Here is a 72089-nt window from a genome sequence, read left to right as displayed (position 1 = left end):
GTTGCCTCTGTAGAGTTGTGGATATTTTTAATTCTTCAAAGGGAAAACCCATATTCAGGGTCAAAATTTGGATGGAGACCAGTTCTGGTTTGCAAATTAAAAATGCTATAGAGCAGAGCAAAACACTGTTGGCTCACAAACAATGAAGCAGAGCTAAACAAAACTGGAGCAGATTACTTGGGAACAAAATTAACACTCGTGTGTCAAGGGGGTTTCCATACATCCAGGGAGCCACGTGCTAGCTCTAAAGAGGCAACAAAAGTCCATAGATAAACCAATGTGATATTTCTCTTTCCCCTGAAGAAGCGAGTTTCATCCTGTGAAACACGTAGGGTTAAAGTGAATATCTGGTTTAAAATTGTTACCTTTTTGCTTTGTTTACTTGTAGACTGATTCAGGAGTATGTATTTGTATTTACAAACATATCTCATTTATGTGTCAATTTATTTTTTATTAATAGCTTATCAATTAAGTTTTTTTGATGTTTTATTAAGCTTCGTAGCATGGAAACTCCCTTCCTTTTTTAAGATTACTCCATTTAATGAGCAATCATAAGCCCACTATTTGGGTGGTTTTACAAAGTGTGTCTCTCATTTGGGAAGTGGCAGACTTTTTTTGAGTATTCAAAATATGGGGACTTATTACTTTTAAATATAGTGTATAATACAAAGTGTTTCAAGTATGACTGTAGTCAAAACAATCTCCATGCACGCATGAAAGAATAAACTCTATTTAATTATTTTTTATTATTATGATTACAGAAGACCGAGTGACAACTGTTGTTATATTATAGATGATGAGAGCAACCACTAGGAATGAACATTGTTTTTGTTACCCTTGAGTTCAAGGTAAATTCTAAAGGTTTATGGTTTGTTGGAACCATTGTAGTAAAAATCTCTTTTAACCACCTGGGCGGTTAGCCCGAACCTGGTTCGGGGTAAGAAAACTTGCTACTATGGGTTACCCCAAACCAGGTTCGGGATAGCTAAAAATAGAAACACGCGTTACAGTGCAATCCGATTTAACGATACGATATAACATTGTATGACAATTGGATTACAACTGAAACAAAATACTTACCTTGTCTCCACAGCTCGTCCGGAGACGTCTTCTCTCTTTAGTCTTCACCCAGTGTGTGCAGTGACGATCTCCGGGGTTTCGGTGCGGGTTGGTGGCGGGGCGGGAAATTCAAATCACTTTGTATTGAACTCAATACAAAAAAGCTGTATTGAGTCCAATACAAAGAAATCTTTATATAATATATATACAATTGTTTTATATATATATATATTATATAAGCTACTGTACAATTACATTACATGATACACTATTTTTTTTTTTTTTTAAAGATTTTTTTTTTTATAATGTTTTATAAAAAATTTTTTTAAAGTTTATTATTAAATTTTGGACATATTTCGGTAAGTCATGCCTAAGAATTATAGCCTACAATTTACAATAAATTTCCATGCAAAAAATGTAACGCTTTTTGCATGGAAGTACGGAAAGAATTAGAACACCCGGCGTTCGTGTACGCGTCCCTTGCCGATTCCTGATGATGTCAGTGCATACGCCCATCGACGGGGGTCGTAGCGGGAAATTCAAAAATTTTGTATTGGATTCAATACAAAGTCCTGTATCCAATCCAATACAAAATAATACAAAATATATTTATGTATAGGTATGTGACGTTTGACTCTGTTTTAAAATTTACCACACTAGGGAGGTGATTTAGAAAAATATAGTACTATACAGTATACCGAATTATTGCATTTTCAGTATTTTTTTATTTATTTATGCATTTTTGTTTAAGCTGATTTTTGTGTTTTTTATTTAATTTAATTATTAAAGGTAATTTTATTTTTTACATGATTGTGTGTTTCAAACTTTATTATATTCAGGATATCTACTAGACCCTTGTTCGGACATATTTCTGTAAGTTACAGGTCTACAATTTAAAAAAAAAAATTCATGAAAAACAGTGTACCCTTTTGGTACAGAAATCCAGACATCAGTGAAACGCCCAGGTGGTTAAGGGTACTGCTTCTTATACTGGTTAACTGGTTTATATATTTATATTGCAGTAAAGGGATTTGGATGAAGTTGAGAATGTTTCTGGCTTCACCAAGAATAGAGAATGGTACAGTTTTCTGTCCAGTTTGCTGGGAGTAGTGTGACACTGTTTAATATCTGGTTATTTAGGTCTGAGCCATAGACTGTAACCACACCAAATGCGAAATACTTGGACCCCAGGGTAGTTACAAAGGTACATAGTCAGTTAGGTTGAAAAAAGACATAAGGCTTTCAAGTCCAACCACTAGGGAAAAAAACATTTCCCAGATAAAAAACCCTATAGACATAGGTGGTCCAGAGCAAGACAAAAAAAAACCCTGGAAAAATCCTTTGTCATCCCATGAGGCATTCAGATGTTCTCTGGATCAACAGTTTCTGTTTTAGGGAGATAGGTGAGTTAAGAACCCTTAGACCCACAAAACTAGAGAGTGGCCCTTTGTGGACACAGAAATATTCTTTAAAAGTGATAATTTTCAGATTGACCAATGTTTAAACAAATTTATCAATCCACCTTTCCTCTTTTTTTTCCTAGCCCAGAATGGGTATGCAGATAAGGACTTCTGACTTCCAGGGATGTATTTGTGTTTTAGGTCTTTGGCTTTAAGTTTTAATCCCAGTGGACCAGTTAGCCTTGGTGACCATATTTCTTACAAGGACCTCTCCACACTGGGTAATTCTATTATCACAACTTTTCTGTGTGGGACATGTGCATTAATGATGCTCTAGGTTGTCATCTCTTTTAAATTTTATTTTGTTTGCTAATGCTCTGAAGCAAAAAGAGTTCTGATTTGGGTAGCTCTTTCAATTGAATGGGCAGCCCTAAGGCAACACCAACCAAAGCATACAGTAACACATATCGTTGCCCTACTGGGAATATGCCCTAAAGGTTTACTTCTAATATGAGTACAGTGTGTAAACAAAAACAGGTTTTGTTATTAATTGTAATAATTATGTGCAATGTTTTGGTCCATTTAATTATCTAATTTGTTTTAATCCCACAACACATTTTATAGAAGGAAAGCGGAGTAAATATCATTTATCATTGATGTTATTTGTGAGGTGGTGCTGTTAGTTGACAGATTCCTCATATAATAGGAATTAAAAATGATTTACTTATCTAGAGTTAGGAATTAATGATGGTTTATTTTGTGTGTGTAGTCCTGGAGGTTTAACAAATCCTATTGTCGGAAGAGACATATTTGCTGAGGTAATTAGATATTGGGATAGATTATAGGAAACAAGAAATATTTCCTGGATGCTGGGTATATAATGTGATTGTGGGAAGGGTGGCAGAGGACTTTTTTCAAGAGATCACAGACCTTGGTTTTGGAGAAAGGTTTGTAAATTGTATTATTTATTTTGTAGTGTAATATTACTAGTGTTGAAAAAATTTGCCTCTGTTCAGTTTACTGACATGTCTCTTAAATAGACCCCAAAGTTTGGGTTGATTCAGTCGCCAAATTCATATACCATTGATGTCAATGGGGGAAAATTCAGGAGTACAATGTATTCATTCAGACAACTAAACCTCAGTCAATGACAGATATAGTGCACCACTTAGCCAGTCCGGTTGGTTGTCATCGCCTTCCAGGTAGATTGGCTGAGCCATTTGCTTTACCTGTCAAGTAACCAAACTATTTCTATCTGTAAATAATGGAATTTATGATTTTGTAGTAGAATAGCTCAACATGTATCTTATAGTGTATCTCAAACCAAAACTCCTCTTACATTTTGGGTTTTTTTTTTTTTTACAGGGTGTAAAAATATGGCATTCTATCTGTGTTGCCTTTTGATGGTCACTATCGGTATACAGTTTTCCTCCACACATCCGGATGGAGGGAGGTGAGATCCTTTTCCTTAAAATTCACATAAGCAAAGTAATTAAAAGTAAAAGAGTAAAGATAACAAAAAATAAATAAAACAACTAAAAGGGTCACCAAAAAATAGTGAAATTATCCAGTTTTTGTTAAAAAGTGGTTTAGTAAATGGGGCAATAATATAATTTTTTATATTAGTAATAGTATTGATTACACCCAGAAAGACATATCTTCTTCTGTTATATGTGAATAGGCTGTTAATCAACACATTATCTTCTTGTTGCAATAAAAAGTTCATATAACTTGCCACAGTCTTTTCCAACAGAAAACTAGAAAAAGTTAACAGTAATTTATGGAAAGGAAAAACACCTAAAGTATGTAATTAAAATAATTAATCATTTCTATTTACTTTTAAATGTAAAGGTGACAGGGTCTCTTTAGAAACATGTGCTTAACCAACAGGAAGGCATGTGAATGGTATTAAGTAATATTTCCCTACATAAAAATGTCATTTAATGGAGTTCTTCTTTAAAAACGTATGTTTTTCCTGTGCAGTAGATTTAGGAGACATGCTGATGGCCTTTTTACCAGTGAGCTAAGCAAGATAAAGAATGATGTCGCCATGAGAAGTTACCTGAGATCATTGCTCACCTCCAAACGCAGGTATGTAAACTATGGGTAGAGTTGCTTTAGAAAATAAATCCTCTGTGCTGCCCCTACAAGTAGTACAACTTGCCTTAGCCGTTGAGAAGCACTGGCTTGTAACCTGGCATATAATTAGATACCTTGTCCCTTCATGATAAAGACAGGGAAACACCAATTCATTGGAAGGGTAAAACCAAAGCTTTATTGATTATAAATTATTAACCAACTACAAATAACCCAAAACATAACAAGTCCCAGTCACAGGGGAGCAGGAAACACCCCAACCTTAAAGCAAGGAAAGGCCGATCCTAATGATCATTTCAGAAGGCAATCTGGCTAAACACATCCAACAGGGAGCACAATGAGATTATTTTGGTTGTTGATATGGAATATTCCACTAATGGATAACAAAGGATGAAAAAGCCAGATGAGAGGGTGGTAACCTGCCTTGTAGGTGGAAAACAAAAAGGAAGTGTAACCCTCCCCTCACTACCCCAAACTGACCACCTTTGTCCCCCACCCCAAGTATAGGAAAAATGGGGGAGGTGGAAGAACTTTAGGACAATAGGAACTATTTATTATCAAGATATGGCCAAACACAGCAGCCCAAGTGTCCCCAAACAAAAGGGCTCTAGGGGAAAATATTAAAAAAAAATAATTAAGAGACATACATATAGATGTCTATTTATAAAGCAGTGAATCTGATATTCACTGAAACATTTACAGGTGGAGAATCTTCCAGGCCTATGTGTATTCAATGACAGTGGTTGATTTTCCTCAAGAGAATTGGTTATTCTCAGATTTACTGCTTAATAAATAGATGCCATTGTGGTTTTTGGACCACAGAAGCTCCTTCCTACATGAGGAAGAGTGGAGTGCTGAGTGCTGGGAAAGGGGTGCCAGCTTGGGAAAGGGGTGTCAGCTTTGGAAAGGGGTGTCAGCTTTGGAAAGGGTTGCCAGCTTGGGAAAGGGACCTCCTGCTTTTTCCGCAGTAGGTAGGTTCAGCAAATAAAGTAAACAGGTAGGATCAGCAGGCTTTTATAGCTGAAAATCCAACACAAGGCATTGTAAAACACATATTTGTCATCATATCAAGACGTTGAAAATTGTTTAGAGGAACTTTTTTTTTATGGTGTGCATACACTTTAATAGGGATGTGTAGTGGTTTTGTATATACTTTGTCATTGCTGGAAAAATATACACTTTTTTACATTTAAAGGTAATACTTAAATATGTTAATATTTTTTTTTTCATTTTAGCTAACATTTTAACATGTTTCCTTTGTTGCTTTATTGTAAACAAAATACATTATTAAAGAGCTTAATAGCTCCAGCTGAAATTTTAGGCAAAGCAAACCCAAAGGCCCAAACATATTTGTTTGTGAAATAAATATTCATTACATATAGTAAAAAATACCTCCTCCAACCAACATATTTTCTGCAAAGTATTACTATTTTCTTTAAGACACCATTACTATATCTGTCCCCGAAGTTTCAATGCTTTTGAGCAAATATTTGAATATTTGGTCACTATAACAAACCTATGGGGGAAATCTAATAATCAGAGACTTCCAAACATTCTAGCAAAAGTTTCTGCATTACATATGTTTATTTTATTCTACATGTTCTGTAAGGGTCAGGTCTATGGGGATACATGCCTGGCCAGTCAAGTTTCATGTGTTCCTGTGGCATTAGCATCATGGTTATCAGAAGTGTCAATTTTGCCTTTGTGCAGCCTTAAAAGGACTTTTAATGCACTGCAATTGCCGGTCCTTTTCTATGATACTAAATCTAATTACATGAAATGGTTCAGTTGTTCTACATACTTATTATGTACCTGAAGGTTCACCAGACACACTAAACTTTTAACTCTGATGACATAGATGCTGTGAAGTACATGTGTATTGAAGTTTTTTTGTGTTACAGCATTTCAGAACCTCATTTTTCCAAAGACTCCAAAGAATTTGAAGTTAGATTTGAGGAGGCCTGCTTTAACTGGTTGTATCAAAATTTTCTTCTTGAAAGGTAGGTGGGAATAAAGACGTGCTTGTTAGATTCTTTATTACTTGGGACTGCACTGTTCATTAAACTCAAGGTGGTCTATTTATAAAGCAGGGAATCTGACATTCCCTGAAACATTCCCCAGTGGAGAATCTTCCAGGTCTATGTGTTTCAATAGTAGTAATTGATTCTCCCCTAGAGAATATCAGGTTTTAGATTCCTAGGCAGACTGAAAATAATGGACACTGTTTAAGTAACATTTATTTGGTAACACTAAATGGGGGTTAATATGGGTTTTTATGGCATTTGATCTTTTTAACTAATGATTATTATGTAATACTGCACTGATATTTGTTTATGACACAAGCATTTAGTACCTTCTGACATTTGTCACATATATTATGTTATAATATATATTAAAAAAAATCTACGTTTGTGTTTTGCAGTTTATCAGAAAATGATGCTGTAAAGGTCCCACAAGAGAACTACAAACTGATTTGTCAAGCCCTAGGCCATTTCATTGTGAAAATGAAGGAATATATTCCATTAGACAAACTGCAGGATATGACAGAATAAGTGTCTCTTTGTCTATTAGACAGGAAAACCATGGTAGTTATAGTCTGTATCATTTTAGAGCAAGTGCTTTGATATATACACCCTGAGGTTAATTTCCTAAAAGAATTTGGGCTGTTCACTTAGCAAGGGATATTGCATTTAGCATTAGAAAGATGCAAAACTCTGTTTTCACTCATCCAATCATATGCAAGATAAAATATTTTGGGTATTCTTTGCAAAGTACATCACATTTACTAAGATAAGTAGACAATACCTTGCATAGTAAAATGTATTTTGGTAAATAAACAGCATAAACTCTTTTTGTAAATGAACCCCTTTGTTTCTGTGTTTTTAGGTAGCTGTCCGTTGTAAAGGGATTCAAATAGTATGCCACGTACTTTGTCAAGTACCGTGATACTTAAAAATGCTATAAAAAAAGTCAGATCTTAAAATATTTTGTACATTTTTAATTTGAATACAGGACCTGGACATCCGCCAATGCTAGAATGTTGTTTTATATGATGGCAGAGATTTAGGCAACGGCATCACTAGGGTTGGAGTCACCCAGTGTAGTAACTTTTAGGAGCCTATTTATAAAGCAGCGGATCTGACACCATAAGGAATCAATTACTTCCAGTGAAACACATGGACCTGGAAGATTGTCTTCACTAGGAATGTGAATGTCAGATTTACTGCTCTATAAATAGACTGCAGAGTGTCAGACAGAGGAGGACAGTCCAGCAGCTTCTTGCTAAGGGAGCAACAAAAAGGGAATAAGGTAAGTATCACCTTATTCATTGCCTAATAAGCAGACCAAACTGTTGATCCTTACAGTAGGTAAGGGAACCCACAGAAGGTCTAAAATCCAGAACCCCCTCCCCCAGATGTTCAGCTGTATTCAGTAATTTATTCTCAAATACGTTATTAATACAGGTTCACAATTATTACTTAATACAATATCGTAGCTAAAACACCAGAATAGTTAATACAAGCAGAGTTTATAAAAACACAGCAGCCAAATAAGGAGGGTGTGCACCTGAAACACCCCACAAGTTTTTTTAGACTAAACCAGCACTGTCTCCAAAGCAATATATATCCAGGTTTATTGATTTTTAGTGCTTATTTCTTATGATGCTTGCTGTCTCTTTCCTCTAGAATTACACGATAGGCCTGATTTATTAAGTTGACCAACACTGGATAAGATGGACTATCATGGGTGAGCCAGGGTGAGCCAGCAAACCGGGAATAGATTTCTTACAAATTTTTGCTGTTAGTTGGAAAATGTTGTCAGTCCTGGACCAGATCCATTCCAGGTTTGCTGGATCACCCAGGTTCTCAGGTATGTTGGGCAGTAGATCATTCTGCCTGACAGACAGTGTTGTCATGATGGATGCTGAGGTGCACATAGCATCCGACACCTGCCACCCCAACACCACTCTGCATGGGCCGTAGCTAGGACCTAGTGGGCCACCAGTTAGACAGCCCTGGATTAGATAGTCATTTTAATGTTACCACCACCGTTGGTGTCCCCGGCTTAGTCAGTGTCCCCAAATCCCTAGAGAGAACACTGGGTTTAGTCTCCATTAAGCCAAGCTGGAAAAGAACATAGAATGGTTATATATGATTTCCCAACCTCAGATCAGCCTGTGATTTACAGCAGTTGGTCCAAGGAAAGTCAGTAGGAGATCATTATTCTATAAGAACTGGAGATCTCTCCTGTCCAGAAGTGTGAATTTATATTCATATTGCTCCAGAATCCTTTGGATACAAAACCTGGCTTTGAATAAAATGTTTTAATTGTCCTGGGTAAAGATTCATTTCTTTGTTTTCAGGCCTGGAGAGATTCAGTAGGGAATATTACAGCACATGGTTAGCATCTGGTTTATTTTCTTTATTGTCAGACAAAGCTGGCCTAATTCTGTAATTGAGTTTTTAATGCTAGCCATATGTTATTAAATTTTTTGATTGATTAGGCAAAGTGTTGAACTATCCAAGAAGGGGATTTTCTATGAATCATTTAAGACCAATATTTGGGTGGTATAAAGAATGTAAATTGAACAAGCAAGGTGTTTTTTTGCTTTGTTATATATAATATGGTATTCAATATGATTTTTAACACAGATAATTTGTTGAACATGTGAATGGCACTTTTATTACTTTTAGTCAAGCACAAAAAAATATTTTTTTATGTCAATGTAATAGTGATTGAATGTACTATAGAGAAAAAAAATGAAATAGTGTATGCCTGGCATAGGATGCAAGTCTGTTGAGCTCATTTGCTCTATATGAAATGGACTGGAGATAGTTCAGAACAGTTTATTTAGTAATACACACTAGAAACATGATAGAAACTCTGATAGAGTAAAAAGATAAGAATTAAAGAAAAGAGTATTTCTATTGAATCCACTAATGTTTGCATTAATGGAAAAAATAAAGGAAATACAATGTGAATATTATACATATTTAGTATAATAAGTTTTTTACATGCATTGCAATTTGAGAGTACAATCTTTTTTAGTTTTATCAAGAACTAGTAATATAAGGTTCTGCCTAACTGTAAAAGATTGCTAATTTTATATAGGTAGGCATTTGTACAAAATGGGTCTTATCTTATGTCAGTTGTACACTTTGATAGTAATGTCTGTGGCCGAACATTAGGTTGTCCTTGTGACAATAATGATAATCCCTTGAACTACTTGGACAGTATTCATAATTGTTTCATTGTGAGTTTGTGAAAGCATTTGCTTTGTATTGAAGTGTTTAAACTTGTAGTTTTTAATAAAGTTTAGCGAAGATTAAAATATGCAATTTGTCTATTTTTTGTATTTTTAATATCTTTATAGTATAGACTGGTTGTTAAATGAATTCTAAACAGCAGAGGCCAAGAATCTGCTTTTTCTGGCAGGTCACCTTTGTGTTTTACTTATAGAACAGATTTTGGGAGACCACTGAATACACCTCCGCCATATTATCTCAAAGTGAAAACACTAGAGATCAGACATTATGTTGACTGGTCTAATCAATAAGCTTTGGCCAGGGAAATCTTTATTAGACATTAGATTTGTGACTACTATTAGTAGTCACATATAGACATATAGGTTTTTAAGTATAAGGATAGCTTTATTTTTTTTTTTGTCTAAACAAGTCTAAACAAACACGGCCATCTTGTCTCTTTGGCTTTAACTGACCTTAGGAAGCTTTTAACTACCTTATAACTAGAGAAATTTAGGCAAATTAAACAGGATACCAATTTGGGTATTAGTAGTCTTTAGAGGCCTCATTATGACAACTAAAGACAACCTTTGTCTAATTACAGAAAAAAAGATTGTAGTACTTTATATTATATATATATATATATATATAACTATTACAGTAGCAATTGCAGTTTTTATTTTGCCCCAAAGATAAAGTGCATTAAACGTTTCTTAACGTATTAAGCTGCAAAATTGCATATAGGACCCCATTAAAGTGAAACTAAATACATTTTAATTAAATAAGGTTTAACTGCATTTTTGTGCACTTTAATTGTTTTGGAATTTAAACTGTAACTCCAACACACCCATATGTCTGTCACTATACTCACATGTCCCCAATCCAACAATATGTTAGCTGTGCTGCTTCCTCATTCCTGCATAACCCATTGTCATGTTCTTCTCCCCATGACCAATACATGCACACCACATCATCCATTAAATCCTCTAGGGAGTCCATACTATATCACTATTCAGAGTACAAGTTAAATAGGGATTTGAGAGCACAGGCGGGAGCCTCCTGGAATACATACATCACATATCCCAGGAGGCTTCGGGCTGGTCCTTCTGCACATGCTTGATCTCGGACATGCGCAGAAGGGGCTTTTCTAGGTACTGAAAAAAAGTGCTGATCTCACAAGCAGTTAATGTGTGGTGGGACATCCTGTCTTTTCTGCAATAAAAAAGGTTTCTGTTTGCGGCTTTTATAATAAAGTATACCTGCTTGTTTGGAAAATGACAGATTCACTGCCAAATAAATAACAATATAAATAAATCACTGATTTAGGGTTTAAATATACTTTAGGAACTATGATTTTGTTTGGGTATTTTAAAATGTACTTTACAGGGTGGAAATGGTTTAAAATGTGTTGTTTGTTGTCAAATAAATTGTTTATTTTGTATCCAGTAGATACAATAAAAGATTAATTTTGCAGATTACGCTTTACCTTGTACAAAGACATGTGCCTTATCATGGGACAATTAGATAGCTTGTTTGAAATTCGAGCAACATTGCAATATTACCATATCTACTTTCCCAGTGGATGGGCAGGTATTTCACATTGAATAAATAAAGTCATAACTCATACATTGTAATTATCTGTAAGTTTCTGGTGTTATTTCATTACTTGCAATAAATTCATATACTTTTATTACAGATAGACAGAGCACTGTAATCACAGAGCAAAGTCCTAACAGACCTACCAACTCCCTGATCTCTGCAGTTCCATATGCTGTAATACACAACATTCTTCCCATCCTCTTCTTTCCTCTAATCCTTCCATTATTTTTAAAATTTTAAATACTAACACATGTCAACCTGTCTACTCAAAAATATATTCTTCCTCTAAATTATTTCTATCTGAACACTTTTCTCGATGTGTTTTGGTAAAAAATGGGATTTATGTGTAAAATGCCTTTCAGATTCTCGGTTGTGCCAAGTAACAGACAGCTTAAGTGTGAAATCCTATTTATAAAATACAGAATCAGAGATTACCTCAAACATTCCCTTGTGGTAATCGTTCAGGTCCATGTGTTTCGATGGTAGTAAAAAATTTACACCAGGGAATGTTTCAGGGAATGTCAGATTCCCTGTTTTATAAATAGAATGCAGTGTCTGTTTTCCATTCATCATCATAATGCCTTTGGCTTGCTTAGATTGCGATCTATGCTCAAGCTTTCAATAAATTGAATCTTAAATAAAGATCCATTAATATACGATTACTAGTTTTATCAGCATATTTTGAAGTTTGGGGCATTTTATTTATTAAGGGTGCTGAATATTTCCAACCAAGAAGATAATGACCTAGATCCATGAAACATGCCAATCTACATTTTCACCCTGAAGTTCATCACACCATCACACATTGTTTCTCAAATTTATTTAACCATTCCGAAAAAAAATCTGTTTTCCGGTCACTAAAATACTGCTCTGCTGCTATGATCTCTGAATCATTTAAAACTTTCCTCCTTTTTAATGCTTGGAAACATGAAGTAGTCAGATGGGGAAAAAATTGTGAGTATAGTGAAGTATCTATGCACTAAAAACTCATTTTTAGAACATTTAGTCCTGTGAGCCTTGGTGCATTGTCCACATCTTCTTTCCACATTGCCTTTTATTTCAATGCCGTCTTCAATTACTAAGATTAGCATTATGCATTAAATGACCATCCTTGATGACTTTAGGAGTTGAATTATTTTTGACTACGGAGAACCCAAGCACTGCTATGGTTTGGCCTCTGGATCATAGTGGTGTAACCATGTTTCATCAACAGTGGTGAGCCATTCCAGGAGATTATCACTAGATCACAGAAAATCATTTGTTGTTGACATTCAAATTTTTTGTTGCCTACTTGGCTGATAGCCTTTGCATACCTGACTATTCTGAAGCCTTGCTTGGATATCTCGGTGTCCCAGCAAATGTTTTAGAAGAGATTTGACAATCTACTATATTTGGGTCATGAATATGGTTACAAATTTCAGGAGTTCTCCTTGTTGAAGCCGTCTGGGTGTATCATAGGTCCAAAGATCTACACAATGGATGTTGGCATTCTACATCTTCACTGGTTATTTTCTTATTCTTCCTTTCTTATGATTATGAATTTTATGATTGTCTAAATTCATCATTTTAAATGTTCATATGTTTCAATGATATGGTTTTTGTAATCAAAATGAAAATTAGGCTATGGTGCTTTTACCACCCCAACATATGACATATTAAACAAAGTGTCATTCACAAACAAAGTGTTAACAATTGTATATACAAAGATTTCAAATGGGAAAAAATAGAAAGGGTGTGTCCAAAAAAAGATGATCCAGTAAAATTTGACAAATAAAGAGACTTGGTCACTAAGTATTTGTCAATAATCAAGTATTTTAAGTGCTGACTTGCAGTGCCTTTTTCTTTACATAAACATTTTGTATTTATTGTTTTTTAAAATTTGCCAACACAGTTGATTTTTTTTATAAAGAGTCCAAAACCGAACCCAAAGTCCAACCCAACTTGTGCCACCATGGCTATTCAGGAAAAATACTTACAGGCAGGCTGAAACATTTTTGACAATAAAGATTTCACAGTCTTTTCTATCATAAAATGTCTTACTGTCATCTCCATTTATTAAGGAAAGTTTACTTCCACTTTAAAAGTGTGCAGGCAGAGGCTGAAATCTACCTACAAGACATTTGGTTTTTGGCTTGTTTGTCCAGTCTGGGTGCCTAAAACTGCATAACACAATTAGGCAGCAGCACCTATGGGAGAAAACACCTATATGTGGATAACTGGGTTATTAATTGGTAACAAAGTAACTTTCCTGGCACCTCTCATTTTCTACATACAATTCCTTAGAGTAATCCTTTAATGATTAGCCAAAATAAGTTTAGTTTAAAACTACCAAGTTACTATAAAAAGCTTTCGCCTAAGCCTCGGGGCATTGGAACAACCTTAAAGTGTATGTCAAGCAAATTTAGTATAAGTTTTTTCATTTATAACACATTGCTCTCAGATATAAGGACAAGAAAAGTAGGATATCTATTTAACTTTATCTCAGAGGATGATAGACATCAAAGGGAGATTGTACATTTGAAAACTCCATGTCACCTAAATATTTAAGTCAACCATGACAGTCTTCTAATGTGGTATTACTCCTTTCTTTTACCTGTTTCCTTTTCCATATGACACTGGGTGATGCTGCTGTCCATCTGCATGTGTCTGCATGTCTGAAATGGAAACGAGAGGCGTTATCTTCACAACCATAAATAAGTGAAAGAGTAACAGGGATGGAATCAAAGGTTAATTGTGACTATTAGTAGGAATAATCTCCATGTTCCGTCTCTTACCAGAAAGGATCCAGCCTTGTTCAACATTCCAAACACAGTGGGACCTGGACTATCCTGTATGACATGGGGCCCACCCTGGCCCTGTTGTTTCTGTTCTTGATGCCAATAGGATGTTCATCTCAAGGTACGTTCTGTATGAGCTGCAAAACAGAAAATAGGAAATATGGCTTGTGGCCTGTGAGTGCTTTGTTTTCTGAATCTAATATAATCTGTATGCTTACAGGGGGTATAAGAGAATATTCATACAGAATACTGCTTGGACACATTTAATTAATGACATTCTGCTCTATATGTCATTTTCTATTGATTTCTTTAAATACAGAAATGGAATATTCAGTTTCATTCTAATTTGCCAGTATTACCCAGACTAATGTTTTCTTTGTAAGACATAGGACCTGATTTATTCAAGCTCTCTAAGGCTGGAGAGGATACACTTTTATCAGTGAAGCTGGGTGATCCTGAAAACCTGGAATAGATTTCTTCAAAGTAATTTGCTGGCAAATGTATCAAATCCTGGACCAGATTCATTTCAGGTTTGCTGGATCAGCCAGCTTCACTGAAGAAAATGTATCCTCTCCAGCCTTGGAGTCTATGGAGTCTATAGTGAACCAATGAGTATTTGTTAAAAAAATTCTGAATATTTACATTAGCACTACCTTACTTCTCAGAGAGTAGGTCATTTCATATTATATTCTGTTGTATTTTTCTTGTATTTATTGTTGTTATTGGACCAGAGAAGGAGACAGGGTGGAATAAGGGCCTTACACTCTGATACTAATAGGAAGAAAATACAAGTCCATTACTATATATACATTTATAGGTAATGATCTCTTAATGGCCTGTTCTCTTAAAAGATTTCGAGCTTAGCCATCTTAGGGAGGTTTGGACTAAGCTTTGTGACAATTTTAGGTTGTGATTCCCAGGTCTTATTTACGAATCAACAAGAAGCGATTCAACGTATGGTGCCATATGAAATTGAAAAAATAATTTTTGTCCTATGAACACAGACTTTTGATTGACAGATACTTAGTAAAGATTTATAGTCTCTTTTATATTTATGTTGACAGTATGACACTAATGACGTGAATTAGCATTATAAGGAGATTCAGTGTATCTGATGACGCATCTCTGATTAGTGGGTGGTCAGAAATGAGAAGAAGAAAAAGTCAAAACTGATTATAAAAGTTGTGATATGTACGCAGAATTGAGCATGACAGGTCATTGCCAAGGCAAAACCATCAGAACGAAAAGTTAAATACACCTGAACATTTTTTGTGGATTATCATGTTTTGACATCATGTCAGATTATCTCAATATCTGAAATTCTAATAATGACAATTATCTGGCATGTGTATGAGTTTTACACATCATACTGCCATAGATACACTTGAATTTTGATGCCATTTTGTAGAAATTGCACTTCTTTTTTGTTTTGTTTTTCCACTTTATATATAAGTGTATCAGTTTTTTTGTACTTGTAAATATTTGTCGCTTCTAGGTGTATATGAGTAGTGGGCATCTCTCCGTGGCTGTTTGTTGTTAATGTGTGAATCAGAATGTGCGAATGTGTGTGAATAGAGATTGCCTGTGCTGACCCTTCATTGTTGTGATTTTGGGGTGGATTTACTATAGGACTTGATGAGGCTGATGAGTACTGATGTACTGTATGTACATATGTGTAATAATTATCGTAGGAAACGGATGACTAACGACCGTCTGTCCGATAATTGTTAACAAAAAAAAGTGCTCAACTACTGGCCAATGACGTCAATGAATGAGGAACGTTGCTGGAAACAAACGATCGTCCCGGCAGATTTTATTGGGCAATGACCGTTCGCTTTCTATTGTGTGTACGGTCGTTCAGTGATCGTGGATGGTTCTGCAGTACACTTTCTCCTTTATACGTCACTTTCTGCATCGTTCAAACGATCGTATCTAGCGTGTGTACACTATTGGTGGATTATATTTGAACAATCGAATCGTTACAGCATGTACAGAATTGTGCACAATATGATCGTTCAAAATAATCGTGCATATTCGTTGACTTGTCGTTAGTTGTTCGTATTCTAATGACAAATATTGCACGTGTGTACCCAACCTTGATATCTCATGGACTCAAGGGATTTAACGCACATTATCCATAAATTTACTGTCACTCCCTTAGGTAAGCCATTGACGTCTGGATTACACAATGGCCATAAAAGGGTTTCAAAAAAGTTGCACAATCATTTCTGTCTAGATAGTCGAGTTTTCTTCTGCTTCTTTTATCACCCTCCTGTGCATCTGACGGTGAGGTTGGTATCAATCTGCTTTTTTATAGAACATAGTAAATTAACATTTAGTGACCATTAATTTTTTATTTACTGATCTCCATTCAGCAGTAAATGAACTCAATAGGTTCCCATTGTTACCAGGCATTATTGACCTCTTCATTATGTGCATGGATTTGTTATCTGATAACATTAGTTATAAAGATTTATTTTTTTTGAATAGTAGGGATATTAAAGATTACTGTATGCTTTGTCTGTGTGTTTGTATTATTATTAATATGAATTATTTTAGAGAATTTTATATAATGAAAAATATTGATTTGATAAACATTTGCAATATTACATACAAAATTAACACAACTGCATCTGTTCTATAACTCCAATGCTGCAATATGCATGTTTAAAATAATAAATTGGTTTAGGCATCTAAGGATTAAATTGGATAGCAGAGCCTGGCAGAAAATGTTTTAAAAGTTACCTACATGTACAATAGTGTCTACATATAAAAAAGATTTTTACAGCATTTACCTAAAATGTATACATTTTTCAGATTGGATTCAATCAGATAATGTGAGAATCAATTTATAGTGATGATTTATTGAATCTAGTGTTATAAATGTGTGACTTATAGGTTTAGGTTGGGTGAATGTTAGGCAAATATTTACAAATATATTAATTTTTATCAAGTTATGGGAACAATAATAAATGATTTAATATAATATTGGTTTGTCTATTCGGGGGAAATTATTGTGTTTCCCAACTGTTCCATTCCTCCAGTAGTCTTATCCTTTATAAACTGTGTTAGATGGTGCCAGAGCTTAAAAAAAAAGATTCCTGTCTCTCACATGACAGTGTTCAGGTCTGCAAATGCCCACATGTATCCCCAATAACTGTGAACTGGTCTTTTCTGGCAGCCCTGACAGAACAAAAATGGTCAGTTTTCGCCTTAGGCCACAAAGGCCTTAGCCTAGAACACATTTAGCCTTTTAGTGAACAGCCTAGAACATGTGTTAGCCTTTTAGTGGCTAACACATTTCAACATTCCCCCATTTTCTTACCACGCAGCCTGGAAAGCTGCAGCTCTACGTGCCCCTGGGGATTTTTTATATACTGCTTTTAGGCTGTTGGGCACCAAGTACCTGCTGCACTAAAAGTGATTGTTGGAAGGAGAAAAACAAAAGAAGGAATGGTGACAGTGTTATGTGGAGGGATTGGGCAGAAGGACCACAACAGAGAGAAGCTAGGGTATGAGCTATAGGGAAGCTGCAGGGACAGGGCTGGATAAGGGTAGGGTGAAGGTTCGAGGCTGGGGTATAATAAAGGGATAAGCTGTAAGGACAGGACTACAGTTGGAGTGATTAATATGGTGAATGGACAAGGCTAGGGTATGAGCCAAGATGCAGATACATGGTATGAGCCACATAAAGGCTGGGAGTGGGAGGCTGCATGAAGAGGGTTGGTGTATGAGAAAGGGCATAACTGCAAAGACAAGGCTGTGGGTTGTGGTAGGGGTTGCTGCAGAGAAAGGGCCAGGGCATGAGCTGACAAGGAGGGGATGCAAGAACAAGGCTATGAAGGGTATGAAGCAGAGGGAGGCTGAAAGGAGGAGGATAGGGTTATATAGGAAGGCTGTGGCAACAGGGTCAGAGGGCAATAATAGCAATAGCAATAATGTGCCACTGAGGCACATGGGAGATAGACACCCTCTGTGTATTTGGATACTTTTCTATTACTGCAAGCTCTCTTAGCAAAAAGGAAATCTGCTGATTGTTGTTAGTTTCATCTAGCCTAGGGCTAAATGAATGTGAAGAGGGATGCAATGGTCTCAATGGTTCAGTGCCCATGGATGCCCATACAATTGCTGCTGCAAAAATTTCTCCTTTCACACAAATTATGTCTTTGCATTTGCTTCTGCTCACGTTAGTATATGATAATATTTTTGTCTCAATTGTTTCTAGCGAAAAAGTTTTGCCCATTGCTCAGAAGCTTTATGCTAGGCCACTCTCTTGAGCATGAGTTTGGTGCTCAGATAGAAAGAGGTTCTTCTACACCCCAAACAGACACACAGTCTAGTAGTAAAGATCCAGGGTCTCTCAGATGATATCCATTGAACATAAAAGTGTTAATATTCTGGACAAAACAAAACCCTCTCCTCCTTTAATGTACTTTACATAAGGGCTTAGTTGTAGAAAAAGGGGGGTTATTTTACACCAATCTTTAAAATGTTTTCAACAGTTCTGTTCAAAATAATGTATGACAATATGATTTCTTATAAATTCCTGACCTCTTACCAGCTTTAGTGCCTCCTGAAAAAGCAGACAAGTTTCCGCAAAATGTATTGAGAAATCTCTGTGGGATCCAAAATGTTCATAACCATATGGCTCGTTCAATATAATGGTACATATAGGATTGGGAAGTAATGTCCATTTGTATTGATTTGCCAAATTTAAATATGGACAAGGCCCCCAGACAATTTAATTGGAGCTATTGGTTACTTGCTGTTATTTTTTAAATATTGCAATTGGTATAATTTTGTGTTTAATCAATAAATCCTGAGATATTTTATAAATGCCAATGGTTACCTCAAGTTTCACTTCAATTTAATGTAATAATATACTATGTATGATTAGGAATGTGGTGCCAGCAATCTACAAAGATTCAAGTCTTATCCATTATGATCACTTCTTCTATCACTTTGACTTATGGGAGAAAAGAAGTAAATTTGGAAGCAACCAAACATTTGGGCCATCTCTTTAAATATATCTATATAAATCTGATAAATTCTGAATCTTTCCTAATATCAGCCTCCTGTATCTTCCTGCTTAACATAAGCATATCATCAGTTTGGATCTACATTATCTAAAGGTTGTTATGTTTAACTGCAATACTGTCTGCAGGAAGACTGCATGAAGTTCAGTGATTTAATGAGTTAAATAGCAGGAGTGCCTGGGGTATAAAAATAGTAACAAAATAATACAATCCTTTACAGGTATGGGGGTAATACACATAATCTATATGCTTGCTCTTCTTTTGCATAGCAGAGGGTAAATCTGTTAACACATCAGTCACAAATCCAGATAAATTAGGGGGTTTATTATTTTTTTATACTGGACATGCCGAAGAAAGGCACATAATTCTATTATGTATAGTATCTTAATAATAGAAATGTATAATATATATACATTTCTATTATTAGGGGGGCCCTTCCATTAATAAAGGTGGTTCTCTGTGACTTGGGCTGGGAGACAAAATTGTCCTCAAAGAACACAGAACAGAAATGGGAATGTTTCAAAACTGTTCTACAAAAGCACACTGAAAAATATATTTCAATTGGTAATAAGTTTAGGAGGCTAAAATTGAAACCTATGTGGCTCACAGCTGATGTCAAAAAGCCATAAGGAACAAAAAAAGGGCATTCCAAAAATATAAAAATGAAGGATCGCCTTCATCGTTTGAAAACTTTAAAGAATATAACAAAATATGTAAAAAGGAGATAAAATGTGCAAAACTTCAAAATGAAAGGCAAATTGCAAAGGAAATTAAGGCAAACACCCCAGATTTTTTTTCAAATATGTTAATAGCAAAAAGATCAGATCTGAGCATGTAGGCCCCTCTGGGTTGGTAACTGGGGATAAAGAAAAGGCATATCTACTAAACACTTAGCTCTGTGTTCACAAAGGAAAATGGCAGTGCTCAAGTCCAAATTCATAATAGCAATGTCACTGCCTTAAATAAGTCATAATGGTTCAAAATTGATATGATTGAGAAACAGTTGGGCAAGGTTAAGGTTGACAAAGCACCAGGACCCGATGGATTACATCTACGTGTCCTCAAAGAGCTGAACTTGGTTATTTCAAAGCCATTATTTCTAATTTTTAGAGACTCTTTAGTCAGTGGCAAGGTACCGATGGATTGGCGTAAGGCCAATGTGGTTCCTATCTTCAAAAAGGGAGCAAAATCACCAGGTAACTACAAACTGGTTAGGTAGTTAGTTTCTAGGAAAGGTCCTAGAGAGTTTCATAAAGAACCACATAGAGGAGTTTCTGCTAGAAAATAATATTATAAGTGATAGTCAGCATGGGTTCAAGAAAGACCAAAGTTAAACAAATTTACTCTTTTTTATGAGGAAGTTAACAGGTAGACAGTAGAATAGCAGTTGATATAGTGTACTTGGACTTTGCTAAAGCATTTGACACTGTACCCCACAGACGGTTAATAAGCAAGTTAGGGTCAATAGGCTTAGAAAAGGCAATCTGTAAATGGATAGAGAACTGGCCTAAAGACTGAATCCAGAGAGTTGTAATTGTTTATACTCTGAATGGTCTAAGGTTATTAGCGGTGTACCCCAGGGTTCAGTGTTGGGACCTTTACTGTTTAACATCTTTATAAATTATATAGGGTTTGGGGTTAAAAGTACCATTTCTGTGTTTGCAGTTGGCACCAAACTATGTAATGGGATTATGTCTATACAGGATGTCTATAATCTACAAGCAGACGTAGATGTACTGTTTGATTGGGCAGCAAAGTGGCAAATGGCATTTAATATATAAAGATAACAGAGACTGTTGATCCAGGAAACATCCGATTGTCTCATGGAATCAGGAAGGATTTGTTTTCCCATGTTGAAGCAAATTGTACCAGGGTTTTTTGCCTTCCTCTGGATCAAATATGTCTTATAGGGTTTTATATCTGGGATATGTTTATTTCACCAGTGGTTGAACTTGATGGACTTATGTCTTTTTTCAACTTAACCTTCTATGTAACTATATAATAATATAGCCTAAAAACAGGTTTACTAATACTATGATGGCTATGATGATGGTGGACTTTGAAAAGTAATGAAGGCATAATAACCATCATGACCCAGTACTACATTCATTAAGTAAATTTGCCCTTTAAAAAAAGGAAGTACTTACATGTTATCACTTAGTCATGAATCTAGAAAAACAAATTGATAGAGCGGAGCAAGGATCACTAACATGGAACTAATTAGGCCCTATTTCCATATGGAGATATGCAAATCTGAATCTATGTGGCGGCTAATTGTGGAAATTTCTCTGACAATTAGCTGCATACTCATTCTGGGTCACTAATTAAAACAGTAATGAAGACAGAGGATCAGAACAATGAGACAAGCTGTGTTTTTTTTAAACCAGGTCAGAAATGTCAGTTTACATTATCTTTTTGGTCCACGTTAATACTGCATTTATAAAACAAGTTCTATAACTGATATGTGCAAATATAGTTTGTACAATGACATGACTTCCATTCTCTGCTGACATCATAATTATTATCATGTCTTTATATAGTGCCAACATATTGCTCAGCTCTTTACAAAGTCCATAGTCATTAGTTTTAGAACTTCACTATAAAGTTGTCTGGAAAAGAACAAAACATTCTAAGAAACCTTATAAGTAGATGTCATTACTTGCAACTTTCTAATTTACAAAAAAGCATTTTAGACTTACCGTAATTAGTCTGTATGATATTAATAATTGGAACTGCAAGAAATATACAGTAGGTAAAGCAGCTACTTTTACTAACCTACATTAACAACCTAATAAAGTTTACTATTTTTTCTTGGGACCTCGGTAAAAACTAGGTTGATCTGTTTTGGAAAGTTTTTATACCAGAAAACCTGATGATTAGACAATTAGAATGCAACATGTTAACGACACATTGGGAATATGTAAAAAAAAAAAACTAGTTTTTTTGGGGCTGGGTATCTTCTGAACTTCCACAGGCCACATAAACAATATGCTTGTGGTTGCTTTGTATGTTATGTTCTAATTTTGTGATATAAAATGAGTTAACAGAAATGAATATCTGTGGCTGTTAATACGTTTCTACAGTTTTGGGGGCAATCCTCAATTCTGTGCTAGATAAAACATATGTTTGTCTTTATTTTTTAACTTGCACAGTTACTTATCACTTCCAGTTGTCTTTTACATATTGATGAAATAAAGTGATAACTGGCTATTGCAAGGAGAGTAATAAAATATTGGCAGAACTAAACTGATAAGAAGGCCACTAGCGGTTGTCAATTCATACTGTGCCATTATCAGCCACTGCTTGGCAATTGTTCTGATTTATATAGAATGGAGGATTGGGGCATGGCCTGGACGGGGACCTGAATGGATGCGTGAGAGCTGAGCTCCATTCCAGCCTGCACACCGGGCATTACATTACTCACCATGACCAATCAACGAAGGCAGAGGGGTTCTGCTGCCTCTGGGAACACGAGGCATGCTACTCCGTAGTGCTGCTCGCTGGTTGCTGGCTTCTCTCACCTGTCTTCTGATCAGGCTCCTGCACAGATGCCTTGACCGCAGAGAGAATGGGCTCAGGAAGGCTTCTTTGTCCCCCTTTCTTCAGGGAATTCTAATCCCTAGCTCACCCCGTGGGATCTGGGTGGGGGGGGGGTTCCCCCAGCTCCATGGATGCTACATGGCATATACAGCCTGCCACTCTGGAAGACTGCCGCACCACCAATATTGATGGAGACTCTTTATATGTCACCGCCTTGCCTCAGCGTAAATATGCTGCTGCCACCTTGGGACATGCTGAACATACAGATGGACCCCCTATGAGGGCACCAAGGGTGAGTGCCTCACAGGGGGCCTTTTCTGATTGTGTTTTGGCTAACTCTCCTACTGGGGTACAAACAGGGTTACCTGTCATCCCTGCTCAAGTACAAACGGGTCGTGGGGCCTCTATGAATGTGACACCCTTTTCTGGCCAAAGTATTGCTCCCTTGGGTTCCTCACGCCCGCAACCTGCTGACCCTCAACCCACTCTACCCATTAGTTCCAATTCTTGGCAAGCATACGTGCAACAACTCCCCACTAAAGAGGACTTTCGCCTTCTAGTACAGGAGGAAAGAAGTCTTTCGGGAAGAAATTTGCATTCTAAGCACAGACCTACAAAATTTGGCAGGCAGAGTAGATTCTGTTGATGATGACTTACAAGGTACGAAAACCCAGGTCTCAAAACTTCAAGAACAGGCCTCTTCCCAAGCTGTTACTTTTATAGATCTCAAGCTTCAATTGGAGGATCTTAAAAACAGGTCCAGACGCAACAATATTCCTTCCAGAAACCACTCAACAGGCTGATCTTACTCTGGTGATACAAGCTGTCTTAAAAGCCATCATCATTTTAGGCTACCCTCATGCTGATATTATACAGTTTGACAGGGTACACAGAGCTTTACGACCACCAGGTCCCACCTCAAGACCAAGAGATGTTATCTGTAGGTTGCAGGACTATCCCTTAAAAGAAGAAATAATGCGGGCGGACTGAAATATGAGAACTGTTGAGTTTGATGGAGCACAACTAGAAATTTTCCCTGATGTTTCCTGGTCCACCTTTCAGCGCCGCCGCGCTCTTCAACCATTGCTGGTGGGTTGCTGTTGGGGGTAACCCCCTTAAATCTGACGGCCCACTTGGATCTGTTATTCTTGAACCCTGAGGATCTTCCACAATTCTGTGGGGATCTTTGACTGCCTTGTCCTTGGATATCAGGATGGGATCTTCTTCCAGTTTATCAGGCTGTTTCTGAGAGATGGCAAGAAGCTCCCAAAAGGAAGCGTACTCCTCCAAATGGCTCCCCCGACTGGCGAACAACCCCTTACGTCCTGAGCCTATGCATTCTTCAATGTCTTGAACACAGCAAGAGGACTCCTATATCCTTTTTTTTATGGGGTTCTTTGATGTTCCTCTGACTCTCTAACACATGCTCCCAAGCTTTATGTTTGGTGGTTCTGATTTTTGGTCAGGTCATAGGCTACTTCACTTTGGTTGCCAGGTACTGGATTGTTTATTTAAATGTTTGGTGTAGCTGATGCAGGCTGGTGGAGGGTCATATGTAAGAAAGTTATTTTGGCTGTATCTAATCTTTTTGCTAGGGATACTTTCTTATGATTATTATTATTATTATTATGATTATGATCTTTTCTCCTCTTCTTCTATTCTATGTCTCTGGAGGATGCTCAGGTTTATTCATAAACATTGTATGGTATTCATTATGCAATTTTTCCTCTTTTTATTACCTTATGGTTAAATTAGTATCGATTAATGTTAAAGACCTGAACTCCACTACTAAACGCAAACTGGCCTTACAGGAATTAAAACGCCAAAGGGCAGATATTGCCTTTTTGCAAGAACCATACTTTGATACCTTAAGCATGTTTAATTTTGCTAGGCAGCAGTATCCGACTGTGTTTTCTGCTCCAAGCAAAAATAAACAATCAGCAGGGGTTGCTATACTTATTCATGCCCATACTACTTTAACAATATGTTATCTTACAAGGTAGGTTAGATGCAAAACAGGTTGTATTATGTAATCTATATGCACCCAACAAGTGAAATTTATTGAAATAATTCTTGGCATCGCAGTCTCATTGTCACACAACCATCTGCTTATTGCAGGTGATTTTAATTTGCCTCATACCCCTCAATGGGACAGACTTTCATTGGCTGCTACTGCTAGACCCCCTGCCATATGCCGGTCCTCAGGTAGTTTTAGACGCCTTTGAAGCCATTGTTTTGGCTTACTAGACGCTTGGCATGTTCAACATCCTACGGATAAACAATACACCTTTTATTCTAATCCCCATTGCGCACACTCTGGGCTGGATTATTTTTTTGTGGATATTTCCACATTACGGGCTACTACTTTTTCTGATATATGCCCATTTACGTGGTCCGATCATGCCCCTGTGGTATTGGAGGTGAAATTAGGTACTATCCCAGTATGGAAATACCACTGGAAACTCAATGATTTTCTGCTCAAATACTCCCCCACTAAAATGACCCTGCAAACTGTGTTGGATGCCTATTTTAGTGAAAATTCTCAATCGGTGGCACAAACCTATACTTTGTGGGAAGCCCATAAGGCGGTATTTAGGGGTCATTGTATAGCAGAACCAGCTAAGCTTAAAAAAGACACTTTGGCCCTTCACACACAACTGGTGATCTCCCTGAAACAACTTGTTTGATCACTATATGCTAACCCTATTGTTTCACTACTGCATAAAGTCGTAGACACTAGACATAAGCTCAAGGAGCTAGCCATAGGTAAGGTAGAGAAGCCCTTGATGTATCTCTGCCAACGTTACTATGATAAGAGTAACAAGGCTGATTCCCTGTTAGCTCTCCAAATTCAGGATCAGACTGCCAAGGCGACCCCTATGGTATTAAAGGATGCCAAAGGTACCCTCCAGTACAATCCAGAAGTTATGGCAGGAATCTTTGGAGACTATTACTCCTCCCTATATAAGACAGTATATGACTCACAGACAGGTGACCAAGCTGCCCTTAGATCACGCATCTCCACTTACCTGGCCCGTTGTGCTTTCCAACTCTGGAGGAGATGGCTATTGAAAAACTTAATGAGTCTATATCATCTGAAGAAATACCACCCACAATTAAGGCCCTGCCACTGAGCAAGGCTCCGGGTCCTGATGGGTCCAGGTCTCCTATACCTTTATTATAAAACTTTTGCTGATACATTGGTACCATACTTAACCACTCTTTTTAATGATTTTCTGGAGGGGGCGCTGTTTCCCCAAACTATGCAACATTCTTTTATATCTGTGTTCCCAAAACTGGGTAAAGACCCTCAGTGTCCTTCTAGCTACCATCCTATTGCCCTTTTGAATTCTGATTTTAACATTTTTTACTAGAATTTTATCTACTAGACTGGGGATATATTTACCTGGAATTGTTTCCAGGGATTAGGTTGGCTTTATAACCTCCCGCCAAGCTGGTGATAACACCAGACGTACAATCGATATTATTGATGCCCTGAATAAGCTTGATCAAGGGGCGGTACTTTTGAGCCTAGATGCCAAAAAAGCATTCTATCATCTCAGCTGGCCCAATCTTATGCAAACTCTACAGTGGATTGGTCTCATGGGCCCCTTTTTCAGAGCCATTGTAGCACTTTATACATCTCCTTTTCGGCGGAAGTACGTCTTAGCCATGCAAATTCCCCTAAAACTGCAATCCCAAAATGGCACTAGGCAGGGATGTCCACTCTCCCCCTTATTATTTGCCCTATGTATTGAACCACTAGCTAGAATGCTACGACAAGATCCCGATATTCAAGGGGTTCCTATTAAAACTAAATCGTTCACTCTTGCACTGTATGCCGATGACGTCTTATTGACTTTCACTAATCCTCTCATCACCTTACCTAATTTACATAGAGTACTGAATGAGTTAGCACTGATACTTCCTAATTCTTTTCTCTGAAACTCACATCATGATGCCACGGAGCAGTCCCTTTTGGGGCCTATGCATTTTTCAAGGGTTATATGGCTCCAATGTAAGGATAAATATGCCCTGATGGCATCATTACTTATTTATTTTCTTTATACTCCACACCTACCTGATAGTCAATCGCGCTCAATGGTTCAACCATGGAGGGAGAAGTGTCTTTTTTGATTTCGTCATATTGTTAACCCTTGTACTAGATGCTTACTGTCATTTCAGGAGCTGACAGACAAGTCTGCGATACCTTGTACTTGTTTTAATGGGTACCTTCAAATACGGCACTATGCCCAGTCTATTGCCAAAAATATGCCATTTTCTCGTATGACAGAATTCGAGAAACTATGTGCAGGGGGACCCTCTCAGAGGGGACTGATCTCTGGCATCTACCTGATATTAAATATTGAGCCAGCAAGCCCCTTTGTCATACATTGTTATATGCCTAAATGGGAAGCAACCTTAGGTAGGGAGCTACCTCTTGAAATCTGGAAAATTATTTGGGATAGTGCCCGTAAGGGCTCAATATGCATAGTTTTTACAGAAAATGCTTACAAGGTACTTATGAGGTGGTATTATACCCTAAAAAAACTGCATGCAATCTTTCCTAATACAAGCAATAAATGTTGGAGATGTGGTATGGAAATTGGTACTCTATATCATATTTTCCTGTCCTGTTACAGCCCTATTGGGCAAAAATTATCTCTCTTCTCTCAGAGATTCTGGAGGTACATGTATTGCTTGATGTAGTTACTCATCTGTTACGCCTTCCTATTTCCACTCCAACTAAACTGAATAGAAAATTGACATGTCACATACTCACTGCAGCCAGGTGCCTTATTGCTAGACAATGGAAATCTACCTCACCCCCCGGCCTAATGGATCTATATGCTAGAATCAAGGAAGTTCAACTTATGGAACATCCTATGGCCATGATAGATATGATAAATTCACGGCAATCTGGGCACCATGGGACGCATATCTGTTATCAACCACTAATATGTTTCAACATGTGACAGGTAATCTTCAGATAGCCCCTCCCAACGTGTCTCCTTCTATTGTCCTCTCAGGGATAACTCCGGGAACTCCTCCTAATTAATTGCCATATATTTACCATTAGTTCTGCATTCTTCTGGTATCTTCGCTCTTCCCCCCTGTCTGAGTTTCTGAGAAATTCTGTATTTTGCAGTATTCTTGTTGGAGTTATTTATATGTTATATGTTACCTACTCTGCCTAATAATATATTGTTACAGTTTCTTGGTTGTCTACCTGCACCTCTCTTTTTTATGTTGTTATGTTGTTTATTATATGAAAACTCTGAAAACCCTGCCCTATTATTTTACTGTATGTTTTATAGGCTGAATGTTAGCTGCTAGCAGGATGGGGCTGCTATGCAAGGAAATCACATTGTACATTATGGTTTTGTTGCCACTATGGGCCTAATTTATTAAAGCTCCCCAAGACTGAACAAAATTGTCTGTCGTGGGTGATCATTGGTGATGCAGCAAACCTGAAATGGATCTGGACCATGTTTAAAAATATTTGCCAACTAATAGCAAATTACTTTTAAGAAATCCATTCCACGTTTGTGAGATCACCCAGGTTCACCTATGATGATCTATCTTCTCCAACTTTTGATTCAGGTCCAATTGTGTGTGATATTCAAAGACATCAGGCATTGCAGAGAGAGCAATGCCTAAGGTTTACACTTATGCATTGAACATTTCTCTACATTTTTGTAGACTATGGTATTCAGTGTAATGAATGGTGTCAGCATTGCCATGGAAAGCCACACATCTTTTTTATAGTGGGAACTGGAAAGTGTGAAATGGAGCAATAATGTTTACAATAGCTTGGCTCAAAGCCCAGCTGCTTCGAAAATACAGGGTAATGTAGGTAAATCATACTTTACTTTGAACTCAATACTCAATACAGGTCTCATGTTGTTGGAGCAGGGGCCCTTAATCAGATACTACATTTGCGTAAATTCTATGTATTATGGACAAAGAGGTTTTCATCCCTGGTTTTAGGTTACTCCATCTCTAATGATATTCATCAGTTGTCATTTTGAAAGCTAACTGGAATTCCAAAGCTTATATACCGGTATTATTTTTTCCCCTCAGCTTGTGTGGTTCTTAACAACCCTCTAGAAATTGAGGAACATAGTCCCGTGGGGACTGTTATTACGGACATAGCACTTGGCGTGGGCTACGCAGCAGAAGTGGACCCACCGAATACTTTTATACTAACAGGATCAACCTTGAAAATAAACCGAGATGTGGACTATGAGGTAAGACTTTCTTCAACTTTGCAGAAAAGTTCTGGTGCCCTCTGATTTTCAAGACATCAGTATCATGACCGAAACATTAGCATATTTTAGCTTGTCATTAAGTTAAAACCCAGTTCTATAAAAATTATTATTTTTAGTGATTTAAAGAATGGAAAAAGGGTTGAATATTTGTAAGATGTTATTGCTGTTAATGGCTTCATCATGGATTTTTCCTTTAATGTGATAGTGGGGCAGGAATTTAGGGGAGATACACACAGTAATTAAACTTGGCATGGGTCTTACCCTTCTTTGTGACATAAAAAAGTATTTTTGTATTTCTCTGTCCTCATTTAAGACATTTTCCAGACCCTTTGATAGCTAGTCTTTGTGAAAATGAAAAATCTGGCTCTTCCCAGATAAAGACAGAAAAAAAACAAAATCTGCTAAAAGTTCTAACCATATCCCGACTACAATTGATATGACTTCCATTGTGTTTTATTGAGTACATATGATATGTAATTTGTAAAATATAAAATGACTTCCATTCACTGGTATAGTACTTCTGTGTTACTTATATTTGGTTTGAGGTCAAGATCTACAAAATGTATTAATTCTATCATGTTCAAGCACAAATCCTATTTTTAATATTTTCCAAGCATGTGATTGGGTATTTTAAAGTGAATTTATCTGTAAGCTATATGAACATCTATTAAGCAAAGCTAACACCCTGTTAAATGAAAATCTGATATTTCATTGATATTTCATTGATATTAAGACCCTGTTTTTAATTTAGGTAGAACAAGTGTTAAGAGCTACTCTGACATGCAAAAAAGATGGGAGTTTCGTGAGTATAAAATATTAATACTGTCTTACAATTTATAACAGTGATTGTATACTGGTATGATTAAGCAGAATGCATGAAAGCACTTCAGTACTGCTGCCTTCTGTTTTCTGGCTTTGCTGCATAAACCATATTCTTCTTTATACTATATATTGTGTTAAAAAATATTTTGCCATGACGAGGGTAGCTCGGAATTTCTAGCCCATCCTTCACCACCACCATCAGAACCTTCTCCCCCCCTGACCCCCCACCTGCTTACCAACCAACCCCCCACCATTAAATACCCAGACACCAATCTTGAATTTAAATTAGATGGCAAACAGCTGTTTATTTAAACACCAATAAATAAATTACCCATTTAAGTAATTAACAAATATCCAATAATAAATAAATGACAAATAAATACATTTACACTTTTGACATGCAAGCATACATTAGCATAACATAACACTCCATTATTATGGAGTTATTACAACAACCTAATTCCTCTCTTTTATTAATACCTAACCGTAACAACAATATCCATAATGTTATCAAACTCCATACTCCCCTTTATACACCCAAACAACCAGGCTGCAGGACTGAAAAGGCAAAATCCGCACCCAACAGGACTTTATTTCTTCCAACATCTCCACCTTGGCCCCTAGCTGCCCAGCACTGACTCAGGAGCCACAACACCATGTCACTCCTGCCGCCACCTCAAACCAGCTTAACCGCACAAATTATGCCCCACTTGGAACATTACCCAAATCATAGCCAACCCTGGCATGGAGCCCTACCATGCCAAGGGGCCACTCACCCGCCACAAACGTGCCAATGCATGATGTAGCACTACGATACCCCCATTCCTGGCAACCGAAATGGCCCCACCACCGTATTCACCTCACTCCGGGCAGTATTGAGCTATGCCCCCGAGCGGGGCGCCCGTCCAACTGGTCCTGGCCACTGTATCCAACCAGAAACAACACACACCTGGGCACCCATTCCACCATAATCCAAGTACTTCGATCCAATGTACTGCCACCTCTGCTCCAGGCGAGCTCGCTGTCTATTGGTCAGCTGAACTGCCGTCCACCTCTCACACCCAACGAAATAGTGCCCAACCCAGAACCCGATACAAGCCGAACCAACCACAGATGAATGTCCCAACTTGAAATTTAAACAAAATCATTCCCTCCCTGTCCAAAGGCAAATTCTGCCACCCATGCCTAGTAACCACCAGCTGCCCCTGCTAACTGACTCACCATACCCCACCAACCCCACAATCACCAGCCACCAACCCCAGAATCACCAACATCTCAACACAGCCGGACCTGGGCCAGTGGCCAGGGCAAAACCAAATTGTATATCCTCCCACTATGCTAAAACCAGCCACACTACTGACCCCAGGGGGTAATGAAGCATACCACCCCACTGAACAGCAACGAGGGAGCAACAAATAACACCATCTCAAAATACTGACATCAGGGAGTAATTCTGTATACCATCCAACGTTATCCACACCAGGGAGTAATGAAGTATAGCATACCCCCAGCATTGACACCAGAGAGAAATCGAGAATGCCATCCCACTGTACTTACCCAGGGAGCAATATAGTATACCTTCCCACAGCACCAATGCCCAGGAGAATTAGAGTAGAGCACCCCAGTACTTCGCTTGGAAGTAATAGTGTATACCATCCCGGGGAATGCCATTGGGGAGATATATTGCAACCAATCCCTACCATACTGACACCAGGGTGTAATGGCGGAAACCAGGGGTCAGCAAACCCTGGCCTTTAGGCCAGATACAGCTTAGCCGTTAGTCCGTTCCGACCTAACGCCCCCAGGCTGATCCGGCCTAATGCCGTCCAGCAACCCGCGGCTCGGAGCCCCGGGTTGCCAGCGGATCGGCCAGGAGGCGTTAGGAACTACTGGAGCCGGAACTACTAGCTCCGGTGCCTCCCCCTTGCAGTTGCTCCCCTATTTATTGCGGCCGGCGTTAATACTTCTGCTGCCTCGGTAAACAGGAAAAGCTCCCTGAAGGAATCTCTCTCCTCCGCAATGCATATGGGGGAGAAGGATTTCACTTCAGAGGGCGTTCCCTGGTGGTGGGCGGAGCCATTAGGGCGGGTCCGGCCTAGTGTGCTCCTGCCCACCCCATAAATGGCCTAGTGGCCATAAGACTTTGCCGACCCCTGGCGTATACCCTCCTACCATACTGACACCCGAGAGAATTAGACCATACCACCCCCCCGTATGGACACCATCAAGTAATATAGTATACCATCCAACCCCTGATGATAAAAAAGATCCAACTCAGCCAACCCAATGTACTGACACCAGGAAGTAAAAGAACATAGCCTCCAACACAACTGACACCAGAAAGTAATTGAACATACCATCCAACACCACTGACATAGGGACTAACGAACTATACCATCCCACTGTACCAACGCAAGGGAGTACCCGAACATAGCCGTCCACAAAACCAACCACCAAGGAATATTTGAGTATACCATCCCACAGTACTGACACTACTGAGAGAAAATAGTGTATACCATCCCGCAGCCATGACACCAACGAGTAATAGAGTATACCATCCCACAGCACTGACACCAGGGAGTAATAGCGTAAACCATCTCACAGCATTGACACTAGGGAGTAATAGTGTATACCATCCCACTGTACTAACACCCAGGAGTAATAGTGTTTACCATCCCACTGTACTGACACCCGGGAGTAATAGTGTAAACCATCCCACTGTACTGACACCAGGGAGTAATAGAGTATACCATCCCACTGTACTGACACCAGGGAGTAATAGTAGAGTATACCATCCCACTGTACTGACACCAGGGAGTAAAAGAGTATACCCTCCCACTGTACTGATACCTGAGAGAAATAGTGTATACCCTCCCACAGTACTAACACCAGCGTGTAATAATAAATATCATCAACAGTACTGACACCAGGGACCAATAGAGTATACCATCCCACTGTACTGACACCCGGGAGAAATAGTGTATACCCTCCCACAGTACTAACACCAGAGTGTAATATTAAATACCATCAACAGTACTGACACCAGGGAGCAATAGAGCATACCCTCCCCCAGTACTGACCCTGGGAGAAACAATGCATACCATCCCACAGAACTGACCCCAGGGAATGATAGCAAATACCATCCTACCGAACCGACACCTGGGAGAAATAGTGTTTACCATCCCAGAGCACTGACACCAGGGAGCAATAGCAAATACCATCAACAGCACTGACACCCAGGAGAATTACAGCATACCTTCCCCAGTACTGACCCTGGAAGAAATAATGCATACCATCCCACAGTACTGTCACCAGGGAGTGATAGCAAATACCATTCTGCCGTACTGACACCAGGGGGTAATAATAAATACCATCCCACTGTTCCGACACCTAGGAGAAATAGTGCATACCATCCAACAGTACTGACACCAGGGAGTAACAGTATGTACCGTCCTCAGTACTGACACCAGGGAGTAATAGTATATACCGTCCTTAGTACTGACACCAGGGAGTAATAGTATATACCCTGCTCAGTACTGACACCGGGGAGTAATAGTATATACCGTCCTCAGTACCACAAACCCTTCACCGCCTGCCGCACTAAAAACCCTTACTCAAATCCCTTAAACCCATTAACTTGAACCAAAAAGCCTCGACGGAGTTTGAGAGTCAGCTTTAGGCTTGATAGCACCAGGAATATGCACAGCACACACAGCAATGTTCCAACCAAGGCAATTAAAAACCAACAGTAGTAAACTATTAACTGAAGGCGAAGAGGCAGAATAAGCGTTCACTGCCTGAACCACGCCTAGATTGTCACAATAGAACCTAATACGCTTTGTCGCCAACTCTTCCCCCCACAACTCTAACGCCACCACAATGGGGAACAATTCCAGAGCTGCCAGGTTCGCCACCAACCCCCCCCCCCTTTCTGCAGCATCTGTGAATAGCTCCAGATACACTTTCAAAACTGGCCCCTCCAACCACATTGACCGCCGCCCAATGTACTCCTGCAGAAATTTCCTCCAAGATTCCAGATTCTCCCTCAATTTCTTACGCAGCCGAATAAAATGCTCTGGGCAACGTACCCCAGCTGTAGATGCCGCCAACCGCCTTGCAAAAATCTGTCCCATCAGCATGATCCGGCAGGCAAAATTCAGCTTACCTAAAAGCGATTCCTTCAAAGTAAGCTTCCTTCTGTCCACTGCGCTGGCCACTTCCTTCTTTATTGCCTCCAGCTTATCCTCCGGCAACCGACACTCCATCACCACTGTGTCAATGGTGATCCCCAGAAAAATCAATTTCATTGTTGGTCCCTCCGATTTGTCCCTGGCCATTGGCACACCAAACTTATCCGCTAGAAAGTCCAATGTCGCCACCAATACCCTACAAAGCGTCGACCCGGGTAGCCAGATGAACAAGAAATCATCCAAATAATGGATGACTGAGTCCTTGCTACCTCTTGCATGGCCTATTCCAAAAAGGAACTGAAAGTTCCAAACAGCACACAAGATAAAGAGCACCCCATTGGCAAACTGCGGTCCACATAAAAAGCGCCCTCCCACATGCAACCCAGAAAACGCTGACTATCTGGATGCACTGGTAACAACTGAAAGGCTGCCTCCATGTCTGCCTTTGCCAACAGCGCACCCCTTCCATACTTATGGACCCATTTTAGCGCGCCATCAAATGACTTATATGTCACTGAGCAAAGCTGGGGGTCAATCGCCTCATTCACTGACGACCCCGCCGGGAATGACAAATGATGTCGCAAAGCATCCAACACCTCCCTGGCCCCCTCCCATTTCCCTCCACCCCAGAAACTCCCACCCTAGTACCGTCTAACTCACCACCCCTTCACACACAACCTCCCAGACCTACTGACCGCCCCCCCCCCCCCCCCGGCCGCAAGCTCTCCCTCCGACAGGTCCTTTTCAACCTCTCACTTAGGCCCCTCTGGACCACCAGGATCGGGAAGCCGCTGGCCACCCCCAATGCCGCAGTTCCTCCGCTCTGCCCTGCATCCTCCTGCCTGGCCGACACCACCAGGGACCCTTCAGCCGCCTCACACAGGCTCACCGCATTTCGTCTTCTGTAAGCTGACAGGCACCCGGTCGCATCTTCATAACACTGGCCGGCACTGCTCCCTCCACTTCCAGGAATCCCTGCTTCTTCCACCTGCGTCATCCCGCAGGTCCGCACTCTCCGGCTCGCACAACAGAGCCCCCCTGTACTCTGGCAACTTCAGACTGCCCTACCTCTGTCACCCTGTCCAGGGAGCTCAGCAGCTCCCCCCCCCTACTGCGGCCAGAGCCCCGCGACTCTGCACCCCTGCAAGACCCAGAAAAGGGACCGTGGAACGCCCTCCCATGGGAGTGCCTTCCGACCACATGCCGTGTACGCCACCTACCTCTCCAGCAGGTCTCCTAGAGGCTTGCCCCTCCACTCCCCTCCACTATGCCTGGGTAGAAAATTACTCCCAGCCTTCCCAACACCAGCAGAAGCATTCCACTGGGTTTCAGACCCCGGAGGGTCCCTAATGGGGCTCCTGGTACGGCGTCTAGCCCTAGGGGGTTCAGGGCTCAGGTGCACCGGAGGCCATGACCTCCAAGGCCGCCGTGTGTCTGCTCCCCTAACGTTGGGGACCGAAGCAATCCCGTGCAGTGCATCCTCTACCTGACCTTGAAGCCATCCAGACCCTTGATCTGCTGCAGCTGCCCTCAGTTGAGCCAAGGAATCAATATCAGCCATGTGCTTCTGTAATGCACGATTCCACTCAAACATTCCTGTCCTCCCTCCCTCATGGTGAAAAAAGACTTCCACCTTTCCCCCTTTTTCACCCCTCTTATCCCACCCCCTGTATGTCACTTCCAAGCACACTAATCACTCACCACTCCCCCCCCCCATTCCTTGATAACGCTTAACCCTTCCACTGCCTGCTCCCAACCCCTCCCAGTCATGCAGGCCTTCCACTATTTCACTCCGTTCCCCGCTCCAGGCCTCACTATATACAATAAAGAACTTGTTGTATTCACATGCATCCCTATAGTCTCCATTTACATACATGTAGACTTGCTGCGTTTTGATTTCATTTACTGAAATGCTTCCAGACTTACTATGCATACACATACATCTTAGGGCCATAACAGGCAAACTACAATGATTTGAGTGTAAACTCAGGGTACCAAAATGTGGTTGTCACTGCCAACTTTCAAAACTGTAATCAACATAAATGCAGATAAAACATATATATATATATATATATATATATATATATATATATATATCATATATTTTAAAAGGGGAATACATCACATGGACTATGGACTTAGTCAGTATGTCTTTCTTTTTCCTTTTCACAGATATAAAAATATTAATTTATTAAACATTATTGTTGACCTCATGTATTGTGTAACAAACTATGTCTCAGATGGCAAGAGTTGTGTGATCCGAGTATAAACCAACATTTTTTTTCGAATGTCATTTTCAGGTTAAAAACCTGGTTTATACTTGAGTATATACAGTACATTATAGAAAAGCTTTCACAATCACGTTTAAAAATAATGTGCATACCCCAATGTGTGTGTGTTGGGTATAGCCCGAAATAAAAAATCAGCTGGCTGGCTGCAACACAACTACCATCGCACAATCTTATTTTTTAATGCTTCTTTTGCAATGTTAATCAATTTGTAATGTTTTACTGTAATAGAAGTTGCAATATATATATTAACACATGTCAAATTTGTTGGAATTGTAGGAAAACATACAAAATCTCATTGTGCAAATAATAAATATAAATGACCATTCACCCACCTTCAAGCAACCTGTTTACACATTCAAAATACAAGAGGTATGTAATAATATAGTTAAATGTTAGTTCTTCAAAAGCTTAAATAAATAAATAAGAATTGTTGACAGATTTGCTGTCTGAATGTAGTGTTAAAAATGAAAAAAAATCATAATAAGATTAAAAATGTAATATAACGAATGAACCCAGTGTTAAGAATAATTACCATAATTACCAACATTACATTGTACTTTTTGAAGGAAAATGTTGAAAATGAAGCCTTAGGATGTATACATGGGGTTGAACAAAGTCAAAAGCCAAACAATATTGTGTTCAGGAACTTTTATTGGGGTAATACTTCCAAATTTAGTATTTAGCATATCAATTACGTTTTTGTTTTCTACAGTTATATTTTTTTATTTTGAAGAGTGACAGGGGCTGGTATGAACCATATTATACAGCAAGGAGTGATTACAACAGTCACATTTTATTTATGACAACTTTACCTTACCAGGCAGAGAGAAGGGGCCAGGGGAAATAGCAGTAGTATGAAGGACAACTACAAGATAAGAGCCCACTGTAACCCTTCAGCCTCCACTGACTACTAACTACAATTAAAACTTTCAGCCCTCAACATTGACCAATGTGCCCCCTCAGCCCCACTTGCCAGCAACCAACATACCCCTCTGGCCTCTACTGTACACTTCTGAACCCCATTGACCTGAAGTGTAACCCTCCGGCCTCCATTAAGCCCACTAACACTCCCCACTGACATTTGTGTGGTTTTCTTTTTTTTTCAAATTTTACTACAATACATTTTTATGAATATGGCTAATTTGTTTATGCTTGCATCATTATGAAAAGATTATACAAATTGTGTTGTGAGGGCCATATTAGATCTGTGCTGAGCTGTAGCATTCTGCTTCAGGCTCAACCATGATCCCAATGTTCCTATTCAAGTGAATGAGAGAGGTTGGGAACCATTCTTTGCATGCAGCTGAAAGTGGCAGATCATGGCATGGTTCCCAAAAGTGACAATTGCTGCCCAATTGTTAATAGAAAATTTTCACTGGGGTCACGGCCACATGCAAATCTGATTACCTAGGATGAAATTGGCAGATCACAGCATGGTGTTACAGCTGTTATTTGCAGCAATTTGCTGCTGTTTGCCTGGGAGCTGGCAACAGTGCAGTTCCACACTGCGGATATGAAAGAGCCCTAACAGCTTCTCAGGCAACGTGTTGATTTTAACAATACCCATCCTTTCAAACACATACTAGCACACTGATTTATAACTCCCATTTTGGAGATTTTATTACAAAGTTCTTGGGAATGTGATGCTTATATAATTAAATTACCATGTGAATAAAAATAATAAAGCTTCAGTTTTGTCCATTCGTAGGTTTAATGCCCCATTCATACCTGTCCTTCCTGATGCATTGCTTCAATACATGGATGCTATGTAATGTAATAACATGCAAAATCACACTTATGCTATTTTAATGCCAGGTTTATTACTGAGTAGTAGATAGGACAATAGTCATAATTTTGTTTCATTTACATTCAAATGTATAACGCATGCAGTGTTTCTCAAGTCTCTACCAGTTAACAGTTCAATTGGCAATGCAATTCATGCTGAAGATGCCGACCAGGATTCCCTTTACTATGAACTCAGTGGGAATGTGGTGAGTGGAATTTGATAATTCATAAATCTTTATATGTACACCAATGGTAAATTTTAGTTTTGAAATGTATACTTTGAAGTTGTATTATATAGATGTTATCTCTGTTAAAATTTTCTCCCCTGTGAAATTGTTAGTGATTTTCTTTGTGTTTATGATCTTATCCAAGGGACCAGCTGATGGCTTCAGGAAACCTAACTGCTTCTGCCTGGGTTAGCCAACCTAATAGCTTCTATTAAGTATTAAATTGTAAAGAAGGTCATAAATCAAAGGCAGGGTCAGGCTGTGGTATTATACGATGACCATTGTTGGGTAGTCTCATTGTACAAAGTGTGGAGCATAGGTGTTTCCAACTTCCATGGCTTGGGAACTGGTGGCATACTCTGGAAATGCTCACTCTGGGACAAGGAATCAGACCATCTTAGATTCTAAAGGTTCTCCTGGCCAAGATGCCATCTCTTGTGGGCCGCATTGTGTATGATGTTTGGTCAATAACACCTAAATAAATATTTAGCTATATTTTTTTCTTATAGTTTTGGAAAAAGTTCTGAAGGTTTAGAACTGTTGGATAACAAAAATGGCAGGCCCCACATCAGTTAATACAAGATAAGGACAGGCCATTGAAGGGGTCCCAAAGCAGGTATCAGGGTGGTCCCAAGGCAAAGGATCCAAGGTCCTGCATGGGTCAGACCTAACCACACAGATCTACCTTGTTACTTCCTGTTACTCGAACATGGATGGGATCCCCAATACAAGGTCAACCCCAGATATTTATCCACTCTCCTGAACCAACCAAAAAGAGCAACACTCCCATTGACTGGATGATGCAGTCAAACACCACTGACTGCAGACTAGCTGTATCTTACACTGTTCACTGAGACTACTGCCAACAAGAAAAAGAAAGAATGTAGTCACCATCAAAGATACTTTCAAACAGAAAACAAATCAGAAACAAATGGCACAGTTGGCTGGCTGAGCACAGCAATTATGCCAGATACCTCATATATTATGACATGGGTCCATAACAAATATTTAAATATATATATATATTAAATATATATAATATATAAATATTTTTTATTTTTTTTTAATTGCTTTGATTTTATAGATAAGCAACTAAATTAGGTTTAAATAGCTAAAGCACAGTGTATTCTAAAAAGGCAGTGTTTTCACCTTAACTTTCATCATTTACTGCATATGAGCACTGCTGTCCTCCAATGAACATGCCCTATTTACATATTATGCACATACATACATAACAGTGAAACATGTCTGCTTTATGAGATGAGCCAGATGAGCCCAAAAATATGTAACATGTGAACAATGTGGTCTTTTACAGAATGTTGCTGTATTCTTCCGCCTCTCCTCTGAAACTAACCCAGTTATCTTGGTGAATAAGCGTCTGGATTATGATGATTTTCCTCAAATAAATTTAATTCTTACAGTAAGGGTAAGTTTACTAGGGTAATTTATCAAAACAAGTCAAGAACAACAATCATTTAATGCAAACAACCTAAAGACCTGGCCAGTAGATTCCCCCCTTTGCAGACAGAAATGAGCAATACAAATCATGCTTTACATTCAGAGCATATATATGCTATGAAAGTGTATTACAATAAACTTTGCTCTTGTGTTTACTGTTGGATAAGGTAGGGAGAGGGTAAAACCTCCATTTTGTACAGCACAATTCATGAGTTTGTATTAAAAGTACGAAAACGTATTTGTATTACACACAATTTTTAAAAATACACTAGGTTATGCTTTCTAAGGCATGTCCTAATATCTAAACATAAACAGGCATTCTCTGTACAGTATACTGTATATGCCTCCAATACTCCCAATGACCTACTTGTACTACATGTTGTTTACTTAGATTTTTATACATGGTATATACTTTATTCAGGATAATAATGAAGGACTGAGGACACCTAAACTCAGGGCCACCATCAGAAATTTCCGGGGCACCATACTAATTAAACTTCCTGGGCCCTCTTCCTCCACGTCTAAAAGTTCCAGCATTGCAAAAGTCAAGCTCTTGTGTTTGGGACCCAATACAGAAGTACCCTTGACCACTCCTTTCATGGTGGCCCTGCCTAACCTCTGCTATGGCGAGAATTGTTGCCATATTTTTACCACAGGGTAAGAATACATTAATAGAATAAATGTATTCTTACCCTGTGGTAAAAATATTGCAACATTTCTCGCCATAGCAGAGCCTAAGATAGACAATTCCATATTATCTCAGCACAAAGTATACAATAATTAAATAACGAGCTTATATGGGAAAGCAGATACTTCCTCTTTTATGCTTTTTTGATGAAGATTTTTGGAATAGCCCCAGGTTCTTTTTCTGATACCTCCAATGACCACTGTTTTGGACCCTATGTGGGTCCCTTCATAGGAGGTGACAAAGTAGCATAACAAAAATTTAAGGCTTAAAATGGACTTTAAAGTCCTAAAGTCCTATTACCATTCCAAAATCCCTTCTGGTTGTATTGCATCTGTTGACTCTGTGTGTGTCAGCTGAGATATTTTCAACTAAGATACTATAAAAATGATCTGCTTCATAAACCAAAGTGGTGTCAGTAGCTAATTCAGCAGTGACATGACAATAATCAGAATGAAAATTGATTGCTAAGTACAATTTGCACCACCATCCCCCTTCCACATCTTTGCTCCACCTGTATAAGTGTTGCTCTTAAAATTAAAAATATCAAAGCCTCAGAAATAATACTTTTCAATGACCTTACCAGGTTAGTGATTTCATTTATATATATTATGTAAAGCTTGTAAAACGTGTAAAACTTTAAATCTACTATTTTAGGATACAGCTAAACCTGGTCTTCCCAACCATACAGCTACAGCCACCATACAGATTGAGATCATTGACTCAGATGACAAACCACCTTTATTCCAGCCATGCAGGGCAATATAAACAAAAATATGTATCAATGACGGCTACAAGGGCAGTGTGAACCGAAGTGAACAAGCAGTAAGTAAACTGACAACAATGGTTTTATCAAAGAGGTTTACTTGGCTTTTCTTTAAAAGGTCTAAAACTAACTGAGCTGCCAATATAACTAAGAAAACTCCTTTCAACTTTCCACATATCCTGTTTATCATTATATGTCACTGATCAGTGAAGCCGTTTCAGTTGGTAAACCAGATCAAAACCCTAACTTGATGACATAGTTTGCTAAAATGCTGTGTTTCTTAAACAAATGTCAACCCATAACAATAAAGCTTCGACAAGGACTTTTATGGCAGGATCATCATGTATTGTTTGAGTACAAGTTGCGGATTTAGAAATACTGAAAATCTCCATAAATATTTTATACATTTTATGAGATTTTAGTGATTAGGATTAGATCAAAGTTGTTGCTGAGGCTAATAAAGGTTATCTTGGTGGACCTTTGCCCAACCTTTTATGTTGTAGGTAAAAAAGCTACAACAACAAATGGGGTCAATTAAAAATGTGAACACAAAATTCAGTTTCTTAAGCCTTGGTATTGTCTTGCCTAACGCTTGTGTTGCAAGTTAAGTCCGTCCTATGTTTTTATTTCTAAATCAATTTTGATGGCCTAAGTACATAATTGGCTTCTTTTTTCTTGAAAAACTTTTTTTCTAGTCCTACCCATCTTCTTGGACCATTACACCAGCTCTGCCATTTAAAAGTGTCCTTCATAATAACCTATAGCAATATAGAACAAACATTAGATCTCATGTTGATGTAGCAGGAAAAGTAGAACTGTGTTAGACAAAACAAGAGTTTCCCAGTACTAGTATCCAAAATACCTATAAAAATACAATGTCTATTGACTATTAGGTCTTTTATTTGAACTTTTTTGATCCTTATGACAAATGAAGGATTAGATGTACTCATATAGGTAATCTGCTATACAGCCATTCTTGATAGATATCTCTGCTGTAAAGGTAATGTCATAACCAGGAAATATATGAATTTACAATCTTGTATTTTAGTACATGTTAGTGATAACAAAGAAAAGAACTCTTCTTACTTAAGAGCCATTTGATGTACTTTAGACTTATTTTAGTATAGTTAACTAGTATTCACAGGTACATTAGTCATTGTGCTATGAACACATTATTATATAGCCTTGATGTTAGGCACAGTATATCAGGCAAGTCTGGTTAAATTGTACCCATATTTATCTCTGTCTGACGTCCGTCAGATTAAATGCCATAGCATGCAAAACAAATTGTAATCTTTCTGTACAAATCAATAAGAGCAGTGAATATGTTTTAAGTAACTGTATGTAAGTAACTGTAACAAATAAAATCCTCAAAATTCTGGGTAAGTTGTATTCAGGTTAGCTGCAATCAAAAATACCAAGCCTTCCCATTCCTTACAGTTTATTATAAAGGGATGGGTATTGTTAGAAGTGGGCATAGTATATGTAAACTCTAGCAAGAAACTTTTTTATTTTCTCCCATTTGGTCTGTTATATATACTTTTCATTTTGTTAAAGTATAAGTGCACTATAAGTGCACAAACACTGTTGAGTTTTACATGAGAGAGGTCTAACAAACCCAGAGATATGTGGGGGAAATGAATGTCACTGAATACAATACCACAGTTATTCTGCAGAAATGTTATAGTCATTAAACAAGAATAAGATCAGAACAGAATCTTTTGTCTATGGTAGACAGCACAACAATGGTCATAGTCAACTTTAAGAGGAATGCAGGGTCATATTATATATTTAATAACTCATGGGACTTCAAAGAACTTTTAACCAGACCCCATTAAAAACAACTCTTTGGTAAGTGGCCTAGTTTTGCAGATTTAGAATCCACATCTATGAGGCTGGGTAATATGACCCATAGTTACATATTAGGGTATATTGAAAAAAGTCCATCATGTTCAACCACTAGTGAAATAAACATATCCCAGATATAAAACCCTATAAGACATAGTTGGTCCAGAGGAAGGCACAAAAAAGCCTGGTACAATTTGCTTCAACAGGGGAAAAAATCCTTTCTAATTCCATGAGGCAATCGGATGTTTTCACTGATATTTGCATTAGCAAAAAAAAATATAACATTCTAAACAATTTGTGGATTAGCAACTGATAGTGGTAGGACTGCTGGGACTTTCTTAGGTTGCTCATCAATTTAAACAAGAAAATTCTATTCTATTTCTATTTTCTACACATTGGTTATTGGATTGCCACTAGAACTAGGACTATACTATAGAATGAAATAATCTAGCTGGAGACAGTGCTAGTAATTCTGTTGTATGTTTGTTTTAGAGAGGACCTCTACTCTTAGACCCAGGACCTTTATATGCTGTAGATGGGGATGTAACAATTAATGATCCTGTTGAATATACCATCATCAGTGGTAAGTACAAAATGTCTGCATACTCTTCTATGATGACTATCTAAATTTTTTTGGGGGGCATGAACCTAGACCTGACCAGCTGAAGCAACTACAGATCATGGCAATGCTCCCCAAGCTTAAGGACAGGCAATGTATAAATATAGCATTGGAAATGGTATAGCTTAATATCCAGGGAGAAATTATTAATAGACATCAATTTAAACATTTCAGAATGTTACATAAATTTTGTTATATGTGATCTTTTGTAAAACTATCATTTTATGTTTAAAGCCTAACTCCGAACAGTTTTTAAATTTAATTTCCGTTTGTGATACCAATAGAGAAATTTTCCCTAATCCCCAGTCCTTTGACACTAAAGCAAAAAATGGATGTGAATAGTTGTCACCAGGACAGGAAAATAGTCTAAACAGCAATAAAAAAAAATTGTTAGTTGTTCTAAGTAGTTTTGTGTCCTGACAGCAAGCTAGAGGAGTGTTCTCTGATGATCACAGACAGTAGGAAAAATCTGAGAGAAGCTCCAACACTTTTGCAGCTTCTACATTATTGTGGCTGGAGTTGAGCTTTAGTGTTCTACTAAATTACCAATCATTAACCTGCAGTCTTGTCTATATATCAAATCCAATAGACTTTCCTATTTGTTTTCTTTTAGGAAATGTTGGGAATGTGTTCAGTGTGAACAGAACTTCCGGAACCATAATAATGAACAAAGCAGTAGACACTTTAGGAGTTATTGTACTACAGGTTATGGTATGTATTAAAAATGGGATCCTGAAAGTTACACACAACAAAAAACTATTACAGATTCTAATCACTTTTCTTCCAGCAAATACCTTTGGAGCAGAAGACAAGAATATGAGTGTCATTTCTTATTAGCCTAAAGACAGTCTTCCAGTCATAGCCATGCAAAGAGTGGGTTAATTGGGTCTCTGCTAAAGCTTATAAATAAAAAAGAAAAGTTTTGAAGCCTATTCAGATCTATGTGTAGACAAATGTAATATGCCAATGCAGATACCAGGGTACAGTGGGTGCAGTAATGTGAACTTAAATGGTATGCCAGGGAACTAATACAATGTACATCACTATGAAATGTTGTATAACTTTTATCTTGTGGTGCATTTGCAACCCTTATAAGTAAATGGGCTGTCTTAATGTACAAGATAATGTTGACATGTTGGCATGCAAGATTGCACAAGTTTATTAACATGCCACGCCACAGTGCATGGGTCTGACTGGGACTTTAGCAGACTTCCTACTCGTATTAAAGTTGAATCCCAGGAATATTTCAAAACTACTATTACAGTGAGGCTCCCCTTGCACGGCAGAGGTCACATTTTTCCATAAGGTACAATTAGGAAGTAGTTTTACTTACCCTTTGCATGGATCCCCCAAGTTTATTTCTCTCCATGCCACTGGTCCCCCAAAGCCTCTTTTCTTTGACATTTCATTGGCATTGATTGGCATTCACTGGCATTCTGGTGTCATCATGTATAATACAGTAACATCAGTTGTGCATTTTAAGTGAGAATGGTGAGGATCCATGGATAATATGAAGCACTGAAGGGAAGAAGATTACAGTGTCCTGGCTGGATGTCAGAACAGAGAGGCATCATGTCTCTGTCCTCTGCAGAGGGTTTATTGGTGCTGTATCCCTGCATTTCATTAAGATGGCCTTTGCATTACATCTTGGAGGGTGATTTGCAGGTCCCAAGGGATGTTTTAATACCTATCATCCCGTGTTTGATACAAACTGTACGGAGATTTTCAGTGGTAACACAAAGAGTCGTGTCAATACATCTTTTAGGTATTATGGTAGGTCTGAAGAAGCAAATTAATATTGTGAAACGCGTCACCATCTGTGGATACTACTATGCATACATTGGACAAAGCAACAAGTTACCTTACCTCACACATGTACCTTCCTTTTATTCTCCACCCCTCTTTTAAGCCATGGGGATGAGTAGCAAAGTATCACAAAGTGCTGAGTAAACCATGAGTCAGTGGGTTTTTAGCTTACAAAGAACTATAGATTCCCCATGTGATAGCACTGGCTGGCCCAGCACTGTCATATGGAGTCACATGTTCTTCCATAAATGGAGGTTTCATGATAGTGAACAAAGTAAGGGAGAAGTTAGGGATTGGTAAATAAATGCTGGTAAAACAGGGAGAATTAAAGAAAACCTGTTGCTTTGTCCTGGATTGCTTGTTAGCTCTCCGGGGAACATCTTTGCTATCTTGAAGAGGTGATTATATGGGAATCAATAATTACTCTGCTAGCATTCCCCCACCAAGGGATATATTAACCTGGGGTTGAATGTTTTAAAATTAAAAATAAGTTATATATTTCAAAACCTCTGAGACCTTTCCTGGTTTCCAGCACCGCCTGCTCTGCTCTGTCATTTGTTCTACCAAGGTGACACCTCTCAACTGGTAAAAACCCCCTTTTAAAAGCAGGAGACATTTTTTCATTTTCATCTTTTCATGAAAAAGCATATTTGGCAAAATGTGTTGAAAGAATTGTAGGACAGTCATGTGCGGTCTAAATGTCCTATCAATATATCTATTTTTAATACATAAATTATGCTTTTATGAATATATTGCTAGTTACTCAATGGGGCACCTTCTCTCAATGGGAGAGGATACACTTTCATCAGTGAAGCTGGGTGATCCAGCAAACCTGGAATGGATTTCTTAAAAGTCATTTGCTATTGTTAGCAAATGTTTTCAATCCTGGACCAGATCCATTCCAGATTTGCTGGATCATCCAGCTTCACTGATGAACATGTATCCTCTCCAGCCTTTGAGAGCTTTAATAAATCGGGCTCATTAGGAGCAGGTGCCTTAAATGTCCTGTATTCTATATGTTCTGTGCTGAGACCATTAAAGCCAGAAGTATCCAAATAACTAGCTTTGTAAGGTAGCAGCTTACAAGTCTCTCTTGAAGTGGATGTATTTTTAAAAAATGCTAGTAAAGGCTAGAATAATCCTGAACCTTTTCCATGTTTTTTTTCTTTTCAACTTGACATTGTTTTTTTTTCTCTAGGCTTCACAAATTAATGATCCAACCAAATATTCCACAACCTCAGTTACTATTGAAGTGAAGGAAAAGAATTCCTTTCCACCGAAATTTGAAAAGCTGAATTACCTTGGCATGATTCCTTCAGATTCTCCAAGTGGAACTTTTGTTTTGGATGTAAATAACCGAAATACACCTCTTGTAGTGTTTGCAACTGATGATGACTTCCCAGATGTAAGTACCTTAGATCCTAACTAAAAAAAAAATGATCGATAAATAATAATATTTTTGGAGAAAAGTAGATTGCATATCAACAGATTCTAATGAATTCGCTAAATTGATTGTTATGAAATAATTTACATAATTTACTTACATCTGCTTTAGCACTCTTGGCATACAGTCCTGGCTTTTAGAGGCAACTCTCTGTGATTGTACGAATTTTCTCCCAGTTAGAACATATCTTTAAGTTTTTAACAATAATGTGTTTTGCAATACTATATCAAAAGCACATCAACAAAAAGCTTAAAAGACATAGATGTCACACTAAAAATAAAAATAAATAAGCTATAATCTATAAAGCAGTAAATGTGATATTTAGCAAAATTCTGTGATGAAGTCCTTCAGTGACTGATTCCTCCCCATAGAATGTTGTTGCATGTCTGATCCACTGCTTTCTAAACAGACTTCGATATTATATCTAGATATCTTTTTATTATTAGCTCTTAGCTATTTTGTTATGCTATATAGAAAGAAAATGAGCTATTGCTTTAAATTTGGTTTTATCTGTACTCTAGTGAAAGAGAAGGATTTCAAAGTCCTCAGCTGGGAGAGCAGGAAATAAAAAATGTGCTCTGGCCTAGACAGGCCAACCAGTTTGGTTTTCGTAGAGCTTATTTGTCTAGGTCAGCCTTTTAAACCATGAAGAACCCTTGATATAATTTGGATATTGGAGTCACAAATTGGGGGAAAAAATCTCTTGGCTTGAATATGAAAGATTACTAAAAAAGATCATTGGTGTCATGCAGCAGGCTCTACTAAGTTGACCCCAGAACTTTGAAAAAATCATCAATAAATGAAATCAACCACAGTTCTAGGAACCCCTAGCAACCTCTGGAGGAACCCTGGTTGAGAATGGCTGGTCTAGATCAGTGGATCAGAGAAAATTTAGGTGGTCCGCAGCTCTGGCCGGTGCACCCCCGAGTGGGGTCGGGAGAAGGACACTGCCTGGGGAGCGCACCAGAGCCGCAGACAATGTCCCCCGTGCAAATCCCAGGCTCAGGGTGGTCCAGAGACACAACCCGCCCACTCTCCCATCACAGGTTCAGACCTGCAATGGGTGAGTGGGTGGGTTCTGGCATCATGATATCACTATAGGAGAAGTTTCTTCCCCTTTGAGTGACACCCGGCTCCCCGTACTTGCAGGGTCCAGAGCTGGTAAATTTATTATTCCGTGGGGCTGAAAAGGTTGGCGACCACAGGTCCAGATCTTCTTTTTTACTGCAGATAAGGGGATCATTGTTCTAGATTGTTTTTAAGGGAAAAAAAAAATAACAATACCTTTATTGTAATTTTCCTGAAAGAATCATTATGATTCTTTGTTGTGTTTATAATGTCTGACAACTTTGGGAGTGTCAAACTCCTGGTTCCTCTGTATAGCATGAGTACCTTCTGTGTCCTTTAGAGATAAAATCGACATCCCTGGAAGTGTCAGTAAAAATTTCCAGGGATAATTTCTATTTATTACAGTTGTGTTCAGCTATGCACGAGAAATATTAATACACTTCTACAGGGGGATTTTTATTTAAAGTTTCAGTTTATGTCTATATAGTCATTAATACTTTTTTAACATCTATATAAAACTGACAGTTGACAACTTTCCTACAATTTAGGTTGAAAAAATCTTTTTTAATTTTTTTTTGTTTTTTTAATATTGCAGAAACAGAATCCATATTTGGTATACAAGATAGAAAACAGTGCTGATTTCAAAATTTTTAGAGATGGCTTTATTATGACTGATGCTGTAATCACTGTTCCAGGCAATATTGTGTTACAGGTAAGTTTTAAATATTTTTTTTTTTATAGATGTGATTGAGTTGTTATTGTTTATTAATTAACTATTTGGTATTAAACCACCTGCAACTATGTGGTCTCAAAATTCATCATTAATGATTCACTTTAAGGAATTTCCCTGTGTCTTTCAAGGTTTTGAGTAGTGTAAGCATATTTTAGGCCAAAACAGAAGATTATACTTGGCTCAAGAATAAAAATTTATATCTGAACCAACTTGCATGAAAAAAACTGTAAAAACTGTATTCCTAGTTGAGTTGCTGGTTTGTTGGTATTTAGAACATTTCCTAACCGAGCTCCTATACAATTATTTATTGGCCTCCGTGTCCTTTTTTTCATACAGGTGTCTGCAACTGACAGTTCAACCAATGAGGAAACCAGAACCCTTGTCTCAATTGAAGTTGTTGCAGGTGAGGTTTTCTTACAGGACTGGTTTGTTCCCCACAAAAAATACAGAAATAAGATTATTTAGCACAATAAAAGTTATTTAAAAACACTAATAGCTCACAGTAGGCTCTACAGAAATGCCTAAATATATATATCTACATCTATTTTATATATACTTTCCAAAATATATATTTATGGTGGTATTCAGTTTTAATATTGTAAAGGAGTGTTTTTACAGGAAAACCCTGGCTAAACAAACTATCTACACTTTTTTTTCTGTATATCAGCATTAGTAAAGTGTAAATGCACAATAAATCCACCATTTCTGAGACAGACACCACTAAAAAGTCACCCATACAGAAGGTACCCTCCATTGGGACAGTTACCCAAATAGGTTTTTACCAAAAGGATAACTCTAGGTCCTGTAAGACTGATACTGCTCCCAAAGACACCACAAAGAGTAGTATGTCTCGGAAAAGACCGCAGCCCTTACTAGCCATCCATTACAATTACATTTTAACATACAGACACCAGTAATCATTTGCAGGTCTTGATGCAACCATTTACATTGATATGTATTGGATTCTCATGTGGTTTCTAAACATAGTTATAAATTTATAGGACAAGTGGACACCTGAGATGTATACACATAATTACATAGGTTGAAAAAAGATATCAAGTCCATCAAGTTCAACCACTATGGAAATAAACAAACATACTAGAAACCTGCACATTCCCCACAGAACCAATATATGAATAGTTTATCCAGAAGAAGGCAAAAAAAGAGCCTTATAAAACTTGGTTCAATATACTTGAACAGGGATCAACTGTCTCTGGTGTCTTTACTTTTACCTTTAATAATCAGTTATGTTCTGTGCTTCTACAAAAGCATCCAGCTTTTTCCTAAAATAATCCATAGAATGTGCTAAACCTTTATCCGTATAATTGTCAATACATTTAGAATTCATTTTTTCTTTTGCAGCTACCACCACTGTTCCTACTACTACTACCACTACAACAACTACTACTACTACTACAACAAAAATTCCTACAACTGTTGCAGATATCATTACCCCCACAACTCAAGGTACTGGTACAACAACAACTACCACCAAATTTACAGGAACGCCCACAACATTATCTCCTGGAACTGGCAAAACAGAAACTACTACCAAGGGTACAGGCACTACAAAACCCCCTACCCCTGCTACAGGCACAACAACTACTACTACCAAGGGTACAGGTACTACAAAACCCCCATCCCTTGCTACAGGCGCAACAACTACTACTACCAAGGGTACAGGTACTACAAAACCCCCATCCCCTGCTACAGGCGCAACAACTACTAATACCACGGGTGCAGGTGCTACAGGACCTCCAACCATGGATACAGGCACAACAACTACTACCAAGGGTACAGGCACAACAAAACCTCCACTCTCCAATACGGGCACGACAGCAACTACCACAATGGGTACAGACACAACAACTACCACCAGCACTGGGACAGGCACCACTACAAGTAAATCACCTGCTACTGGCACAACTGCAACTTCTACAAAGGACACAGGCACAACTCCAACTCCTGGCACTGGTACAGCAAAAACTCAAGCTATTACAGGGACAGGCATTACCACAACCAAAACTCCTCATACTGGCACAACAACTCCTAGCACTGGGACATCAAAATCTATCCCTATTGGGACAGGCACCACCACAAGGACAACAAATACCCAAACAGGAATTACCACCACTGGAACAGGCACCCCAGGTGCTGCAATTACAGGTATCAGCAACACTCCAGCACCTAGAACAGACACCAGTGAAACAACCAGACCCGTGGCAGGTATAACTACAACTCCTAAAAAATACAATAGCTACCACTACTGGGGCAGGTACAGATACCACTAAGAGTAGTATGTTCAGGTTTAGGTCTAGATCTACCTATCAGCAAAAAAAAAAAAACACAGTAAATGCTTAAAATCATATTATATATATATATATTAAATATATATAAATATATATATATATTGTAAAATATCTATTATCAGAGATAAACCAGTCATATAGATCCTACTATGGTAAAGTTGTTGGTATGTACTTTGATAGGAGCTCTCCACTCACATTTTTGTTAAACTTGCATCATCAAAAAAATGTCCTATGGGGGCTAAGATAAAATACAACTGCTGATAATGTATTTAAATTATAGTTATAGTTAAACCTATAATACGGGCTGCCATTACTAAACTCAATCTCAAAATACTGAGTAGCTGACCCACTGCTTTCCAGTCAATGACCCGAAAAGTGCAGAGCAGGGAAAGTCTTTAGCTGCATGTTTGGTCCAGGTGAGTAACTCAAGGTACTGAAGCACGATGTCAGCATGACAGCCAGGCTGCCTTTCAAAAACCAGAGGTCATTCTTTTCTGCCTATATGTTTCCGCTACCAAGGTTATAACTTTTTTAATGACTTTAAAAAGGTGCAGTGTCAATTTTGCTTTTATAAAAAGCTGCACAAAATAGACTTTAAAGTTAGGGGTTAAAAGGCAGAAACTGCTAACAGTATTTGTTGCAAACATTAACAAATAGTAAAAAGACATAAAACTTAATGAATTTATCTGCATGATAGAAAAGTACTAACTATAGAGTGAAAATTCAACTGATGACGGTCAAATCAAACAAAACCCCCAAAATACAATAATTTATGACTGCAAGTACTATAAAAAGTATCTCTAAACCATGGCACTTGTTGGTTGTCAGTAAATATCTGGGAGCTCTCACAGAGAACTATCCTAGAATACACAGGTGTCTCACAGGTAACTGGACTAGTAAAGGGTTGTTTGTCCCCTAGGTAAAGTACCATCAGAGTAAGCCAACACCTTGGGTTCAAAGCAGCACTACTTTGGGTAGGGGAAAAACAAGGAAACCGGAAAGGGATGTGGAATAAGAAAAAAGCAGGTGTTTAAAGGCTTATACAAATGTTGTATTGAATGCTAAAGTCACATAATATACATAAAGATGCAAAAAATATACATATATATGTCCAAACTGTTTTAATGCCATGTGTGGGGATCAAGAATAGCACACAATCAGTTATTCCCTGTAAGCAATCTTATACAATTTGTTACCTTTAAGTAAGGGGTATTAGGTCTGTCTATACTATACAGAGGATATGCCTATGTAATAAGTGGTACTTGAGCCCCTTTGACCAAGATGGTCAAATATATCAAAATGTATAAATGATGATAACTGGTAGTCTTGCATCCCAACGCTTTTTTGATTTGGCTTCCTCAGGGGAAGTGGAGGCATTTCCCAATAACTGTTACAAAAAGATACATCATACATGGAAAGTCAATACATCATAACAATTGACACTCAAATTTTCAAATAGGTCTAGGATTTTACATCACGTGCAAAAACAATACCAGTTAGTTTGTGAGAGGACAAGGAGTGTGAGGAAGATCAGACGTATCAGGGGGGAGATCAGAAATAGGTAGGTATGTAGAGAAAGGGAGGGGATGTCATGGAAGAAAAAGTTACATCGGTTAAAAAGTATATCATTAAGGAAGGAAAATTCTGGATAAAAATGCAGATTACTATTGACATTATTTATGGATGATCAAAGTGTGTGGGTTACTTACTCATATATTGGCAATCAATATATCATACAAAGAGAATATTGGAGTTCAAGTTCACAGGCAAACGTTCTGAGGTTTTTTCTGTATGCTTATAGTTTTTTTAGTGACTAGAAATGAGAGAAAAAGAAGAGCAAGAAAGAAAAGAATGTACATAACTAAAATGCTGTTGAAGTGATTAGTTAATTGTTGGTAAAAAAATATTAAATGAATGAGATACGTAAAAGAAAAGATGCTTACCAAAGCTCAGATGAATAAAAGTAGGAAAAATGCCTAGGAATTTAAAGGGTAGTCCCTGGGGTATGTGGTCCATTTGGGAGCGAAACCTAGGGGAGGGCTTCCCTACTTCTAAGGACAGGAGTATGGAGAATGCTTGCTGCCCACATGAGCATGGCGCTCGTGTATACAGATCAAAACTGGGCATGATCGTGACAGCAGTGTACTGAGGTTAAGATTGGGCATCAGCATGGCACTGGTAACACATTGTAAAAGATTCCTTACAGGGAATAACCGATTGTATGCTATTGGTAATGTCCACACATGGGATTGACACTGTGTGAACATATATATTTTTTGTATCTCTATATCTCTGTTGACATATTTCACACTACCTTTGTTTTATCAATTGTCCAGCACAGGCGTTATCAGTTTGGATTCTTTCACATTGACTATGTTGATGTGCAGGCCTTTAGTGACTGGCTCTAAATACAGGGTCTCATATATTTAAGCAGCAAGTAGAATGGATGAAGAGTTGCACAGAATGGATAGATTAGATTTCTATTGCTAGATAAACTTCATCCTAGAAAAATCTCATGAGTTTAAGGTAAGGATTCAGAATCAAGCCCTGCAAAGCAGACAGCAATAAAGCAAAAACCAAGGCCAATTGACTTTTGATTGATGCTGGTGATTCTAGCTACCTAGGTTCTGACCCTTTGGAAAGAAAGGAAAGTTTTTTTAAATAACTTGAAGAAAATACAGTGTTTATGTGCATGTCAGAAATCTAATAATTCCTGGGATAGTGTTTTAGGTTTTCTGAGAAATTAAGGGCCCACTCAAGCACGTCGCTAAGACCAAGAAAAAACGGACCTAAACTCAAAAAATGTTCTTTACATAAAAGGGTAGACAACCCTTTTATTGAAAGTAAAAAAAAGCCTCTCAGGATACCTATGTCACACATCCCGAGGGGCTCTTGGCCCATCTATCTTTCTTGGGCAAGATCGGGTGACGTAGGAAGAAGAACTCGGACGAAGAGAGAAGAAGATGTCAGCACCCGGCAGATACTGGGAAGATGCAGGGCCCATATGAAGAAGCCCCCGACGGATTTGCGGGATTAAAGGTAAGTGTGTTTTTATTTTGGGTTTAGTTCATTTTAACAAACTCCTACAACAAATAACTTTCTGCCCTAATAAACCTGGAAAGGTGTGAACATTCATGACACTAAATCTGGCCAGAGATACTTTGAGGTTTATTATTTTGTTGTGATATAATAATTTTATAATAATTATAATTATATAATTATTATAATGTTATATTATTATGTTATATTTCAGGAGACTGTAGAAACACAATTCCTGGCAAATGAGTCACATCCAGGAGCTCAAATTATGGTTGACTAGAACATTTTGTTTTGGATAGCAGGCTACTCCTAGTCAGGGTAAAAGGAGTTTGGATACTTCTAGCACTAGGGTAAGGGACACGACTGGCAAAAATATTGTTGGTAACTGGTAATGGCACCTAAGAAGAGAGCCTATACGAACAACCAGCAAACAGACAAGGAAGACTATACAGCTAGAATACTCAAAGACTGGAATATATTATTGGACAAAAGACAAGACACCAAGATTTCAACCTACTTCGGCATGAGATCTTGGAATATCAGGGGGTTAACAAAGAGCTGAAGACTAACATCTGAGGAATGGAGAAAGACTAACCAAGAAAGGTGAATTGGGATAACATGAAAAAACAAATAAGAAAGCCAAGACCATGCAGAAGATAGCAGTGAAGGCAAGGCTAGAGCTCAGAACAATCACTCCAACCAAGGAAATATTTGTTAGCAAAGCTTGGATGCAAAGTTACAGCAAAAAGAACTGGTAGCTGCATCAATAACCAAGCAGAGGCTCATAAGAAATGAGAGAATAGTACCGATACAGCAAAGAGAGAAACAAGGTGTAATTTAAGAGGAGAGATTAAGGTAGAGAGAGGATGGATAAGGGTAGAAAGATAATCTATAGCTGGCTGTACACTGTTAAATATTTGTAAGATCAGGTAAACCTCATTACCTATTATCACCCCTTTCGTTGGATTACCGCCATGCACTACTTAATGATTTCTGAAGAAATCTTATTCAATATCAATCAGAACACCTCTGCTAGTTTTCTACCAAGCTTTCTGTACAAAACTATGCATTTGTTGCATGTTCACCACTCTTTTCTACCCTGCTCCCACCCACACTCAATCATCAAAGAGCACGCATTCAAGGTCAAAATAAAATAAATTATAATAAATAATATAAATACTATTTTTGCATATTAATTGCAGGAGCATTTTTATTTGAAAGATTTTCACAGAATATGTATTTTTATCTAATGTGTAATCTATTAAAACATTTAACAGTGTATGGCCACACCAGACAGAAAATATATTCATCAGATGTGTGATTTGAATTAAAGAATAATACATGAAATACAGAGACAGAGGGATCAGTGATTACAGACAAAGATATCTTAAACACAACTATAACAAAAAATAAAATACTCAAAATATACAGAGTTTGGTGCAAAACAGATGGTGCCTGTCCCACTGGTGGTAGTATATGTTTGTGTGTCCCTAGTAGATGGCTTCTTAAATTATTTTAATCCTTAAAACATTGATTGGCATTCCTAACCTTTTAAATTATCATAAAGAGCCAAGCTAAGAATGATGACACTTGTACATATATCCAATCATATCTTATCCTGACTTTCTAAGATTTTTTAACTTCCGTTTTCCTGTTCTAATAATCATGAATGTTTCATATTCAAACAGCTAATTCTGCATGTATGATTTAATTGTTTCAGTGTGTTTTCATTAGTTGATGGTGTCTGGTACATAAACTCATATCATAATGTTTTTTTTTTCCACCCCTTTAGAGGTTACAGAGAACGTAGGGAAGTTTTACACTGCTTCTGACATGGCAGCACTCGGTGCCTCTCTGGGAGCCATCCTTGCTCTGAGTCTGGTTATACTGGGTTTACTTATTCACAAACAGTATGGAAATACAATAAAAAGGAAACTGAAGGGAGGTTCAGGAGATGTAAGTAATATCCCGATCTTCAAATATGAATGGTAAAGAAGTCAGGCAAAATGAAAATTTTAATAACTGTATTGAGAATAGTATATCTCTAAACATAGCAATGTACAAAAGGAAAATAATATACTACAAACATGAATAAGGAAATAGTGAGTTGTCTCCTAAAGTACTTATAGAATATTTACAAAGGATCCAATATGATTTAAATATTTACACGGTTAATCTTAACCATATTTCAATCAGTACTGTATACTTCTACTTATGGAGTCAACATGGTCTCTGCTGCACTGAGATCCCAGGCATGGTTGTCAGCCCAGTTCTCTTCTGTAGGCTACAGAACACTTCACCCGTCATTTGTCTACAAACCATGAAGAGGAGATGTTCGCCAGCAGTTGCAAAATAACACTGGCCAGCAACACATCATGGATTTTCAGTCTAGCAGAGGCAACAGGGCTGTTTCTGAGCATAATTTAGCTAAGCGGGCTGGGGTGCTGCTGGCTTTATACCAAGATTTGTCTTGCATTAAGGCACCTTTTCAGCAGTTTATACAAGACAAGAAAATTGTCCCTCGGTTGTTTGTTTTCCTACCTATAACACCAGGGAAAGCTTTGGAAAGGCCAAGTACTTGTCAACACTGACACAGCTGGATATACCATAGGTCCTAACATCTCCAGCTGCCATACAATGCCAAGGGGACACTGGGGGTGTCATGCTTGGTGTACCAAAATGGACAGAAAGGACAGGTCTTTTTCTATACTGTTATTCTACTTTTACTTTGCCCAGACAGTACCTCCTCATTGTCTTTTGTATTATCTAATAAAATACATCCATTTTTTATGTATGGTGCTAAATACTGTGAATTGGCACATTGCCGGTGCATATATTCCAAGATAAACAGAAAGTGTTAACCTGATGTATTTAATCTTTTCAAAGTTCCCTTCCTGCTTGGAACAATATTTTTTATTGACCTAAATTGTTGTCATCTGTTCCCTCATTTTAGAATTTCGGAAGCTCTGAAAAGAGAACGGAGCTTATAAATGATGTTGATGATTCACCCAATGATCTCTCACGCTTTGGCGGTTTCTCCACAAAGCAGCCTGCTTCTTCCAATGCGACCTTAGCTACCGCTACTGCAGTAGGCAGTGCTCCTTTACAAAGATCTTTACCTTCAGCTAATGATCAGTCCTCTGGAACAGCAGAGCAGGCCGAAGATTCAGATGACAAGAAGGTGAAATCTATCTTAACTAAGGAGCTTAAAGAAGATGTTGGCTACAAATCAGTGTGGTTTAGAGAGGATGCTGCTCCAGAAGTGGTGGTGATAGAGGGTGTCGAGGATGGTGAAGCTGATGATGATGATGATGATGATGATGATATTGAAGAAGATTTTAACAACCAACAAGGAAATGATGATGACGATGAAGACGATTTGGATCCGACATTCAATATTACAAATAAAACTTTAAATAGCATATTATAAGCCATCCATTCTAATAGTAAAACAACCAATTGTACAGTGATTTGGCCATATGATGTACTATATATTTGCTGTTTAATGTCCATCACTTTTTATATGAACTGTCCAATAATTTTTGACATTATTATGGGTCTCAATTTACATTTATAAATAGGGAGTTATTGAAATGTGTTCCTAAACATATGATTTTGATGTCATCATAAAATTGTTTAGAATTGTTTACAGTGGTGTGCCTAGGTATGTTTCTAACAGGGACAACAAGCAAAATTAAAATGTCATCATCTCCCAAAATGCTCATACATACATATTGCCTGTTTAAAATGTGACACTATGATCAGGCGGAGTCTTTGGTAGGAATTCCCTATAATTATAAGGCTTCTGCTCGTGACACCTAGGTAAAGGTAAAGTCACAGATCTACTGGCAAATTCCAAGGGAATGTTAGGTATCTGAAATCTTACAGGAAGGTGCCATTGCACTGTGCTGAAGTGAATTTGTGAGATTGTTACTACTCAGAATTCCCTAGAATCTTGCTACAAGGTTAGGAAGCCAGGAGAAAAGTTTGTATGTGTATTTATGTTTTACCCTATGACACATACCTACCTCATTGTGTTCTGTCCTTCATAGATGATGGATCAAGGGTCCAGTCACTGCTTCCCTCATGCTATTGCCACCTCAAAGTTTCTACATCTCTTGGTGACTCTTCCCAGTCATTGGGTGGCCACTAGTAAATGAACTTCAGCACCCAGGTCTGTTCTCTGCATACTAAAAGAACAGGCAGGCTACACATACACTGCATGGAAGCAAATTTACCAGTTTGGTTAAAGACCCTAATTTTACCATAGCTGCCCTTTTAGGTATATAGACCAGGAACAGGTGAACTGCAAGTACACCATTATTTCACTAACAAACATGCACAATATGCAGAAAGTACTCCAGATGGCATTTTGCTAGCACTCTTCAAAATGTAGGCAGTATATTGCATGGATGGCTGTATGCAGCCATAGCCTACACAAAATCTGTCTTCTTTCATCCTCCCCATGCAGCCTGCTGGTAGAACTAGTAGGCCTCAAACACAGACATCTCCAATATATGCCACATTGGTTGTTCTTGCAGTACTTCAATATGCTGCATTTGTGCTAAACCTAGCCAACGGCTTCTTCTTGAGGCTGAACTCTTTTTGCACACTTGTAGATAACCCTCTCTTGTGCCGAGTAGCCCTCTTTTTCTTATGAAAGTTCCACAAAACAAACATTAAAAGTGGCAGCGGATATAATAGCTAAACCTGCCCAATTTCCAGTCTGGTTGACTTCAAGGATCATCCAGCCCAGTCGTCCCTCTTGTGAAGTCCTAGCCATGCCCTTTCAGCTATTTGTTTTCAGTCATTAGATCATAGATGTGTGGTCATTTCCCTGGATGGTTTGTGTGTAAATGCAGTCTGATTTTGTGTCTGTTAGTGAGCTAAAAAATCACTATTTTGTTGTCATGGTATTTATTTCACACAGACTGCTACACACTGACTTATACTCAGAAGCGTCCCAATGCAGTTCATGGAATTACAGGGTTATTCCTCTTGTGCTAATGAAACACAGAACTAAAAAGCAGAACTAATAACAAAGATTAGTTTGACAAATAGTTTGGGAATTTACTCAGCATAAGTGGAAGGAGGTTGGGAAGTTTTAGGTTTGCTCAGAGCTCAGTGTTAACACAGGAGAGAGGGTTGTTCTGATTTTAAAATGAGAGTATGGGAAACATATATGGCACCCCAGCAACGGTGACCTCTGAAACAGCTGTCAGCAGAAGGATGCTGCAGTAAAGACATCCATCCCTATATTGCCTGCACTGACTCACCCCTACCTCTAATTGGTCACATAGACCTGCAAATACTTTGGATTCCCCACCTCCTGGCTCCTAAGGATCAATCTTTTGTTACCCTTGTAATGACCTCACTAGGACTAAGTTGGGATTTAAACAATACGGATTTAGCCATTTGTTTTTAGAAACCTTAGGATTTGAATGAATGTTAAAGCACAAATATTTATTGCCACAAATGCTTATACTGTTTTTTCATATTGATTGTGTATTGTATGACTAGTATCTGCAAGAATACTAAAGCTTGCCACTGAACAACCTATAAAGTCTTCTGCACAAAAAAATTTTGTTTGGTTACTTTATTGTAAGTCTACACTCTTAGCATTTTCTAAAACAATCTTTCTAAATCTTTGAGGGAAAACTTTGAAACAAAGTTTAGGTATTCAGGGAACCACTGACAATAATAACAATATCTACAAATCACAGTACAAGAGAATGGTGCTAGAAGGGAAGAGCTTTGGTGTTATAGGCTTTGGTGTATAACACAAATCTGCAACTGGCTCCTCGGGCACCAGGTATTGCATTCTGGGTGGCATAGGAAAGATTTACACATGCCCATACCCACAAGTACTGGGATTTCACAGAGCTTAGGCAGTGAAATGGGGCAGCAAGGGTGTACACCAAAGGCACCTATTTTACACCCTAAGGGCTTTTGTCATTGAGTGAAACTGAAGATCATCTTTCAGATTGCACTTCAGACCAGTTTAGGACCATTTAGTGTTTATTGCAAGGTGCATCTGACCTGCATCTGACCTTCTTGACGCTACATCAACCTGATTCATTCTTAACAAAAATTTGTCAACACAGGCCCTTACTCTATTTTAAAATGCTTCACAGGTTTATTTGATATAAATGAGTGGGAGTAAGGTATGAGTGATAAATAGTTTCTAATCTGGTCATTTTAATATTTATTGAACAGAATACAAGCATAGGTGATGATGCTATGTCTAGAAGGCCATCCCTGTCTAGTGTATGATTTCACATTTACGGTAGTAAAGTGTGGGGAAACAGTATTAAAAATTTTAGCTAATAAATAAATGTGTATATAGTTTTGAACATACTCTGCTCAGTGTGAGTCAAGAATATTTATAATCTATGGTTGTAAATGTAAAATGAGTTTAAGAGATGGGGTTTCGATAAAGAAGGATAGTGATACCTTTCTTATAAATAAATAGGCTTAAGATATAGATATAAACAATTTAGAAAGCATTGTGATAAATGTTTAACTCATGGAGGTATATTACTTGTAGCATGAGTTGGGAGTTACAGAGACTCAGATACTAGAATAAAAACCTGTAAGGAAAAGATTGAGTCTGAGGTCAGGGTGGGGATATTCATGAATGCCCCAATGGCTGACCAAAAGGTTGTAAAATCAGATTTTGATGATACTGCAGCAAGCCCTGGAATTCCGTTGGGTTGTGCCATAAAGCAGATGGTTAATAGAGGTTAAAATTAGAGCATGCAGACAGTCATGCGTTTTCCTGAAAGGGAAGAGTCTCAAAAAAGGAGCATTGGATAATTGGTCAGAGCTCCAAACAGAAAAGGTAGGCACCGTCTTAAGTCTCGTAAAGACCAGTGTTGAAGGGGTAGGTGAAGTAAAATACCAATGCAAATTGACATTGGAGAATGACTGATTAACAGATCTGTTCTTTTACCATTTGGTTTTGGTGGTGATGACAGATTCGGGTATAGGATTAGATTAGAAACCTGAGAATGGTTAGAAGAAAATCAGGGTTCCACCAGTTAGCTTCTTACATGGTCATAGGTCAAGCACCCCCCATAAAGAAAAAAACATGTATGTGCTATTAGTAACCAGTGTCAAAGCAGTAGGTAATATTGCCAGTTGAGTAGTTAGGAGAATCCAGGTGGTCCTGGAAAAATAAAAGCAGGAGATATCATGAAGGAGCCCCCTGGGTGACAGTAGGGGATGATGGTATACATAAAGGAATCCATGTGGAGCCACCATCCAGGCACTCCATTTGGTTCCACCTTGCAGAGCTATAGTGACGTATCAGACAGAAAATAAAACCATGCTTAGTGGGGGATGCACCCACTAAACATATCTGGACAAGTGGTCTGATGAAGATGTTTGGCCAGTGTAGTTGTTAGGAGACGCACTTCTGGCTGACTATCCCAGGCAGTGTTACACAGCAGTAGAGCATGCCCAGCTTATTCCGACAGCGGTGCTAACAGCAGTAGAAGAGATCTAGGAATTAGTGTCTGACTTCTGCTTTGCGGCTTGCAGCATTCTTGTTTCCCTTTACCTGTGTTTTATCTCTGGGCATCCCCTGCACTGAGAAGGTACAGATGAGGGGAATATGCTAGTAGGAAGAATGCCTCCTACATTGCTGGCCACTGAGAAAATGTAACCCTTACAGATAGGCAAAAAGATCATTGGTGTCAGTTAAACTGATTTGAGAGGCACAACATGCTGATTGCTCAAGGATCTCCTAGCAAACTTTGGAGAAACCCTGGTGTTCCACAGAATCCTAGTTGAGAAACACTATTCTAGACAATTCTAAATTCATTAAATGTAAATCTGTTCATTTTGATTATATAATTCATATATTATATATTAGAGTCTATAGATTTAAAGTGTACTTAAACTCAGAATTTTTACTTTACATAAAAGGGTAGCCAATCCTTTTTTTAAAGTGCAACACCCTTGGCGATCAAGAAAAAATGGAAGCCCAGAGCCTCCTGGTATCCCTAAGCCACACATCCCGGGAAGCACTTGGCTGCTCCTTCTGAGCAAGCCCAAGCATCATTTAAAAAATTTGCTGATCTCACACATGCACAGTGAGATCGGCAGGTTTTTTTGCAATCTACGTCACCCAATCTCGGGCTTGCGCCTTTCAAGATCGGGTGACGCAGGAAGAAAAATTTGAAATAAGGGAGAAGAAAACGTCATCTCCCTCTGTCCCAGGCTGAAGAGCAGTACCGGGACCCAATGGAAGAAACCTCCCGACGGATAGACTGCACTGCAGGATTGAAGGTAAGTGTGATTTTTTGGGGGTTTACTTTCGCTTTAACCTAGGATTCACATAACTTCCAAAGATTCAAATAATTATTTCACCAAAGTTTCCATTTACTAAATGATCTAAAATTCTGTTTTCAGCTATGGGGAGTGTAGATTAATGAGATAAGAATAAACATTTGCAATATTAGGTTGCAACATAACAAAACTGAGAAAAGTAAAGTGGTCTGAATATTTTCTGTAGCCACAGTATATCTACAAAAAATACTTTAAAAAAATCTTTACAAACACTCTAGCAGTATTAACTTAAGTAAAGATCAGAAGCAGGCATGGCAGGCTAAATAACAGAAACTTATCAAATAACTTGCTAAAGGCGACAGTTTTTTGGGATGTGTTCCTTTATGGTCACCCACTCTCTGGATGAATAAGATTGTTCTAAGTGTTAATCAATATGGTTGTAAATCATTTAGAATAATGGTATTTGTCACATTACATGTATCGCAGGCATGCAGCTTTCATAAATTATACATATTGTCGTACAGACTTAATTTAGTATTTGCAATGTTTGCCCTTTGCTTTTTTATTTTATTTATTTACTTTACCTTTTTTGCATAATATTGCTGTTGAATACTTTTAGGAAATGGATTCTTGTATATGTATAAAAGCAAACAATTATGTTACAGTCATGTAATACATAAAATACTGTAACCAACTAAATATTTTATAAAATGAAATAGTAAATATATATTTTAACTGAGCCTAATATACTTGCCTTGTATAGGGAAAGCATTGATGATTCAGAAACCACTAGGTGTCCTCGTATCCTTTCCAATCTCCAATAGCAAAGATACACTAAAAAACTTTGCTTTCTAAAATGCACAATTCAACATCATTTTTTTAATAAAAAAAAACTACTAGTTATCAGAATAAATTGCAAGTATATAATGGATACCTACACATAAAATAGCACATGATACACTAAAATCACACATACCTTCAATCCCGCAGACCAGTCTATCCGTCTGGAGGTCCGGCGGCGTCCCGGTATCTGTCTTCGGCCCGGCACCAACATCTCCTTTCATGTTCTGCGTTCTTCTTCCTACGTCACCCGCTCTTGCACTGCACAAGCGCGAGATCAGGTGATGTAGATTGGGAAAAACTTGCCGATTCCACTGCGTATGCATGAGATGTATATTTTTTACCCTTTTGATGAAAGGGCTCCATTTGCACATGCTTGAGAGCCTACATCACACATCCGGGGAGGCTCTGCTCTAACATCAAGAGGCGATCAAGAATTAAGGGGGCAGTGCTGCACCCTTTTTTTTTTAAAGGGTGTTGCACTTAAAAAAAAACACACACAAACAAATAGAATTTTTAATTTAAATAAAAGTGTTCTCCATCCTTTTATGTAAAGTAAAAATTCTGAGTTTAGGAAATTCAGTAATAAACTCAATAATATTCAGGGCAGCCCACATACTGTACTATACCGGAAAATGTGATGGTTAGGTGTCTGGAAGGTTTTGACCATAATGTGTGAATATTCTGGTTGCTGTGAATCCTGAGTTCTCTAGCTAGGCAAATTCAGACGCTAACCTTCACTTCAATTCAGTGCTGGACCACTCTGTCTCCCACCCCCTCTATTGTCAGTTATAGTATGATAGTAATGATAGGGGAAGGAGGTGGGAAAGCCATTTTTTGCCAAACCAAGAAAAGAAAAACTTAGGAAAGCAGAGCAAGGAATCCTTTCTAGTGCAAATAAAATAAAACCAAGAATTTTGATAAGAAAACAAATAAACCAGCTCCTTTTGGTTTAGTGCGATGCTGTAGACATTGCATACTTATTAACCTCTAGGTACAAATTAATCATTTCAGTGCAGGCAATGACCCACGATGGTCACTATGATCCACACATGTGGGAAGAATGATTGGTGTTTATGACTATATATATAGCAGTGAATAGGATAGAGATGACCTTTTTAGATACTTTTGCATTGTTCCTCATTAAGTAGTTATGACTGCAACCACAAGCTTCCTATGATCTAATTTTTATATTAATGAGAAGAAATTTCACTGTACCCTCCTGCTTTAATTCCGAAGCACTGGTAAGCTTTTAGGCATAAAAAGGTAATGCCATAGCATCTCTTTCGGCTTTAGTTCTGGATTTACCCGTGTACAAGCAGCAAGCTGTACTATTGCATATCAGCATTTCTGTTAGTCTCAGAGTAAAATAGACATTCTTAAAGAAATTTCTTCACTGTAGGAAATTTTCCCCTGGGGAGTGTGTACTGGAAGAGTGTGACACTGGGGTGGGGGTATGGACTAAGTAGGGTCTGCGTTTAGGTGGTCTGCAGTAAGGGGAGTCAGCAATGAAGAGGTCTGTCACTGAGTGGGGTCTACACTGTTGGGGCTGAACTGTGGGATTATGTCAGTGAGAAGGGTCTGCAAATGAGGGGGTCTGTTATGGAGTAAGTATTATATAATAGAAGGGAATTTTGCATGAGGGGAGGCTGGCAATGAGTGGGAATGATCAGTGAGGGTCATCTGTACTGAATCTGTGAGGGAATGGCATGCACAGCTACAGAGAAGGTACAAATTCAGCACTGGGGTCCATAGGTCTATAGCCATGCCACTGGTGGGAAGCACATATCTAATAAATTCTATGCATAGAATGCACAGTAAAAAAAACAATAATGAAACTGACAGTTTTTTCATTTCAAAAAAATAAAAAATAAGAAAAGCTTTCTGTTTAAAACATTTAAAACAATTATTTGAAAAATACTATGTACCATTTGCTAAAACTGAAATCTATTTTGAATTGACTTTACAGGGTTAAAGTATAACTTGAAACTGTAAGATTTTTCCCTGATGTATAAGCACCACTATCTGAGAAACCCAGATCTAGAATATACAGTCAAACAAATGACTGTACAGAAAAACCTTTAAAAAATCATGCAGTGGGATCCCCCCAAAACTGAATGATGTAACTAACAGATGTATGAGTAATAAGCCTACACATTATAGTACAGGTTTGACACGGACATACTCCCAGAGGCATAGGAGTGGAAGACTGTTCTGGAATGCTAAAGTTCTTGAAATATCAACTCTGACAACACAGACAAAAATAGTTGTGTAGGCTTTAAAAACTATGCCTTAAGGAGCATATTTATAAACTAGTCGATGTGACTTTTATCATACATCAACTGGTGGTAAATCAGTCATTGTCATGTAAAACACCTGCAATGAATGTTTGATGAAAATCAAAATCTCTACTACCATTAGGAATCCTATCAGGGATGTAACTTTAATTCACAGGCCCCCAGGAACTTTTTTTATGCCACCGGGCAGTGTAAATTGAGACAGAGTCAGTGCATTTTAAGGGACCAGTGCCAGGCATAGAAGGACCAACAGAGCAGGGAATTCACTTTGCATTTACTCAGAAGTACACTAACATTTTTTAGCACCCACTTATTTATTTATTTTGGATAAAATACTATATTTAGGCTTTGGTATAATTTCTAAGCTTTATTTAAAGGTTTACAGGTTTTTTAAAAGGGTGATGTCCACGATGACGATCGGTGACTAACACTGCATATCCTGACTAATGATACAGTAATAGGTATGTTAAATCTTTACATTCATGCTGACTGTCCAAACCTTATGACAAGGCAACAATACATTTGTAGAACATCTATGCATGACTGCGGAAAAACATAGCTCTGTCAACTTGCCTACCCCTCACCACCAAACTAACCCTTCCTTAATCTTTTCCCAAACTTTTCAACCAAAACTTATCCAATAAACATTTCCCAACAAACTTTACCACTAAATTCCCCCCTAACCCACCCCCTTTTTGTTTAGGCCCCCCATTTATTACAATCACACAAACATTGCTTAAATGGCCCACAGGCCTTTTATTAACCAAATATTGATAAATAACACATTAATAACGCATAAAAATTATAATATATAACTAAACATATATAAATATAAATATAAATATATATATATATATATATATATAGATATATATATATACCGTGTTTCCCCGAAAGTAAGGCCTACCCCGAAAATAAGACCTAGCACTTTTCCCCCATTTACCAAACCGTCAAACCAAACCGGGGACTCCATACCTTAGATGGGTCCCCCCAACATAATTATCAACAAAAAGCACACACCAGCAGTACACAATCAGCTCTAGCTTTTCAGCCCAATTGTGGGCCCTTTAGATTGGTTCCCCTAATCTTTGGTTCTCAATCCTAAGGCTTTGTACACGTTAGGTTGTTTGAAACGATCCTTACAGTTTGTTTCCAAGAATAGATGAATACACATGTTCAACACTAAAGAGAGTGATGGGGGGGGGGGTTGAGCAAATGGCACCCCTACATGTCCTTCTTCATAGGAAAGTACAGCACTCGACCCTGTTTAATCATTCATTGATCTGCCAGAACAGATCAGTAAAGACATCAGGCTGTACACACACAATCATTTTGACAATTATCTAATATGTGTATGTAGCCTGATTGCCAGCCCTACAGACTGGTTCTCCCAATCTCTGGTTCTCCAACCTAACTGCCTATCTTCTGGATTGGTTTCCTCAAAATGGCTTTCCAGCACTAAAGCTAGGTACCTACATGCAATAATTGTCATTAGAAAACAAACGACTAACGACAGATCAACAGATTTTGTATTGTAATCGTATTGTGCACAATTCTATACATGCTGTAACGATACGATTGTTCAAATATAATCCACCAATATTGTACACACGCTAGATACGATTGTTTGAACCATGCAGGAAGTGACATGTAAAGGAGAAAGTGTACTGCAGAACCATCCACAATCACTAAACCACCGTAAACACAATAGATTGCAAACAATCATCGCCCAATCATATCCGCCGGGACAGTTGTACGTTTCCAGCGACAATTCTCGTTCATCAGCACCGTTGTGCACTTTTTTTGTTTTTTTCGTATCGTTACAGCATGATTATCGGACGAACGGTCGTTAGTCGTTCGTTTCCAAAGATAATTATTGAACGTGTGTACGCAGCTTTAGTCTTTGCCCCACACTATTCCTGCTGCAGTTGCTGACTTGTGACGGTTCTTCAAATTTTAAATGGGAAGAGGAAGAAGAGCCACAAGAGGAAGAGCAGCCTCCAAATTGACTGGTGGATGGTGACAGTGCAGACCTGTGGTAGGTTAGGAAACTTATCAGTCCACAATGACAAGCCATACTGAAGGTGCCCCAGAGCTCCCCCCTCCATCACACCGCACCTAGCAAAAAAAAAAAAAAAAAAAAGCCCTGCTTATTACACTAACTCTTCACCATGCAATATTACTGTAGATAATCTCTACCCTTCCTAACACATCCTCCGTTAAAACCCCCCTAGGATCATCCCTGCTCCTCAAGTTAACCTTTTCCCTGTCAGATCCCTGCAGATGATCTCTTTTTTTACCAACCCGACTCCAGCCAGATTTGTAAAGGTCATCCCTCCGACTACTGTAAAATGTGCTGCATTAACCACCAAATCAACCCCCACACCCCCCCCCCAAAAAAAACAAAAAAACTATACTGCCCCATAACCTTTCTTAAGTTGCCTACATCAATGCCTATGTGATGTGGCCAAATTCTGGTAGCTGTTTAGGTTCTTTGTGAATAGAGAAGAGGACACAGCAGTAATGGCATTGCAAGGGGAGACTGGGCAGTTCCTTGGACCCAAAAGTGGCAATCTTAAGGGATCTAGAAGGTGAATTTAGGCTCAACAAAACAGGGACTCACCAAATAGAGTCCAGACTCATTACCTATCTTTCTTAACACTGCACTTGCACAGTAAAACACTGAATTATAAATACATATTATACATTTGTTGAAGTAAGCCATTTTTTGTTCCGCTGTACTAAGCAGTTTTGTGTTGTTTACGCTGAAGGGATAAGCCTGAACCACAATTATTGGACTTTGCAAACATCCTACTGCCCTGCGATCGGCTGATACTTCTAACTTCACTATATATACCTATTTGTAATCCATTGTTCTTTTATATAGAAAAATTCATGCAACAGATACAAATCACAATAACACAAAAAAGGTGGTTTACAGTGATGATGAAAGGCATTATGCAGAAAGAGGGTTTGGCATTGCAAAACATCCTGAGCAGAGAGCATTATATAAATCAAGAGGCTTTTATTGCTGGAGGAAATCACTGATGCAATGAAACTTACTCATGTTTCATCATCAGAGCTAGGAAACGAAACTGAAATCTGCAGAATGCAGTCACTGTTATAATCTGATACTGTTTTCTATACTGATTTCTTTCCACAATCCACATTCTGCAGCAGCAGCACAGATTCTGAGTCTTGTGATATCTTCTGAAAAACAACAATTTAATATTATAGCATATAATCAGTGGCAGGGAATTTCCCTTTTAAATTAAGATTTTTTTTCTTGTAATTTAATTCCTATACTGATAAACTCACTTTAATGCAATATTGATTATGTGAAAGCCGTCAACGCGAACCCAGCATTGGATATTTATTTTCTATAGGACACAGCCATATTTGTTAAGGCATCACCCAGGCTGAGAATTTATAGCACAATAGAGAGAGCAATCATGTATTTATTAATATGTATCCAGTACTTGGCTGTGTGCAGACATTTAAAAAAAAAATAACCTTTGCTGTGTTAGAAAGTTACAGTATGATGGAAAAGAAATTGAGGAAATGCTTCTTCCTCCTTGCAGCACACTGATGGCATTATATCAGCAGATGCTTATGGATATGATGGACCTATAATGATATAGATTTTTATTGTGTGGTTGATATTACAGCAATTTATTTGAGCAGATTTGTAAAGCTACTGAAAGGTCTATTTTGATTTTTCATGATTATAAATCACCCAAGGTCCCAATGGTCCTTTTCAGAAAGCAAGGTCTATAAGCTGCAACACACAGCCATGAATATAAAGGAATGTGGCTGGGTTTTTGTAAAGCCATCTATCTAAAACTAATGTTTTAATTCTGGTTTACCTAAACTTTAAAGAAACCCATCATGTAATCTGCCACAGCTGAAAATACTGGTTACTTTGCTGTCTCTGGTTTCTGAGTCATTAACACTAAAGCTGCGTACACACTTCCAATTTTTGTCGTTGGAAAGGATCTTTCACGATCCTTTCCAACGACAAGGGAGTGCACGATGCATGAACGGTTCATGCTCTATGGAGAGGGGAGGGGGAGAGCGACGGAGCGGCACCCTGCTGCGCGCTCTCCCCTTCCCTTTCATTAGGATCGGCTGTCGTCCATCGTCCGTGGATCCGGCAGGTCGGTCGTCCGGACGATGGACGACACCGACACGACACCGACTGTACACACGGCAGATTTTCGCCCGATAATTGGCCGATGCCGATTATCGGGCGATAAAAATCTGACGTGTGTACTTAGCTTAACTGCACAAAAAGAGGTCAGAAGGAAGCCAGAACTCTTTCTATAAATTATTTTTCCAGGTAAGGGAAGCCATTGGATCATTATGAAAGCCAGAAATCAAGAACTTTCAGGAGGAGAGGTTTAGCAATAAGTTTTGCATACCTTTTAAGTGTCCCGCATTTGGAGGGATGGTACCCCTTTGCCAGCTCTTCTGAACACTTTTATCATCGGGGAAAAACTTTTTAGGTTTGCAGCAAACCCCTTCTATAATGAATATATACACAGTTGGCAATATATTAGCCTGGTGACTAGTGGGAAGAATATCTTTTTAATTGTGGGCCAGTGGGAAAAATGACATCCTACAGAAAGCCCAAAAAACCGTTGGTGTCATAGAAACCAGCAGTCACCAACTGGTGGTCCGCAGCTCTGGCCGGTGCGCCCCCCAGCGGGGTCAGGAGAACGACCCTGCTGTGGGTGTGCACTGGCCAGAGATGAGGACCATGTCTCCCGTACAGATCGCCTGAGGGCGGTGGGCAGGTTGTGTCTCCAGACACAGACCTGCAATGGGAGAGTGGGCAGGTTCTGGCATCATGACGTCACTCTGGGGGAAGTTTCCTCCCCTTTGAGTAACAGACAGCTACCCGCGCATGCGTGGATCAGTGAAAAAAACACTTCAGGGTTGAACAAATAATTTTTTTTTTGCATTTATAATTTGCAAAAGGGGGTGTGGTAGGGGTGTGTCATTTGGCCCTCCAAACACACCTACCTCTTCCCTATCTCCAAACTCTAGGCAGTATGGTCTCTGTGTTCTTTTCTAAGGCAGCCATTCTCTAGTTAGGGTTCTTCCAGAGGTTCCTATGAGCTGTGGCTGGTTGATCTTACATCAGCTGGTGCTTCCCTAGTTTTATATCCAACACCGCTTAGCACAACCAGTGGCATGATGTCAATATTATTTTAAACTTCCAAAAATGTAATTATGAATCCCACTTGCTTGCTCAATGACCACCAATGTAAGTTGCATTCTTCCTCTGCGAAATGTGGGTAAAAACTGCTCTATAGTTTCCTTGGTTCCTGGTTTTATTTAGTTAACATGCAGCCAATGTATTGTTAAAGAATTCAAACATTTGGTAATAAGATGGTAAGTAAGCATAACATATTGTTAGCTGCAAGACAAACATTGGTTTAGGTCAGCTGACTCCAGGAGCAGACAAGCATGGCATTGAGCCAACCCTGAGATCTCAGTTTTCAGTTTCGATTCCTGCTGATGAAACCTCTGAATTCTTTATTTAGACTTCCTTATCCTTTTTAATCAGCCATGCCATATTTTCTACTGAGTCTACTCAGAATTATATATGCTGATAAAACCTCTCATACCATTCATACCAAAATACACCCACGGTTTCTTCTAAGTCACAGATCAATATCAGAGTTTCAGCACAGTTTAACACATGAAGGGCACCATCATACCTGGCTTGAGCTATTACATTAATATGTTTTATGCTATACATTTTTACAGATCTTTTTACTGGGGAAACTCCACTTTCACTTGCTTTCATGTTCATGGGGAAGGAAAATGTGGAATTGACAGCCGCTCCACTGTTATTAGACTGAGTAACTACATTTAGAAAGTCAAGAGCCAATAGTGAGAATGGATCATATTTAAAGGTTCTTATTAGAGCCTATTTACATTAGTGTATTGCATTAACACACAAAGCGTACCTTGGTAAACTGCGTTGCCATTCCTTGATAATGGCACCCCAGATACACAGTGTAATATTAAATTGCTAAAGTGCATCTGGGGTGCCATTAACAAGGAATGGCACTGCAGTTTACCAAGGTGTACATTGTGTGGGTAACTAATGTAAAAAATCACTAATAGGAACTTTAGTGCACTTTATAAAACAAAAATGCAGCATTTCAATGTTCATGCCAGAGGGTGTGCATTACCTAAAACAGAGGAGAAATTTAAACCAGCTTATTGTCAAACATTATGCACCTGAGAGTGGTCACAACAGGTAATCGTCTGGCTTTCTCAGGCAGACATTTGCATGGGTTATAAAAGCCTAATATTAATATTAAACAGGATTTATATAGCGCCAACATATTAAGCAGCGCTGTATATTAAAGGGGTTGTAAATAACAGACGAATACATCTACTTTTTTTCAGTATTAAAACCCCTTGCAAACACTTGCACACTTGTTTTTAGGCATTGGCTAGTGCCACCAAATGAAGTCTAAGAAGAAAATAGGGATACTATGTTCAGTCAGCTATGTGTGAAAACAGAAAG

At 38.4% G+C, this 72089-nt stretch overlaps 1 protein-coding gene across 1 annotated transcript; it reads left to right on the top strand.

Moving 5' to 3' along the window:
* The first annotated feature begins 14167 nt into the window (after window positions 1-14167).
* CDHR5 (cadherin related family member 5) lies at window positions 14168-59687 on the top strand. Its single transcript, XM_072421661.1, is given in 15 exon segments — window positions 14168-14296; window positions 28836-29002; window positions 29775-29825; window positions 36603-36695; window positions 38228-38317; window positions 39654-39764; window positions 41139-41306; window positions 43588-43678; window positions 44328-44425; window positions 46719-46925; window positions 48628-48744; window positions 49102-49168; window positions 50128-50739; window positions 55906-56069; window positions 57067-59687. Coding segments are annotated over 15 exon segments (2574 nt in total). The 5' UTR covers window positions 14168-14235; the 3' UTR covers window positions 57544-59687.
* Window positions 59688-72089: the final 12402 nt, after the last annotated feature.

Source organism: Pyxicephalus adspersus, chromosome 9, assembly GCF_032062135.1.
Source record: "Pyxicephalus adspersus chromosome 9, UCB_Pads_2.0, whole genome shotgun sequence".
NCBI lineage: Eukaryota > Metazoa > Chordata > Amphibia > Anura > Pyxicephalidae > Pyxicephalus > Pyxicephalus adspersus.
The sequence above is the reverse complement of the archived record's forward strand: the minus strand, read 5'-3'. Positions and strand labels throughout refer to the sequence as shown.